Source organism: Ranitomeya imitator, chromosome 4, assembly GCF_032444005.1.
Source record: "Ranitomeya imitator isolate aRanImi1 chromosome 4, aRanImi1.pri, whole genome shotgun sequence".
NCBI lineage: Eukaryota > Metazoa > Chordata > Amphibia > Anura > Dendrobatidae > Ranitomeya > Ranitomeya imitator.
Genome location: NC_091285.1, coordinates 397444741 through 397516829, shown reverse-complemented (window position 1 = coordinate 397516829; position 72089 = coordinate 397444741). Strand labels below are relative to the sequence as shown.

Here is a 72089-nt window from a genome sequence, read left to right as displayed (position 1 = left end):
AATATTTCTCGATTTGAAGACCAGTGACTTTATTGTTGATTTCCTATAGCTATTTTCCTAATGACCTTAGTTGTCATCACTGCATCTTGAGTTACCATTGATCCGAGTAGGTTGAAGTCCTTTACAAGTTCCAGTTCGTCGTCATCCATCTCAAATGTGTTCCGGTCATACCTGGCAGTAGTCAATATCTTTGTCTTGCTTGTGTTGAGTAGCAGTCTCATGTTCGAGCTTTCCATCTTGACACTGCATAAGTCCTTCATTGCATCTACGCTTGTTGCTATCAATCTCATATCGTCTGTGTATTTAATACTGTTGATGATTCGCCCAGCAATTTTGATTCCTTCTTCTTAAATCCAGCCATCCTGAAAATAGCTTCTGCATATAAATGAAAAAGAATGGTGACAGGATGCAGCTTTTCTCATGCCTCGCCGTTCTACTTTGAACCATGCCGTATCGCTGTGTTCCGTTCGACCTGTTGCTTCTGTCAGGTTGTAAAAGTTCCTAATGAAGCTGATCAGATGGTTCGCAAACCCATATTCTTTATAGTATTTCAAAGTTTCTGGTGATCAGCACAGTTGAAGGCTTTGCTGTAGCCGATGACGCAAAAATAATTTCCTTGTTGTGTTCTCTGGCCTTTTTCATTATTCATCTAATGTTCGCAATCACATCTCTTGTTCCTCTCCTTTTTCTGAATCCTGCTTATTCCTTTGGCAGCTTTTTGTCAATGTAAGACTCTAGCAGTCTTTGTAGGATCTCATGTAGTATTTTACTGGCATGAGGTATGAGCGCAATAGTCCGATAGTTTCCACAGTCGATAGCATCTCCCTTCTTTGGAATAGCAAAAAAACACCGATCTTGTCCAGTCCTTGGTACACTTACCAGTTGTCCATATCTGTTGATACAGGAGTGTGATGACAATAACTGCTGCTTTAGAAGACTTTATTAGCTCTATTGGAATATTGTCTCTTCCAGACCCTTTGTTCTTTGACAAAAGCTGGTTGAACTCTCCATCAAGTAATGTGGAAAAAATACACAATAGAGACATCAAAAACACAAATCCCATTTTCAAGTATCAAGTAGGACTGTCCACCAATGACATCCTGTTCCAGGAGGGGCAATAGACTCAGCAGAAAAGCCTCCTGTAACACTGTGTTTAAGACACTTCTCATACCAAAAGACAGAGAAAGTGAAGGAAAAAAAAACACAGTCCATTGTGCTGTAAAAATGACCTAGTAACATGATGTTCCAGGTCAGTATGATACAAAACTTGCAGTTTTTTTTTTTTTTAAATAGCTTGAATTAAAGTGTTGAAACTTTTTTTTTTTCGTTTGTATGAAAAAAAATTGGCTTGGAATGATATTTTCATTGAAACCATTTTGGGGTAAATACATCTACTTTTTATAGGTTATTGCGGCAATTAAAAACACCAATTCTGACATTTCTATTTATCCTGTTTCAGCATTCACTGCTTGGTGTAAATATTTTTCTATTACATCAGTTTGGACTATTTACTAATGATGAGCGAATATACTCGTTACTCAAGATTTCCCGAGCACGCTCGGGTGACCTCCGAGTCTTTTTTAGTGCTCGGAGATTTAGTTTTCATCACCGCAGCTGAATGATTTACATCTGCTAGCCAGCATAAGTACATTTGGGGGTTGCCTGGTTGCTAGCTACTTATGCTGGCTAAGAGATGTAAATAATTCAGCTGAGGTGATGAAAACTAAATCTCAGAGCACTAAAAAATACTCGGAGGTCACCCGAGCGTGCTCGGGAAATCTCGAGTAACGATTGTATTCGCTCATCACTACTATTTACATAAGAAGCAATACCAAATATGTTAATTTTTTGTATTTTTACCATTTCCATTTTGGTAAAGGGGCTCATTTAAGCTTATACATATTTTTAAAAATAATTTGTAAAAAATGTTTAATTTTTCTTTTTAATTAATCTATTTAGGGGACCTGAACCTTGATCGACCTCTAGATCTCTTGATCACCTGTGCAACACACTGCAATACAATACTACAGGTCCTTCTCAAAAAATTAGCATATAGTGTTAAATTTCATTATTTACCATAATGTAATGATTACAATTAAACTTTCATATATTATAGATTCATTATCCACCAACTGAAATTTGTCAGGTCTTTTATTGTTTTAATACTGATGATTTTGGCATACAACTCCTGATAACCCAAAAACCTGTCTCAATAAATTAGCATATCAAGAAAAGGTTCTCTAAACGACCTATTACCCTAATCTTCTGAATCAACTAATTAACTCTAAACACATGCAAAAGATACCTGAGGCTTTTATAAACTCCCTGCCTGGTTCATTACTCAAAACCCCCATCATGGGTAAGACTAGCGACCTGACAGATGTCAAGAAGGCCATCATTGACACCCTCAAGCAAGAGGGTAAGACCCAGAAAGAAATTTCTCAACAAATAGGCTGTTCCCAGAGTGCTGTATCAAGGCACCTCAATGGTAAGTCTGTTGGAAGGAAACAATGTGGCAGAAAACGCTGTACAACGAGAAGAGGAGACCGGACCCTGAGGAAGATTGTGGAGAAGGACCGATTCCAGACCTTGGGGAACCTGAGGAAGCAGTGGACTGAGTCTGGTGTGGAAACCAGTATACTGAGAAAGTGGTGGTTTACATATGTAAAGAGAAAGAAAAAGGAATTCTGCCATTGTTTTTTAGGTTTAGCGTTGACAGAGTCCATTGTACTGTAAAAATGACCATCTAAGATCACTCTTCAAAGATCTTACATGACAGGCATGGGGACTTTCAGAAGGCCACTGCAACCAATATGCACCCCATGATCACTTTGCGCAGGTTGACTATGACCATCAAAAGTGACACCCACAATCTTTGAGATTTTGAAATGCCGGTCAGGCTTGACAGTGGCATTTGAGAGGTTAAACTGATGTGATCAGAGATAGCTCTATTTGCATCAGTTAAGTCGAGTGTCAGCTTTGTAACATAATAAACATCCGGCCTGCATGTAGCAGTCTCAACTGTGCTCCATTCAGTGATAAGGAGTACCAAAATGGAGGCCTTCAGTATCTTCCCTGCTGCCATGGCAACACATCAGCACCATAACAATCACTCAGTATCAAACCCCTTATATGCTGTTAAATAGTAAATCTGAACTCATTATCCTTCCTCCATTTCGCACATCTTCCCTACCTGATCTATCTATCAAAATAAATGAAATCACACTTTCCTCTGTCCCCAAAATCCTCTGCCTCGGAGTAACCTTTGACTCTGCCCTTCAAACCGCACATCCAAGCTCTCGCCACCTTCTGTCGCATCCAGCTCAAAAATATTTAGAAAATCCGTCCTTTCCTCAACCCTCACTCTACCAAAATGCTTGTGCATGCCCTAATCATCTCCCGCCTCGATTACTGCAACATCCTCCTCTGTGGCCTACCTTCTAACACTCTCGCACCCCTCCAGTCCATCCTTAACTCTGCTGCCCGACTAATTAATATCTCTCCTCGCTACACTCCTGCTTCCCCTCTTTGCAAATCCCTTCACTGGCTCCCAATTTCCCAGCGTATCCAGTTTAAACTACTAACATTGACCTACAAACCTACATAACCTTTCTCCTCCGTATATTTCCAAACTAATCTCTCAATATCTTCCCTCACATAATCTCCGGTCCTCCCAAGACCTCCTTCTCTCCTCCACACTTATTCGCTCCTCACCCAATCGCCTCCAAGACTTCTCCCAAATATCCCCCATCCTCTGGAATCCTGTGCCCCAACACGTCAGGTTATCCACATTTGGATCCTTCAAAAGAAACCTGAAAACCCACCTCTTCAAAGATGTTTACAACTTGTAATGACCATACGGCCACCTCAACACCATCGGAGCTACTGTAACCCTCGACCTACTGTCTCCTTCCCCATAATCCTGTAGAATGTAAGTCTGCAAGGGCAAGGTCCTCTCCCCTCTGTATCAATCTGTCATTGTTAGTTTGTTTACTGTAAGTGATATTTGTATTTTGATGTAACCCCTTCTCATGCACAGCACCATGGAATGAATGGTGCTATATAAATAAATAATAATAATAATACGTAGTTAAATCTCTGAGATAGAGGTTCCAGCTGTGCACCACAGCCACGGGGCTCATTCCATACAAGCACACCTGATATATTGAACATGTACATCACATTATACCTCAGTCCAGAGCCTCTCACCTAGCCAAATCAGTTCTCATGCTTCGCACTGACGAGGGCCAACAGCCCGAAACACCGTGTCTGCGAATTGAGATACTGATTTGGCTATTTATCCCACGTCATATTGCAAGACCCGTTATTGGGTTGATTGTGACTTTCCAACAGGTGGTGCTATAGAGTTCAAGTCCTCTTTTTCTCTGAAGAGGCAATTTGCATATTAAATTTCCCAGAGGAGCATTGTGCATGACGAATAAGCCTCCCTACCTTGACAAGTCATAGCTAGTATGTCACGCTCCACAAGGAGAAACCTTACTCCTTAGACCTCAGTTCAGAGCCTCTCACCTAGCCAAATCAGTTCTCATGCTTCGAACTGATGAGGGCCAACAGCCCGAAGCACCGTGTCTGCGAATTGAGATACTGATTTGGCTATTTATTCTAAGTCATATTGCAAGACTCATTAACCTCTTTCTGCCATCTGACGTACTATCCCGTTGAGGTGATCTGGGACTAAATTCCCAGGGATGGGATAGTATGTCATCACCGATCAACCGCGCTCACGGGGGGAGCGCAGCCAATCGCGGCCAGGTGTCAGCTGATTATTACAGCTGACATACGGCACTATGTCCCAGGAGCGGTCACAGACACATTTACCCCCAGAACACTGCGAAGAAACATGATCGCAGCGTTCCGGCTGCATAGGAAAGCATCACGCTGGGAGGGGGCTCTCTGCGTGCTTCCCTGAGACCCTCGGAACAACGCAATGTGATCGCGTTGTTCCGAGCGTTTCTTCTGTCCTCCTTCCTGCAGGCCCCGGATACAAGATGGCCGCGGGGGGCCTTCCGGGTCCTGCAGGGAGGTGGCTTGCAAGGGCCTTCTCACAGCAGGCGCCAGCAAGCCTCCTGCACTGCCTGTCAGATCGCAAAGGGTCAGATCAGCGATCTGACACTGTATAGTCATGTCCCCCCTGGGGCAATGTTATAAAGTTAAAAAAAAATATTACCATGTGTAAAAAAAAAAAAATCCTAAATAAAGAAAAAAATATGTATTGTTCCAATAAATACATTTCTTTATGTAAATAAAAAAAAAACAATAAAGGTACACATATTTAATATCGCCGCGTCCGTAATGACCCGATCCGTGAAAGCAAATTAAAAACCAGGCAAAAAAAACAATGCTTTATCATCATACCGCCAAACCAAACGTGGAATAACACGCGATCAAAAAGACGGATATAAATAAACATGGTACCACTGAAAACGTCATCTTGTCCCGCAAAAATCAAGCTGCCATACAGCGTCATCAGCAAAAAAATAAAAAAGTTACAGTCCTCAGAATAAAGCGATGCAAAAATAATTATTTTTTCTATAAAGTAGTTTTTATTGAATAAAAGCACCAAAACATAAATATAAGTGAGGTATCGCTGTAATCGTACTGACCTGAAGAATAAAACTGCTTTATCAATTTTACCAAACGCGGAACGGAACGGTATAAACGCCCCCCCCCCCACAAAAGAAATTCATGAAGGAAAATCGGAATAAAAAGCGATAAAAAAAAGTCATGTGCCCGAAAATGTTACCAATAAAAACGTCAACTCGTTCCCCCAAAAAAACAAGACCTCACATGACTCTGTTGACCAAAATATGGAAAAATTATAGCTCTCAAAATGTGGTAACGCATAAACTATTTTTTGCAATAAAAAGCGTCTTTTAGTGTGTGACAGCTGCCAAACATAAAAACCCGCTATAAATAGTGAATCAAAATCCCCCCTTTGTCACCTCCTTAGTTAGGGAAAAATAATGAAATAAAAAAAATGTATTTCTATTTTCCCATTAGGGTTAGTTAAAAAGTTAGGGTTGGGGCTACAATTAGGGTTGTGGCTAAAGTTAGGGTTAGGATTACATTTACGGTTGGTATTGGAGTTGGGATTAGGGTTAGGGGTGTGTTGGGGTTAGGGGTGTGCTTAGGGTTATGGTTAGGGTTGGGATTAGGGGTGTGTTGGGGTTAGGTTTGCAGTTTGCATTGGGGGGGTTTCCACTGTTCAAGCACATCATGGGCTCTCCAAATGCGACATGGCGTCCGATCTCAATTCCAGCCAATTCTGGGTTGAAAAAGTGAAACAGTGCTTCTTCCCTCCCGAGCTCTCCCATGTGCCCAATCAGGGGTTTACCCCAACATATGGGGTATCAGCGTACTCAGCAAATTGGACAACAACTTTTGGGGTCCAATATCTGCTGTTACCCTTGGGAAAATAAAAATTTGGGGGCTAAAAAATCATATTTGTGGGAAAAAAAAGATTTTTTATTTTCACGGCTCTGCGTTATAAACTGTAGTGAAGCACTTGGGGGTTCAAAGTTCTCCCAACACATCTATATAAGTTCCTTGGGGTGGTCTAGTTTTCAATATGGGGTCACTTGTGGGGGGTTTCTACTGTTTAGGTACATCAGGGGCTCTGCAAATGCAACGTGACGCCCGCAGACCATTCCATCAAAGTCTGCATTCCAAACGGCGCTCCTTCCCTTCTGAGCTCTGCCATATGCCCAAACGGTGGTTCCCCCTCACATATGGGGTATCAGCGTACTCAGGACAAATTGGACAACAATTTTTTGGGTCCAGTTTCTCCTGTTACCCATGGGAAAATACAAAACTGGGGGCTAAAAAAATAATTTTTGTGGAAAAAAAAATATTTTTTTATTTTCGCGGCTCTACGTTATAAACTGTAGTGAAACATTTGCGGGTTCAAAGTGCTCACCACACATCTAGATAAGTTCCTTATGGGGTTTACTTTCCAAAATGGGGTCACTTGTGGGGGGTTTCAATGTTTAGGCACATCAGTGGCTCTCCAAACGCAACATGGCGTCCCATCTCGATTCCACTGTTTAGGCTCATCGGGGCTCTGCAAACGCGACATGGCGTCCCATCTCAATTTCAGCCAATTTTGCATTGGAAAGTCAAACGGCGCTCCTTCCCTTCCGAGCTCTGCCATAGCACCCAAACAGTGGTTCCCCCCCCCCATATGGTATATCTACGTACTCAGGACAAATTGTACAACAACTTTTGGGGTCCAATTTCTCCTGTTACCCTTGGAAAAATAAAACAAATTGGATCTGAGGTAATTTTTTTGTGAAAAAATGTTAAATGTTCATTTTTTTAAACATTCCAAAAATTCCTGTGAAACACTTGAAGGGTTAATAAACTTCTTGAATGTGATTTTGAGTACCTTGAGGGGGGCAGTTTTTAGAATGGTGTCACACTTGGGTATTTTCTATCATATAGACCCCTCAAAATGACTTCAAATGTGATGTGGTCCCTAAAAAAAAATGGTGTTGTAAAAATGAGAAATTGCTGGTCAACTTTTAACCCTTATAACTCCCTAACAAAAAAAATTTGGTTCCAAAATTGTGCTGATGTAAAGTAGACATGTGGGAAATGTTATTTATTAAGTATTTTGTGTGATATATCCCTGTAATTTAAGGGCATGAAATTCAAAGTTTGAAAATTGCAAAATTTTCAAAATTTTCACCAAATTTCCGCTTTTTTCACAAATAAACGCAAGTAATGTCAAGGAAATTTTATCACTAGCATGAAGTACAATATGTCTCGAGAAAACAATGTCAGAATCACTGGGATCCATGCAAGCGTTCCAGAGTTATAACCTCATAAAGGGACAGTGGTCAGAATTGTAAAAATTGGCCAGGTCATTAACATGCAAACCACTCTTGGGGGTTAAGGGGTTAAAGGGTTGTGACTTGTAGGATCGCTACTTCCAACAGGTGGCGCTATGGAGTTCAAGTCCTTTTTTTCTCTGATGCACATCACATTTCAGAAAGGAGTTGAAGAAGGAAGAATGTCAGAAATCTACTATATAATTGTCTAACGGTCACTTCCGTCTGTCCTTCTGTCTGTCTGTCACGGATATTCATCGGTCGCGGCCTCTGTCTTTCATGTAAATCCAAGTCGCTCATTGGTCGCGGCAAAACAGTAACGACCAATCAGCGACGGGCACAGTCCGGAAGAAAATGGCCGCTCCTTACTCCCCGCAGTCACTGCCCAGCGCCCGCATACTCCCCTCCAGTCACAGCTCTCACAGGGTTAATGCCGGCGGTAACGGACCGCGTTATGCCGCGGATAACGCACTCCATAACCGCTGCTATTAACCCTGTGTGTCCCCAACTTTTTACTATAGATGCTGTCATCTGGGTAATTTCGCAATGCATCCTGTGAACGGAAGATGGTGGCAGCTGTGCGCGTATCGCCAGAGCTTCGCTGGATCCCAGGGGGTGAGTATATAACTATTTTTTATATTAATTATTTTTTTAACAGGGATATGGTGCCCACACTGCTAAATACTACGTGGGCTCTGTTAGATACCGCGTGGCTGCTATATACTACATAGGCAGTGTATATACTATGTGGGCAGTGTTATATACTACGTGGGCTGTGCTATATATTATGTGGGCTGTGCTATATATTACATGGCCACTGTTATATACTGCGTGGGCAGTGTTATATACTACGGGACTGCAGCTGCTGAGACCGGAGCCTAGAGCAGCGCGGGGCAAGAGGAAAGGTGAGTAGAGTGTTTTTTTTCTTATATATGCATCAATGAGTGATAACTGGATTGTGGGTCTATGGGGGGGGCTGCATTACATTCTATGGGAGCTGTGCTGCATTACTTTCTATGGGGGCTGGCTGCATTACATTCTATGGGAGCTGTGCTGTATTACATTCTATGGGGGCTGGCTGCATTACATTCTATGGGAGCTGTGCTGTATTACATTCTATGGGGGCTGGCTGCATTACATTCTATGGGAGCGGTGCTGTATTACATTCTATGGGGGCTGGCTGTATTACATTCAATGGGGCTGTGCTGCATTACATTCTATGGGGCTGTGCTGCATTACATTCTATGGGGGCTGGCTGCATTACATTCTATGAGGCTGGGCTGCATTACATTCTATGGGGGCTGTGTTGCATTACAATCTATGGGGGCTGTGCTGTATTACATTCTATGGGGCTGGGCTGCATTACATTCTATGGGGGCTGGGCTGCATTACATTCTATGGGGGCTGTGCTGCATTACATTCTATGGGGGCTGTGCTGCATTACATTCTATGGGGGCTGTGCTGTATTACATTCTATGGGGGCTGTGCTGCGTTACATTCTATGGGGCTGGGCTGCATTACATTCTATGGGGGCTGGGCTGCATTACATTCTATGGGGCTGGGCTGCATTACATTCTATGGGGGCTGTGCTGCATTACATTCTATGGGGGTTGTGCTGTATTACATTCTATGGGGCCGTGCTGCATTACATCCTATGGGGCCTGTGCTGTATTACATTCTATGGGGCTGGGCTGCATTACATTCTATGGGGGCTGTGCTGCATTACATTCTATGGGGGCTGGCTGCATTACATTCTATGGGGGCTGTGCTGCAATACATTCTATGGGGCTGTGCTGCATTACATTCTATGGAGGCTGTGCTGTATTACATTCTATGGGAGCTGTGCTGTATTACATTCTATGGGGGCTGTGCTGTATTACATTCTATGGGAGCTGTGCTGTATTACATTCTATGGGGGCTGGCTGCATTACATTCTATGGGGCTGTGCTGCATTACATTCTATGGGGACTGGCTGCATTACATTCTATGGGGTCTGTGCTGCATTACATTCTATGGGGGCTGGCTGCATTACATTCTATGGGGCTGTGCTGCATTACATTCTATGGGGGCTGGCTGTATTACATTCAATGGGGCTGTGCTGCATTACATTCTATGGGGCTGTGCTGCATTACATTCTATGGGGGCTGGCTGCATTACATTCTATGAGGCTGGGCTGCATTACATTCTATGGGGGCTGTGTTGCATTACATTCTATGGGGGCTGTGCTGTTTTACATTATATGGAGCTGGGCTGCATTACATTCTATGGGGGCTGGGCTGCATTACATTCTATGAGGGCTGTGCTGCGTTACATTCTATGGGGCTGGGCTGCATTACATTCTATGGGGGCTGGGCTGCATTACATTCTATGGGGGCTGGGCTGCATTACATTCTATGGGGGCTGTGCTGCATTACATTCTATGGGGGTTGTGCTGTATTACATTCTATGGGGCCGTGCTGCATTACATCCTATGGGGGCTGTGCTGCATTACATTCTATGGGGGTTGTGCTGTATTACATTCTATGGGGCCGTGCTGCATTACATTCTATGGGAGCTGTGCTGCAATACATTCTATGGGGCTGTGCTGCATTACATTCTATGGGGGCTGTGCTGTATTACATTCTATGGGGCTGTGCTGCATTACATTCTATGGGGGCTGTGCTGTATTACATTCTATGGGAGCGGTGCTGTATTACATTCTATGGAGGCTGTGCTGTATTACATTCTATGGGGGCTGTGCTGTATTACATTCTATGGGGGCTGTGCTGTATTACATTCTATGGGAGCTGTGCTGTATTACTTTCTATGGGGGCTGGCTGCATTACATTCTATGGGGCTGTGCTGCATTACATTCTATGGGGACTGGCTGCATTACATTCTATGGGGTCTGTGCTGCATTACATTCTATGGGGGCTGGCTGCATTACATTCTATGGGGCTGTGCTGTATTACATTTTATCGGGACTGAGCTGTATTACATTCTATGGGGGCTGTGCTGTATTACATTCTATGGGGCTGTGCTGCATTACATTCTATGGGGGGCTGTGCTGCATTACATTCTATGGGGGCTGTGCTGTATTACATTCTATGGGGCTGTGCTGCATTACATTCTATGGGGCTGGCTGCATTACATTCTATGGGGGCTGTGCTGTATTACATTCTATGGGGCTGTGCTGCATTACATTCTATGGGGGCTGTGCTGTATTACATTCTATGGGAGCTGTGCTGTATTACATTCTATGGGGGCTGGCTGCATTACATTCTATGGGAGCGGTGCTGTATTACATTCTATGGAGGCTGTGCTGTATTACATTCTATGGGGGCTGTGCTGTATTACATTCTATGGGGGCTGTGCTGTATTACATTCTATGGGAGCTGTGCTGTATTACATTCTATGGGGGCTGGCTGCATTACATTCTATGGGGCTGTGCTGCATTACATTCTATGGGGACTGGCTGCATTACATTCTATGGGGTCTGTGCTGCATTACATTCTATGGGGGCTGGCTGCATTACATTCTATGGGGCTGTGCTGCATTACATTCTATGGGGGCTGGCTGTATTACATTCAATGGGGCTGTGCTGCATTACATTCTATGGGGCTGTGCTGCATTACATTCTATGGGGGCTGGCTGCATTACATTCTATGAGGCTGGGCTGCATTACATTCTATGGGGGCTGTGTTGCATTACATTCTATGGGGGCTGTGCTGTTTTACATTCTATGGAGCTGGGCTGCATTACATTCTATGGGGGCTGGGCTGCATTACATTCTATGAGGGCTGTGCTGCGTTACATTCTATGGGGCTGGGCTGCATTACATTCTATGGGGGCTGGGCTGCATTACATTCTATGGGGGCTGGGCTGCATTACATTCTATGGGGGCTGTGCTGCATTACATTCTATGGGGGTTGTGCTGTATTACATTCTATGGGGCCGTGCTGCATTACATCCTATGGGGGCTGTGCTGCATTACATTCTATGGGGGTTGTGCTGTATTACATTCTATGGGGCCGTGCTGCATTACATTCTATGGGAGCTGTGCTGCAATACATTCTATGGGGCTGTGCTGCATTACATTCTATGGGGGCTGTGCTGTATTACATTCTATGGGGCTGTGCTGCATTACATTCTATGGGGGCTGTGCTGTATTACATTCTATGGGAGCGGTGCTGTATTACATTCTATGGAGGCTGTGCTGTATTACATTCTATGGGGGCTGTGCTGTATTACATTCTATGGGGGCTGTGCTGTATTACATTCTATGGGAGCTGTGCTGTATTACTTTCTATGGGGGCTGGCTGCATTACATTCTATGGGGCTGTGCTGCATTACATTCTATGGGGACTGGCTGCATTACATTCTATGGGGTCTGTGCTGCATTACATTCTATGGGGGCTGGCTGCATTACATTCTATGGGGCTGTGCTGTATTACATTTTATCGGGACTGAGCTGTATTACATTCTATGGGGGCTGTGCTGTATTACATTCTATGGGGCTGTGCTGCATTACATTCTATGGGGGGCTGTGCTGCATTACATTCTATGGGGGCTGTGCTGTATTACATTCTATGGGGCTGTGCTGCATTACATTCTATGGGGCTGGCTGCATTACATTCTATGGGGGCTGTGCTGTATTACATTCTATGGGGCTGTGCTGCATTACATTCTATGGGGGCTGTGCTGTATTACATTCTATGGGAGCTGTGCTGTATTACATTCTATGGGGGCTGGCTGCATTACATTCTATGGGAGCGGTGCTGTATTACATTCTATGGAGGCTGTGCTGTATTACATTCTATGGGGGCTGTGCTGTATTACATTCTATGGGGGCTGTGCTGTATTACATTCTATGGGAGCTGTGCTGTATTACATTCTATGGGGGCTGGCTGCATTACATTCTATGGGGATTGGCTGCATTACATTCTATGGGGTCTGTGCTGCATTACATTCTATGGGGGCTGGCTGTATTACATTCTATGGGGCTGTGCTGCATTACATTCTATGGGGGCTGTGCTGTATTACATTCTATGGGAGCGGTGCTGTATTACATTCTATGGAGGCTGTGCTGTATTACATTCTATGGGGGCTGTGCTGTATTACATTCTATGGGGGGCTGTGCTGTATTACATTCTATGGGAGCTGTGCTGTATTACATTCTATGGGGGCTGGCTGCATTACATTCTATGGGGCTGTGCTGCATTACATTCTATGGGGACTGGCTGCATTACATCCTATGGGGTCTGTGCTGCATTACATTCTATGGGGGCTGGCTGCATTACATTCTATGGGGCTGTGCTGTATTACATTTTATGGGGACTGAGCTGTATTACATTCTATGGGGGCTGTGCTGTATTACATTCTATGGGGCTGTGCTGCATTACATTCTATGGGGGGCTGTGCTGCATTACATTCTATGGGGGCTGTGCTGTATTACATTCTATGGGGCTGTGCTGCATTACATTCTATGGGGCTGGCTGCATTACATTCTATGGGGGCTGTGCTGTATTACATTCTATGGGGCTGTGCTGCATTACATTCTATGGGGGCTGTGCTGTATTACATTCTGTGGGGGCTGTGCTGTATTACATTCTGTGGGGGCTGTGCTGCATTACATTCTATGGGGGCTGGCTGCATTACATTCTATGGGGCTGTGCTGCATTACATTCTATGGGGCTGTGCTGTATTACATTTTATGGTGACTGAGCTGTATTACATTCTATGGGGGCTGTGCTGCATTACATTCTATGGGGCTGTGCTGCATTACATTCTATGGGGGGCTGTGCTGCATTACATTCTATGGGGGCTGTGCTGTATTACATTCTATGGGGCTGTGCTGCATTACATTCTATGGGGCTGGCTGCATTACATTCTATGGGGGCTGTGCTGTATTACATTCTATGGGGCTGTGCTGCATTACATTCTATGGGGGCTGTGCTGCATTACATTCTATGGGGGCTGTGCTGTATTACATTCTATGGGGCTGGCTGCATTACATTCTATGGGAGCTGTGCTGTATTACATTCTATGGGGGCTGTGCTGTATTACATTCTATGGGGGCTGGCTGCATTACATTCTATGGGGCTGTGCTGCATTACATTCTATGGGGATTGGCTGCATTACATTCTATGGGGTCTGTGCTGCATTACATTCTATGGGGGCTGGCTGCATTACATTCTATGGGGCTGTGCTGCATTACATTCTATGGGGCTGTGCTGTATTACATTTTATGGGGACTGAGCTGTATTACATTCTATGGGGCTGTGCTGCATTACATTCTATGGGGGGCTGTGCTGCATTACATTCTATGGGGCTTGGCTGCATTACATTCTATGGGGACTGAGCTGTAATGCTGGATACAGCTGTGATTATATGTTATATAGTCGTGTTACACTCCCCTTACTTCTTATAACCTACAAGTGTACAAAGATATTATACAGTCACCATGTGACAAGTGGGCCTGTGTAACTTCAAATGCCAGGGCTGAATATTAGTCCCAGTCCGGCCCTGATATGTATGTATATAGCAGCCACATAGGATATAGCACAGGCCACGTAGTGTTTGTCTGCTATATACTACATTGCTCCTATATACTACGTGGCCTGTGCTATATACTATGTGGCTGCTATATACATACATAAATACATATTCTATACATACCCGATGCGTTAGAATCGGGCCACCATCTAGTTTGTAATATTCTGAATATGCGCTACCACCTAGTGGTCATTCCACTAACTGCAGGATTATTTTAGATTTCTTACAGGTTTTGAACAATGACCTGAAATTGAGGTCTTATAAGGCAAATGAACAAATTTCAATCGTCATGTCTATCATTGATGTGGTTAAAAAATTATATTATTGGCAATATTGTCGTTTTTGAAAATTTTCATGTTTACACCATCGTAAAATATTTATAGTGATGTCTTGATATAAAAAGTAGCAGTCTCATAATACACTCTAAGGCTATGTTCACACGTTGCGTTTTTTGCCTGCTCTCTTGGCAGTAAAGAAACTACTCACAAAAAGCAGGTTTTGCTGAATTTTTGCTGCATTTTTTGTTGTCTTTTGTGAAGATTGATAGAGTTTAGTGCTCACCCCAAAAAAGTATGATTTAACGTCCTTAGGTTTTTGCGCCAAAAACGTAGCAGAAACTGATATCTGCATTTTTGGCTGCGCTTTTGCACTTACCCATTGTTTTCTATGGGTGCAAAAACGCTGCAAATATTCTGAAAAAAACACTGAAAGAAGTAACGTGTTGCAGTTTACAAAAATGCAGCCATTTTCCAAATTAGTCAGAAAAAAAACAGTGAGTGCATGAGAGTTCTGTAATCTCACACTTTACTGGTACTGCAAAATGCAGCTTAAAATTTGCATAACGAAATGCAGAAAAAACGCAACATGTGAACATAAGATCACAAAGTTTGTCAACGTTTCTTCATTGGCAAGTCCCATACAAGTACAGTCCCTTGAAAAAGTATTTATACACAATGAACTTTTCCAAATGTTTTCATGTTACAGCCACAAACTTAAATGTGTTTTATTGGGATCTTATGTGACATACCAACACAAAGTAGCAACTATTTGTAAAGAAGAAATACAAGCCAGCTCACCCGTGATGCATAAACCAAACTTCAGGAGCACGGACCCGCTGTGTCCAGGCGTATAAAGTCCAAAACAAGAAGAGAATGTCCAGCTTCACTGAATCCGTAAAAAAGAGTTTTCTTTATTCACAAACTTTAAGCATAGAGGATACAGACTTCAGCACGAACCATATGGGTAAGAATCTCAACGCGTTTCTGGAGACTAAGCTCCCTTAATCATGACATGATTAAAGGGAACCTGTCACCCCGAAAATTGCGGGTGAGGTAAGCCCACCGGCATCAGGGGCTTATCTACAGCATTCTGTAATGCTGTAGATAAGCCCCCGATGTTACCTGAAAGAGGAGAAAAAGACGTTAGATTATACTCACCCAGGGGTGGTCCTGCTGCTGGTCCGGTCGGATGGGCATCTCTGGTCCGCTGAGGCGCCTCCCATCTTATTTCCATGACGTCCTCTTCTGATCTTCAGCCACGGCTCCGGCGCAGGCGTACTTTGTCTGCCCTGTTGAGGGCATAACAAAGTACTGCAGTGCGCAGGCGCTGGAAAGGTCAGAGAGGCCCGGCGCCTGCGCACTGCAGTACTTTGTTGTGCCCTCAACAGGGCAGACAAAGTATGCCTGCGCCGAAGTCGTGGCTGAAGATCAGAAGAGGACGTCATGGAAAGAAGATGGGAGGCGTCGCAGCGGACCAGAGACACCCATCCGACCTGACCAGCAGCGGGACCGCCCCTGGGTGAGTATAATATAACGTCTTTTTCTCCTCTTTCATGTAACATCGGGGGCTTATCTACAGCATTACAGAATGCTGTAGATAAGCCCCTGATGCCGGTGGGCTTACCTCACCCACGATTTTCGGGGTGACAGGTTCCCTTTAAGTGAGCTAAGTCTCCAGAAACGCGTTGAGATTCTTACCCATATGGTTCGTGCTGAAGTCGGTATCCTCTATGCTTAAAGTTTGTGAATAAAGAAAACTCTTTTTTATGGATTCAGTGAAGCTGGACATTCTCTTCTTGTTTAGTAACTATTTGTGCAGTGTAAAGTAAATGATACAGGGTTTTCTAATTATTTTAAAAATATAAATCTGAAAATTGTGATGTGATGTGTGTGAAGAGATATTCAACCTCTTGTAGTCTGATAGCCCTAAATAAAATACTGTGTGCCCAATTGCCTCCAGAAGTCACATAATTAGTAAATTGAGTCTGTCTGTGTGTAATTTATTCTCAGTATAACTACAGTTGCCCTGTGAAAGCCTCAGAGGTTTGTTTGTGAGCATTGCAGATCAAATGGCATCATGAAAATCAAGGAACACACCAGACAGGTCAGGGATAAAGTAGTGAAAAAGAGTAAAACTTGGTTAAGTTATGAAACAAATAGCCCAGCTCTGAACACCTCACAGAGCACTGGTTAATCCATCATCCAATAATGCAAGGAGTATGGCACAACTGCAAATCTATGAACACGTGGCCACTCACATAAACTGACATTCCAAGCAAGGCGAGTACTAATTAGAGAAGCAGCCAAGCGGCCCATGGTAACACTAGAGGAGCTGCAGAGATCCACAGCTCAGATGGCAGAATCTGTCCACAGGACAACGATTAGCTGTATACTCCATAAATCCTGTCCTTATAGAAGATTGGCAAGAAGAAAGCCATTTTTGAAAGCAAGCCATAAGAAGTTCCTTTTGGAGATTGCAAAAAAACATGTAGGGGACATAGCTAGCATGTGGAAGAAGGTGCTCTGGTCAGATGAGTACAAACTAGAACATTTTGGGCTAAATACAAAATAGTTTGTGTGGCAGAAAACTAACACTGCACATCACCTTGAAAATACAATGCCCACTGTCAAACACGATGGTGACAGCATCATGCTGTGGGGATGCTTTTCTTCAGCAGGGACAGGGAAGCTGGTCAGAGTTGATGGGAGGATGGATGAAGCCAAATAAAATGCCATCCTGGAGGAAACCCAGTTAGAGGCTGCTAAAGACTTGAGACTAGGGCATAGGTTCACCTTCCAGCAGGACCACAACCCTAGACATACTGCCAGGGCTACAATGGAATGGTTTAGTTCAAAGCATATTCAAGAGGGGGGGCTGGAGGAACGGAGTTAAGGAAAGCCCCCCATGACTGCGTTGCCAAGGGAACGCAGGGGAGCAATTTTTAAATAGGAAGGCAGGGAAAAGCGATTGGTTAGGGGTTGGGGAGGAGTAGAGGGGTGGCCTAGTGGGGGTGGGGGCGGGTCATGGGAAAGTGCGGGAAAGGGGGCCATTACTGGCAGAGTATCTGACCTGAGAAGAAGTCACATCAGACCGGAGCAGAAGTTCAGGATGGCCTCAGTGGATGTGATCCTGGGGCAGCTGCGGGAGATGGCGAGATCGCGGCGGGGAGGCTGGCTGGAGGATCAGCTGGCGTCGTTGCTGGGTAGTCCGGGAGCCCAGGGGACAAGATCCAGGAGGACCCGTCCCCCAGAGCGACTGTCGCCGGAGATCGGAGGGCGCGGCAACCGCCGGCCACGGAGCCCCTCTCGGGACCCTGCGGAGCGCGCGGGCCGGCGATCACCTACTCCCCCCGGCCCGTCCTCCGGCAGGAATCCACCGGCCGGCGTTGCCGGCGCTGGACGTCGGACGGGAGCAGCAGCGGCGCAGGCCCAGGGAGGAGAGCAGGCCGCACCGGATGTGCCCGGCGGACTTCCGGTTCGCGGCACCAACATGGCGGCGCCCAGCAGGAGCGGTACCCGGCGAGCAGCGGCGGTGTCTGCGGCGCCGGCGACTTCTCCGGCGATGAGGAGCAGGACACAGGGAGCAGCGGGAAGAGCCAGCAGCAGCAGAGCGGCGGCGGGTACCTCGGGGTTTGTATCACCCCGGGTGTTATGTTTGCTAATGACAGGTGTTATGAAGACAATCCAGAAACACAGTGTGCTTAGCGATCAGAGCGCACACAGTGATCTGACAAATACCCAAAAATACAAGAACGAGCTCTGAGACGTGGAAACTCTGTAGACTGCACACCTGATCCTATCCTAAACACAACTAAAAGCGGCTGTGGATTGCGCCTAACAACTACCTAGGCAACTCGGCACAGCCTAAGAAACTAGCTAGCCTGAAGATAGAAAAATAGGCCTGACTTGCCCCAGAGAAATTCCCCAAAGGAAAAGGCAGCCCCCCACATATAATGACTGAGTAAGATGAAAAGACAAAACGTAGGGATGAAATAGATTCAGCAAAGTGGGGCCCGATATTCTAGGACAGAGCGAGGACAGTAAAGCGAACTTTGCAGTCTACAAAAAACCCTAAAGCAAAACCACGCAAAGGGAGCAAAAAAAAACCCACCGTGCCGAACTAACGGCACGGCGGTACACCCTTTGCGTCTCAGAGCTTCCAGCAAAACAAAAGACAAGCTGGACAGAAAAAAAGCAACAAAAAAGCAAAAGGCACTTAGCTATACAGAGCAGCAGGTCACAGGAACAATCAGGAGAAGCTCAGATCCAACACTGAAACATTGACAAGGAGCAAGGATAGCAGCATCAGGCGGAGTTAAGTAATGAAGCAGTCAACGAGCTCACCAGAACACCTGAGGGAGGAAGCTCAGAAGCTGCAGTACCACTTGTGACCACAGGAGTGAATTCAGCCACAGAATTCACAACACCCGGGTGCCTGGCAGAGGCGGAGCGGCAAGAGGCAGAGCAACGGGCAGGTATACCTCAACCCCGCAGCCTGGCCCAGCACGGCGGGGAAGAATGTCGGCAGCGGCCGGGGCTCGCGGGAGAGCCCGGCAAGAAGACAGGTCCGGAGTCGGGCTGGCGGCGGCCAGGTCTAGGTCACCCAGAAGATCCAGGGAAAGTTCCAGCTCACCTGCTCCGGTCCCCCCTGGTGACGTGGAGGCCAGGGGCGCGGGCCTGGAGCAACACAGCGGCGCGGAGGATTCCGGTTCCAGGAGCGACCCGCGGGAGTTCGGTGATCGCACGGCTGGCGGGGACACAGCACCCGCGCAGCTTGGTGAGTATGAAAATGAATCTGTTGCGGGGTGGGATAGTGTCGCTCGGGCGGGGGATAGTGGGTATGGTGGTGTTAATTCGGCGGGGAGTGGGGGGCCCAGCACCGCGGGGGTCCCGGGGGTCAGAGAGCCTTTGGCAGGTATGTCCCAGATTTTGAGGAGATTGGATGGGGAGGGCCGGGATAGTGTGCGGTCGTCTCCGTTAGGGGCTTGGTTGCCGGTTTCTGGTACGGGTTCGGGAGGGGGAGGCGGATCCGATAGGGCGAATGGGGTGGAACAGGCGACATCGGCGGGGGTGTCGGTGTCGGTACAGACGGATAAGGAAAAAGGGGATAGAATCAAGTTGGATGATAGAGCTAAGGGGGAGGTTTATGTGTGTTTTGAGGGGCCGTTGGGTGCTCATTTAAAGAAAGAGGTTAAGGAGAAAATATGGAAGGATGAATATGTAGAGATTTTTTCCTTGTTGCCTCTGGAGAAGTTTAATCTGGATAAGGGTAAGAAAGAGGATAGCAAAAAGGAAGAGGAGGAGAAGAGGCGTTGGCGATTGATACCACAGACGTTTGCGAACTGGCAACAGGCGTTTTTTATTTTGGCGGGAGTTATAGGCGAGAAGTTTCCGGAGAACTGTACTGGTTTGTTCTGCTATGTCGATGCGATAGGGGAAGCATACAGGGCGTATGGGGGCCAGGCGTGGTTACGTTACGACGAGCAGTTTCGGCAGAGGAAGGCTATTAGGCCTGAGATAAAGTGGGAACAAAAAGACATAGGTTTGTGGTTGAAGGTAATGGCCCCGATGAGATTTGGGCAGTCCTTTCATGGGGGTGGAGGGAGTAGCGGTCAGCAGTCAGGACAAGGAAGTGGGGGTCAGGGGTCACAAGGGGTTAAGGACAGAACAGGGACGTGTTGGCAGTTCAATGACGGCCAATGCAAATATGGCAGCACATGCAAGTTCAAGCATGTTTGTTCCCACTGCGGAGGGGCCTCACATGGAGCGGCCAAGTGTTTCAAGAAAGCGAGGGGTAAACCAGGAGTGGGAGGCGGTCATGGGGGTGACACCGGTGAAGGTTCTAAGGATGGCCCCTTATCTAAGTAGGTATCCGGATAGGGAAAAGGCTAGGTTGCTGTGTGAGGGGTTTTCTGAGGGGTTTAGAATTCCTCATCCGGCTCATGCTATCCCCTTTTCTAAGAAGAACTTGAGGTCGGCTAATTTGCAGCCGGATGTGGTTACGGCTAAATTGGCGAAGGAGGTTGAGCTGGGGCGCATGGCGGGGCCGTTTAGTGATTTACCTGTGGAGGGGGTGGTTGTGTCACCGCTTGGGGTGGTTCCTAAAAAAGAGCCCAACAAGTTTCGCCTTATTCAGCATCTGTCTTATCCGAAGGGCCAGTCAGTTAATGACGGGATAGCGGATGATCTCTGCTCTGTGGTGTATACCTCTTTTGATACTGCCGTGCAATGGGTGCGTAGGTATGGCACAGGTGCATTAATGGCTAAGACAGATGTTGAATCGGCTTTTCGGTTGCTTCCGGTTCACCCCGATAGTATCCCGCTGTTGGGATGTTTTTGGAATGGGGGGTTCTACTTGGATAGGTGTTTGCCGATGGGTTGTTCAATTTCCTGCTCGCTGTTTGAAGCCTTTAGTACTTTTCTGGAGTGGGTTGTTCGGGACGTTTCCCAGGTTCCGTCGGTGATTCATTACTTAGACGATTTTTTGTTTGTTGGCCCCCCGGATTCTTTGTTGTGTGGCAATTTGTTGGCTACGATGGAGTGGGTAGCAGGTCAGTTTGGGGTGCCTTTAGCGCGTGACAAAACGGAAGGACCTGTTACGGTGTTGAGTTTTTTAGGAATTCTCATAGATTCGGAGAAGATGGAGTGTCGCTTGCCTGAGGAGAAGCTGTTGGCCTTAAGGCAAGAGGTAGTGAGATGCGAGAAGCTGCGCAAGGTTACGTTGAAAGAGCTTCAGTCACTGTTGGGGCGGTTAAACTTTGCGTGCAGGATCATGCCGATGGGCAGGATATTTTGTAGGAGATTGTCGAGAGCTACGGCCGGAGTGCGGTCTGCGCATCATTTCGTACGCTTGAAAAGAGAGCACAGGGAGGATTTGGTGGTTTGGAGGCGTTTTTTGGACAATTATAATGGCAGGGCCCTGATTCAACAGGAGGATTTGAACGATTTCGATTGTGAAATTTTTACGGACGCGGCTGGTAGTGTTGGATACGGGGCTTATTGTGCTGGAAAGTGGAGTGTTGGGGGATGGCCGGATTGGTGGCGTGATGCGGGGTTTACAAAAAATTTGGCGTTGTTGGAGCTGTTTCCAATTGTGGTTTCGGTGTTCATTTGGGGCAGTACGTTTCAGGATAGGCGGATACGTTTCCATTGCGATAATTCGAGTGTAGTGTCGGTGATCAATAGTTTGTCATCTTCATCTCCTCCGGTAATCAAATTGGTTCGGGAGTTAGTTTTGCGGTGCTTGGAGTTGAATACATGGATTTCAGCTGTACATGTTCCCGGTGTGCAAAACTCTATAGCCGATGCTCTGTCTCGTTTGCAGTGGGAGCGTTTTCGGGAGTTGGCTCCAGAGGCGGAGGATGCAGGAACGACATGCCCTTCTCATTTGTGGCAGATAGTTGCGGACGAGGCGGACGTCTGATACAGTCATCGGTGTCCGGAAGGACGTGGTCAGGTTATGAGGCGTCGTGGCATTTGTGGGAAGGGTGGTTGGAACAGTTGGGTTCAGTCGAATCGGATGATGATAGGGTAATGGCTTTGTTGCTTTTCATCGGTTCGGCGGATGAATGGGGTTGGTCCGTATCAAAGTTGAATAAATTTATAGCTGGGGTTGCTTTTGGTTTCAAGCATCAGGGTTCTGTTGATGTTACTAAGGAATTTCTGATTCGGCAGGCATTAAAAGGTTTTAGAAGGGGTTTTTCAACATGTGATACTCGGCGGCCCATATCGTTCGGGATGTTGGAAAGTTTGGGGGTAGTTTTGGGGGAGGTTTGTAGTTCTGATTATGAGGCTGTGCTGTTTCGACTGGCTTTTTCGCTTGCCTTTTTCGGGGCTTTGAGAATAGGGGAGTTGGTTTCCCCTAGCAGGTTCACAGCTGGGGGTTTGTTGGCGGGGATACTGAATTTTGGTCAGGTGGGGTTGCTTTTTGGATCCGGCGGTCAAAGACTGATCAGTTGGGGAAAGGAAGGCGTGTGGTTTTAGGAAAAGTGATTGGGGGGGCGATGTGCCCTCATAGGTGTTTGGAAGAGTATTGGGGTTTGGATCTGGATAGGTCGGGCCCACTTTTGCGGCATCGTCAGGGGGAATTTTTATCGGGGTTTCAGTTTACGGCTGTTTTGAAACAAGCGTTGACAATTTTGGGCCTGGATCCGTCATTATTTGGGACGCCTTCCTTCCGAATTGGGGCAGCATCTGAGGCTGCTGGTTTGGGGCTGGGTCCGGAGGTTATTCGGCGTATTGGTAGGTGGTCGTCGAATCGTTATTTATCTTATGTGCGTAATTGATTTGTTATTTGTTTAGTGGGGGTATTAATCATTATTGTATTTTGCAGGGCGGACCCCACTTCTGGCGTGGATTTTCGGACATTCTTTCGTGCATTGGGGGGCGATTCGTGCTGATGTTAGACACGATGGTAGGCAATTGGGATTTCAGAGGGAGGCGGTGGTGGTCCGTTGTTTGGGTTTTCGGGGTATGTCCTGGCGCGGGTTTTTGACCGAATTTTCTCGATCGGTTAGTTTGGATCGTTCTCCGGATATTGTTGTTGTGCATTTGGGTGGTAATGATTTGGGGTCTAAGCCGGTGAGGGAATTAATTCGAGATATAAGGTACGATTTTTTGCGATTGTGGGTATCCTTTCCAGGGATGGTTACGGTGTGGTCTGACATTGTGCCCAGAAAAACGTGGAGGGCAGCACGCTCTATGAAGGGTATCAATAGGGCCCGGGTAAAGTTAAATAGGGCTGTGGCGAGTTTTGTTTCTCGGAACGGGGGGATGGCGGTTCGCCATTTTGAGTTGGAAGCTGGTGTGGGAAATTACTGGAGGAGTGATGGCGTTCATTTGAACGATATTGGTTTGGATTTGTGGATGTTGGCAATTCAAGAAGGGGTGGAGAGGGCCATGGCGGTGGTGGGGCACTCGCGAGCCTGAGGTGTTCAGTGCTGCTCGTGGTTGGCGGGGGGCGGGGTTCTTGGAGTTGGTTTCATGGGGCTGATCTGGCTTTGGTTTACTGGCTCTGGACGGGGATTTGACCTCGGGAGCTTTGGGGTTGGTTTGCCCGGTAAACGGGTTACATGGTGCCCTCGAGCTGGTGGTTACGGCTGAGGGTAAAGAAGGGGTTTTTTCCATGTTGGTTTTGGGCTTTGCCTATTGGGTGCCAGATTTATTAGCTCCAAGAACCCTCCCCTCAAGTTTTATATAAATGTATAAATGGTTATGTTTGTTAATTAGTAAAATGGCCGCTGTGGCCAAAATTATCCAAAAAGAATTAATTGTTGTGTTTTATTTAAGAGAGCCTTAATTAGGCCTGGCAGGTGGGGTATAAGGATCAACGCGGTAAGAGAGGTATGGTAGCTCGGAGGTCCCAGTTTGGAATACGCAGTCAAGAGGGGGGGGCTGGAGGAACGGAGTTAAGGAAAGCCCCCCATGACTGCGTTGCCAAGGGAACGCAGGGGAGCAATTTTTAAATAGGAAGGCAGGGAAAAGCGATTGGTTAGGGGTTGGGGAGGAGTAGAGGGGTGGCCTAGTGGGGGTGGGGGCGGGTCATGGGAAAGTGCGGGAAAGGGGGCCATTACTGGCAGAGTATCTGACCTGAGAAGCCCACCCTCCCTCCCTTGTTTTTGGTGTAATGAGGGAATAGTTGGGGATTTTAAGTGCTAAATTTGTTTTTGTAAAGGTCGTTTTTTGCATTATTGTCACAGTGGCTGGTTGGCGGGGGGCGGGGTTCTTGGAGTTGGTTTCATGGGGCTGATCTGGCTTTGGTTTACCGGCTCTGGACGGGGATTTGACCTCGGGAGCTTTGGGGTTGGTTTGCCCGGTAAACGGGTTACATGGTGCCCTCGAGCTGGTGGTTACGGCTGAGGCTAAAGAAGGGGTTTTTTCCATGTTGGTTTTGGGCTTTGCCTATTGGGTGCCAGATTTATTAGCTCCAAGAACCCTCCCCTCAAGTTTTATATAAATGTATAAATGGTTATGTTTGTTAATTAATAAAATGGCCGCTGTGGCCAAAATTATCCAAAAAGAATTAATTGTTGTGTTTTATTTAAGAGAGCCTTAATTAGGCCTGGCAGGTGGGGTATAAGGATCAACGCGGTAAGAGAGGTATGGTAGCTCGGAGGTCCCATTTTGGAATACGCAGTCGTGTGTGTGAATGACCCAGTCACAGTCCAGACCTAAATCCCATAGATAACCTGTGGCAAAACTTGGAAATTGCTGTTAACCGATGCCTCCATCCAATCTCACTGAGCTGAGGCTAGTTTGCAAATTAGAATGGACAAAAATCTCAGTGTCTAGGTGTGCAATGCTGGGGAAACAGACCCCAAAAGACTTTCAGCAGTAATTGCAGGGAAAGTTGGTCTTACAAAGTATCGAGTCAGGGGAGCTGAATACAAATGCACATCACAATTTTTTACACTAATTAGAAATCCATGTGTAATTTCACATACACTAGTGCCTGCCTATTATGGGACACATACACTAGTGCCTGCCTATTATGGGACACAAACACTAGTGCCTGCCTATTATGGGACACATACACTAGTGCCTGCCTGTTATGGGACACATACACTAGTGCCTGCCTGTTATGGGACACATACACTAGTGCCTGCCTGTTATGGGACATATACACTAGTGCCTGCCTATTATGGGACACAAACACTAGTGCCTGCCTATTATGGGACACAAACACTAGTGCCTGCTTATTATGGGACACATACACTAGTGCCTGCCTATTGTGGGACACATACACTAGTGCCTGCCTGTTATGGGACACATACACTAGTGCCTGCCTGTTATGGGACACATACACTAGTGCCTGCCTGTTATGGGACACATACACTAGTGCCTGCCTGTTATGGGACACATACACTAGTGCCTGCCTGTTATGGGACACATATACTAGTGCCTGCCTATTATGGGACACATACACTAGTGCCTGCCTATTATGGGACACATACACTAGTGCCTGCCTATTATGGGACACATACACTAGTGCCTGCCTATTATGGGACACATACACTAGTGCCTGCCTGTTATGCGACATATACACGAGTGCCTGCCTATTATGGGACAAAAACACTAGTGCCTGCCTATTATGGGACACAAACACTAGTGCCTGCTTATTATGGGACACATACACTAGTGCCTGCCTATTGTGGGACACATACACTAGTGCCTGCCTGTTATGGGACACATACACTAGTGACTGCCTATTATGGGACACATACACTAGTGCCTGCCTATTATGGGACACATACACTAGTGCCTGCCTGTTATGGGACACATATACTAGTGCCTGCCTGTTATGGGACACATACACTAGTGCCTGCCTATTATGGGACACATACACTAGTGCCTGCCTATTATGGGACACAAACACTAGTGCCTGCCTATTATTGGACACATACACTAGTGCCTGCCTGTTATGGGACATATACACTAGTGCCTGCCTATTATGGGACACAAACACTAGTGCCTGCCTATTATGGGACACAAACACTAGTGCCTGCTTATTATGGGACACATACACTAGTGCCTGCCTGTTGTGGGACACATACACTAGTGCCTGCCTGTTATGGGACACATACACTAGTGCCTGCCTGTTATGGGACACAAACACTAGTGCCTGCCTATTATGGGACACATACACTAGTGCCTGCCTATTATGGGACACATACACTAGTGCCTGCCTATTATGGGACACATACACTAGTGCCTGCCTATTATGGGACACAAACACTAGTGCCTGCCTGTTATGGGACACATACACTAGTGCCTGCCTGTTATGGGACACATACACTAGTGCCTGCCTATTATGGGACACATACACTAGTGCCTGCCTATTATGGGACACATACACTAGTGCCTGCCTATTATGGGACACATACATTAGTGCCTGCCTATTATGGGACACATACACTAGTGCCTGCTTATTATGGGACACATACACTAGTGCCTGCCTATTATGGGACATATACAGTAGTGCCTACCTATTATGGGACATATACAGTAGTGCCTGCCTGTTATGGGACACATACATTAGTGCCTGCCTATTATGGGACACATACACTAGTGCCTGCCTATTATGGGACACATACACTAGTGCCTGCCTATTATGGGACACATACATTAGTGCCTGCCTATTATGGGACACATACACTAGTGCCTGCCTATTATGGGACACATACACTAGTGCCTGCCTATTAAGTGACACATACATTAGTGCCTGCTTATTATCGGACACATACACTAGTGCCTGCCTATTATGGGACACAAACACTAGTGCCTGCCTATTATGGGACACATACACTAGTGCCTGCCTGTTATGGGACACATATACTAGTGCCTGCCTGTTATGGGACACATACACTAGTGCCTGCCTATTATGGGACACATACACTAGTGCCTGCCTATTATGGGACATATACACTAGTGCCTGCCTGTTATGGGACATATACACTAGTGCCTGCCTATTATGGGACACAAACACTAGTGCCTGCCTATTATGGGACACAAACACTAGTGCCTGCTTATTATGGGACACATACACTAGTGCCTGCCTGTTATGGGACATATACACTAGTGCCTGCCTATTATGGGACACATACACTAGTGCCTGCCTGTTATGGGACATATACACTAGTGCCTGCCTATTATGGGACACATACATTAGTGCCTGCCTATTATGGGACACATACACTAGTGCCTGCTTATTATGGGACACAAACACTAGTGCCTGCTTATTATGGGACACATACACTAGTGCCTGCCTGTTATGGGACATATACACTAGTGCCTGCCTGTTATGGGACATATACACTAGTGCCTGCCTATTATGGGACACATACACTAGTGCCTGCTTATTATGGGACACATACACTAGTGCCTGCCTATTATGGGACACATACACTAGTGCCTGCCTATTATGGGACATATACAGTAGGCGCAGTGGCGGCTCCGCGGGCCGGGGCTACATACACCCACTATACGCTCCGCCGGGCCGTTACTCTCGGCTCTGACCTTCAATCCTGCCTGTTACAGTTTTCTAATGACCCCTAATCCTTGTGAATAGAGTACATGGCCACACTATGCAGGACACAGCACACAACTACGGTGCCAGAGTTGTTAAGGCAGAGAGCAGAGTCGCAGTCGGCCTTCCTGCCCTCACTTAATTAAACGCATTACGTCATCACGTCGTATCAGGACGTAAGATGCGTCTGGTGCTGTGTTCCAGGCCTCGTTTGTGGACGACACTGCCGCAATTAGCTGGAGTGTCGCATGTATTCACGTCCACAAGTTCCGCCCCTTGTTCCCAGCACCGGCTGTTTATGGAGGTTTCCTAGTAGTCGGTGAGTATTTCTCGGGGAGCGTTTGTTTCCCCATCCGCCGGGGCTGCGGTCATTAGCAGTCTGTATTCGGAGGATGGACAGTGAGCGCACGGTCTGTGGCTGCTGATCTCACGGCTGTGACAGAACCGCAGCGCTACCCTGTCCTCAGTACACGCTCCTCGTCATGTGCGCACAGCTCGGGCAGTCTGCTAGGAAGCCTGCGACACTATGTATTGTGGGGAATATAGAAGGGTGCACCCATCCCCCACAGGGGGGCTCAGCAACACACCCTCCTATGGCAGGACATGGCTTATTCCCATTATTGTTTATGGGGAGGATGGTAAAACAAGCAACTTTCCAATGTACTATTTGTTATTGGTTCTGTTCACTTGATGAGTCCGGTTTTCTCCTCTTTTTTAAAGGGGTTGTCTGTTCTCAACTTACAAGTCTGCAGTCACATGACCACCGACCGCAGGGAACCCTCGCTATGTGCAGTCACATATAGACAGCAGTGACGGAGCGCACGGTGTCTGTAAGCTCTACACCATGTAACCACTACTTCCAGAGCTCAGTCACATGACCACTGACCGCAGGGAACCCCTCGCTATGTACAGTCACATATAGACAGCAGTGACGGAGCGCACGGTGTCTGTAAGCTCTACGCCATGTAACCACTACTTCCAGAGCTCAGTCACATGACCACTGACCGCAGGGAACCCTCGCTATGTGCAGTCACATATAGACAGCAGTGACGGAGCGCACGGTGTATGTAAGCTCTACGCCATGTAACCACTACTTCCAGAGCTCAGTCACATGACCACCGACCGCAGGGAACCCCTCGCCATGTACAGTCACATATAGACAGCAGTGACGGAGCGCACGGTGTCTGTAAGCTCTACGCCATGTAACCACTACTTCCAGAGCTCAGTCACATGACCACCGACCGCAGGGAACCCTCGCTATGTGCAGTCACATATAGACAGCAGTGACGGAGCGCACGGTGTCTGTAAGCTCTACACCATGTAACCACTACTTCCAGAGCTCAGTCACATGACCACTGACCGCAGGGAACCCCTCGCTATGTACAGTCACATATAGACAGCAGTGACGGAGCGCACGGTGTCTGTAAGCTCTACGCCATGTAACCACTACTTCCAGAGCTCAGTCACATGACCACTGACCGCAGGGAACCCTCGCTATGTGCAGTCACATATAGACAGCAGTGACGGAGCGCACGGTGTATGTAAGCTCTACGCCATGTAACCACTACTTCCAGAGCTCAGTCACATGACCACCGACCGCAGGGAACCCTCGCTATGTGCAGTCACATATAGACAGCAGTGACGGAGCGCACGGTGTCTGTAAGCTCTACGCCATGTAACCACTACTTCCAGAGCTCAGTCACATGACCACTGACCGCAGGGAACCCTCGCTATGTGCAGTCACATATAGACAGCAGTGACGGAGCGCACGGTGTCTGTAAGCTCTACGCCATGTAACCACTACTTCCAGAGCTCAGTCACATGACCACCGACCGCAGGGAACCCTCGCTATGTACAGTCACATATAGACAGCAGTGACGGAGCGCACGGTGTCTGTAAGCTCTACACCATGTAACCACTACTTCCAGAGCTCAGTCACATGACCACTGACCGCAGGGAACCCTCGCTATGTGCAGTCACATATAGACAGCAGTGACGGAGCGCACGGTGTCTGTAAGCTCTACACCATGTAACCACTACTTCCAGAGCTCAGTCACATGACCACCGACCGCAGGGAACCCTCGCTATGTACAGTCACATATAGACAGCAGTGACGGAGCGCACGGTGTCTGTAAGCTCTACACCATGTAACCACTACTTCCAGAGCTCAGTCACATGACCACCGACCGCAGGGAACCCCTCGCTATGTACAGTCACATATAGACAGCAGTGACGGAGCGCACGGTGTCTGTAAGCTCTACGCCATGTAACCACTACTTCCAGAGCTCAGTCACATGACCACCGACCGCAGGGAACCCCTCGCTATGTACAGTCACATATAGACAGCAGTGACGGAGCGCACGGTGTCTGTAAGCTCTACACCATGTAACCACTACTTCCAGAGCTCAGTCACATGACCACCGACCGCAGGGAACCCCTCGCCATGTACAGTCACATATAGACAGCAGTGACGGAGCGCACGGTGTCTGTAAGCTCTACGCCATGTAACCACTACTTCCAGAGCTCAGTCACATGACCACCGACCGCAGGGAACCCCTCGCTATGTACAGTCACATATAGACAGCAGTGACGGAGCGCACGGTGTCTGTAAGCTCTACGCCATGTAACCACTACTTCCAGAGCTCAGTCACATGACCACCGACCGCAGGGAACCCTCGCTATGTACAGTCACATATAGACAGCAGTGACGGAGCGCACGGTGTCTGTAAGCTCTACACCATGTAACCACTACTTCCAGAGCTCAGTCACATGACCACCGACCGCAGGGAACCCTCGCTATGTACAGTCACATATAGACAGCAGTGACGGAGCGCACGGTGTCTGTAAGCTCTACACCATGTAACCACTACTTCCAGAGCTCAGTCACATGACCACCGACCGCAGGGAACCCCTCGCTATGTACAGTCACATATAGACAGCAGTGACGGAGCGCACGGTGTCTGTAAGCTCTACGCCATGTAACCACTACTTCCAGAGCTCAGTCACATGACCACCGACCGCAGGGAACCCTCGCTATGTACAGTCACATATAGACAGCAGTGACGGAGCGCATGTAACCACTACTTCCAGAGCTCAGTCACATGACCACCGACCGCAGGGAACCCCTCGCCATGTACAGTCACATATAGACAGCAGTGACGGAGCGCACGGTGTCTGTAAGCTCTACACCATGTAACCACTACTTCCAGAGCTCAGTCACATGACCACCGACCGCAGGGAACCCTCGCTATGTACAGTCACATATAGACAGCAGTGACGGAGCGCACGGTGTCTGTAAGCTCTACGCCATGTAACCACTACTTCCAGAGCTCAGTCACATGACCACCGACCGCAGGGAACCCTCGCTATGTACAGTCACATATAGACAGCAGTGACGGAGCGCACGGTGTCTGTAAGCTCTACACCATGTAACCACTACTTCCAGAGCTCAGTCACATGACCACCGACCGCAGGGAACCCTCGCTATGTACAGTCACATATAGACAGCAGTGACGGAGCGCACGGTGTCTGTAAGCTCTACACCATGTAACCACTACTTCCAGAGCTCAGTCACATGACCACTGACCGCAGGGAACCCTCGCTATGTACAGTCACATATAGACAGCAGTGACGGAGCGCACGGTGTCTGTAAGCTCTACGCCATGTAACCACTACTTCCAGAGCTCAGTCACATGACCACTGACCGCAGGGAACCCTCGCTATGTACAGTCACATATAGACAGCAGTGACGGAGCGCACGGTGTCTGTAAGCTCTACACCATGTAACCACTACTTCCAGAGCTCAGTCACATGACCACCGACCGCAGGGAACCCTCGCTATGTACAGTCACATATAGACAGCAGTGACGGAGCGCACGGTGTCTGTAAGCTCTACACCATGTAACCACTACTTCCAGAGCTCAGTCACATGACCACTGACCGCAGGGAACCCTCGCTATGTACAGTCACATATAGACAGCAGTGACGGAGCGCACGGTGTCTGTAAGCTCTACGCCATGTAACCACTACTTCCAGAGCTCAGTCACATGACCACCGACCGCAGGGAACCCTCGCTATGTACAGTCACATATAGACAGCAGTGACGGAGCGCATGTAACCACTACTTCCAGAGCTCAGTCACATGACCACCGACCGCAGGGAACCCCTCGCCATGTACAGTCACATATAGACAGCAGTGACGGAGCGCACGGTGTCTGTAAGCTCTACACCATGTAACCACTACTTCCAGAGCTCAGTCACATGACCACCGACCGCAGGGAACCCTCGCTATGTACAGTCACATATAGACAGCAGTGACGGAGCGCACGGTGTCTGTAAGCTCTACGCCATGTAACCACTACTTCCAGAGCTCAGTCACATGACCACCGACCGCAGGGAACCCTCGCTATGTACAGTCACATATAGACAGCAGTGACGGAGCGCACGGTGTCTGTAAGCTCTACGCCATGTAACCACTACTTCCAGAGCTCAGTCACATGACCACCGACCGCAGGGAACCCTCGCTATGTACAGTCACATATAGACAGCAGTGACGGAGCGCACGGTGTCTGTAAGCTCTACACCATGTAACCACTACTTCCAGAGCTCAGTCACATGACCACCGACCGCAGGGAACCCTCGCTATGTACAGTCACGTATAGACAGCAGTGACGGAGCGCACGGTGTCTGTAAGCTCTACACCATGTAACCACTACTTCCAGAGCTCAGTCACATGACCACTGACCGCAGGGAACCCTCGCTATGTACAGTCACATATAGACAGCAGTGACGGAGCGCACGGTGTCTGTAAGCTCTACACCATGTAACCACTACTTCCAGAGCTCAGTCACATGACCACCGACCGCAGGGAACCCTCGCTATGTACAGTCACATATAGACAGCAGTGACGGAGCGCACGGTGTCTGTAAGCTCTACACCATGTAACCACTACTTCCAGAGCTCAGTCACATGACCACCGACCGCAGGGAACCCTCGCTATGTACAGTCACATATAGACAGCAGTGACGGAGCGCACGGTGTCTGTAAGCTCTACACCATGTAACCACTACTTCCAGAGCTCAGTCACATGACCACCGACCGCAGGGAACCCTCGCTATGTACAGTCACATATAGACAGCAGTGACGGAGCGCACGGTGTCTGTAAGCTCTACACCATGTAACCACTACTTCCAGAGCTCAGTCACATGACCACCGACCGCAGGGAACCCTCGCTATGTACAGTCACATATAGACAGCAGTGACGGAGCGCACGGTGTCTGTAAGCTCTACGCCATGTAACCACTACTTCCAGAGCTCAGTCACATGACCACCGACCGCAGGGAACCCTCGCTATGTACAGTCACATATAGACAGCAGTGACGGAGCGCACGGTGTCTGTAAGCTCTACACCATGTAACCACTACTTCCAGAGCTCAGTCACATGACCACTGACCGCAGGGAACCCTCGCTATGTACAGTCACATATAGACAGCAGTGACGGAGCGCACGGTGTCTGTAAGCTCTACACCATGTAACCACTACTTCCAGAGCTCAGTCACATGACCACTGACCGCAGGGAACCCTCGCTATGTACAGTCACATATAGACAGCAGTGACGGAGCGCACGGTTTCTGTAAGCTCTACACCATGTAACCACTACTTCCAGAGCTCAGTCACATGACCACCGACCGCAGGGAACCCTCGCTATGTACAGTCACATATAGACAGCAGTGACGGAGCGCACGGTGTCTGTAAGCTCTACGCCATGTAACCACTACTTCCAGAGCTCAGTCACATGACCACCGACCGCAGGGAACCCTCGCTATGTACAGTCACATATAGACAGCAGTGACGGAGCGCACGGTGTCTGTAAGCTCTACACCATGTAACCACTACTTCCAGAGCTCAGTCACATGACCACCGACCGCAGGGAACCCTCGCTATGTACAGTCACATATAGACAGCAGTGACGGAGCGCACGGTGTCTGTAAGCTCTACACCATGTAACCACTACTTCCAGAGCTCAGTCACATGACCACTGACCGCAGGGAACCCTCGCTATGTGCAGTCACATATAGACAGCATGTAAAAAAGAGGGACAGCACCACAGCAGTTGTGAAAAAAGAACCACTTGTTTATTCCACCTCTTGCAACGTTTCGGTCCTTAAGACCTTTGTCAAGCATAATACACAAACAATCCAACCACCATTATATACCATTTATCCCTCCCCCCTTAATTAACTAGTAACCAATGGGAGAGTTCAGTATAATCAGAAAACATATACATATGTAATTTTAACTAAAAACCACATCATATGAACGGCCCACCATGTATCCTAACTTTTAGTGGGATAATATCCACCCTGATCGCTCCTTCTAATTGAATCCACCCCAAAACACAACCTAATATGCAACCCACATGTTCTATTAGTAAACAAAGATCGCACCAATCCACATGGAGCATCAGCCGTGTTCATAGCAACGGGGCGTCGGGGCGTATCCAAAAGCCCCAACCATCCAATCACCTCCCCCAGATTTCCCTGACATCATAACTAGGTGTGTCAATAACGACGCTAGTCCAATTACAGCCTCAGAGTCCTCATGTGACTTAAACGTCATGTGTCCAGCCAGCCTTGCACCGCTCATATCCATGGAGTCTCCAGAGCATTCATTACACAATGCGCATGTCCATAGCGTCGTCCTCCTCAACTCTCTTAATGCGCAAGTCACAATCCGGTGCTCCAGCACCCTTGGTACGCTGGAACAAATCTGATACACTGACGCATTCTGTCGCAGACTATCATCGGGCAATAGAACATATCCCGACAAAATAATGGAGCAAGGTGATATCCACTTAAGGTAACGATCTTAAAACCCCACAGTGCTTCAACATCTCAGGTCCACATGCAAGGATGTCACAACCCTGTCGGATCTCAACCATTCCATATGGACCTGAAATGAGAAAACACAGAAAAAGGGGAGAAAACAATCAAAAGAACACATATAGCAGATGTTTCCTCAACAATACGAGGGATATGGACTCTAAACGATTTTAAACAAATAACATTCTCCTCTCATATTAATCCCCATAGTGGCTTATACATATATAATGACTGCCTAACAAGAATTCCCAGCCAGTCTCCCATGCTAGCACTTGCCTAGCCTCAAGCTGCTTAGCATTTACGATCTGACGGGGACAGGCACATTTAGCTCAATGTGGCCATTAACAAATAGCAATCATACATTACTCCCTCTATATATATTTCCAAACACGGGTACTATTTACATACATATCCATCCATAGGGAATGATATCGTAAACAGGGGGCCGATCAAAATAATGCAATAAAATGTCATACAACTCGGATTAAAAACAAAATTATATTATCCCACTAAAAGTTAGGATACATGGTGGGCCGTTCATATGATGTGGTTTTTAGTTAAAATTACATATGTATATGTTTTCTGATTATACTGAACTCTCCCATTGGTTACTAGTTAATTAAGGGGGGAGGGATAAATGGTATATAATGGTGGTTGGATTGTTTGTGTATTATGCTTGACAAAGGTCTTAAGGACCGAAACGTTGCAAGAGGTGGAATAAACAAGTGGTTCTTTTTTCACAACTGCTGTGGTGCTGTCCCTCTTTTTTACATTTGGACTTGGATTTGGACACCGGGATGGATCCCCTGGTAAGGACGTGCACCATATTATCCATAAAGATAGCACATGTTTAGGGTGCGGCTGGACTACTATTCTGTGGAGTGTTACATATAGACAGCAGTGACGGAGCGCACGGTGTCTGTAAGCTCTACACCATGTAACCACTACTTCCAGAGCTCAGTCACATGACCACCGACCGCAGGGAACCCTCGCTATGTACAGTCACATATAGACAGCAGTGACGGAGCGCACGGTGTCTGTAAGCTCTACACCATGTAACCACTACTTCCAGAGCTCAGTCACATGACCACCGACCGCAGGGAACCCTCGCTATGTACAGTCACATATAGACAGCAGTGACGGAGCGCACGGTGTCTGTAAGCTCTACGCCATGTAACCACTACTTCCAGAGCTCAGTCACATGACCACTGACCGCAGAAAACCCTCGCTATGTACAGTCACATATAGACAGCAGTGACGGAGCGCACGGTGTCTGTAAGCTCTACACCATGTAACCACTACTTCCAGAGCTCAGTCACATGACCACTGACCGCAGGGAACCCTCGCTATGTACAGTCACATATAGACAGCAGTGACGGAGCGCACGGTGTCTGTAAGCTCTACACCATGTAACCACTACTTCCAGAGCTCAGTCACATGACCACCGACCGCAGGGAACCCTCGCTATGTACAGTCACATATAGACAGCAGTGACGGAGCGCACGGTGTCTGTAAGCTCTACACCATGTAACCACTACTTCCAGAGCTCAGTCACATGACCACTGACCGCAGAAAACCCTCGCTATGTACAGTCACATATAGACAGCAGTGACGGAGCGCACGGTGTCTGTAAGCTCTACACCATGTAACCACTACTTCCAGAGCTCAGTCACATGACCACTGACCGCAGGGAACCCTCGCTATGTACAGTCACATATAGACAGCAGTGACGGAGCGCACGGTGTCTGTAAGCTCTACACCATGTAACCACTACTTCCAGAGCTCAGTCACATGACCACCGACCGCAGGGAACCCTCGCTATGTACAGTCACATATAGACAGCAGTGACGGAGCGCACGGTGTCTGTAAGCTCTACGCCATGTAACCACTACTTCCAGAGCTCAGTCACATGACCACCGACCGCAGGGAACCCTCGCTATGTACAGTCACATATAGACAGCAGTGACGGAGCGCACGGTGTCTGTAAGCTCTACGCCATGTAACCACTACTTCCAGAGCTCAGTCACATGACCACCGACCGCAGGGAACCCCTCGCTATGTACAGTCACATATAGACAGCAGTGACGGAGCGCACGGTGTCTGTAAGCTCTACACCATGTAACCACTACTTCCAGAGCTCAGTCACATGACCACTGACCGCAGGGAACCCCTCGCTATGTACAGTCACATATAGACAGCAGTGACGGAGCGCACGGTGTCTGTAAGCTCTACACCATGTAACCACTACTTCCAGAGCTCAGTCACATGACCACCGACCGCAGGGAACCCTCGCTATGTACAGTCACATATAGACAGCAGTGACGGAGCGCACGGTGTCTGTAAGCTCTACGCCATGTAACCACTACTTCCAGAGCTCAGTCACATGACCACTGACCGCAGAAAACCCTCGCTATGTACAGTCACATATAGACAGCAGTGACGGAGCGCACGGTGTCTGTAAGCTCTACACCATGTAACCACTACTTCCAGAGCTCAGTCACATGACCACTGACCGCAGGGAACCCTCGCTATGTACAGTCACATATAGACAGCAGTGACGGAGCGCACGGTGTCTGTAAGCTCTACACCATGTAACCACTACTTCCAGAGCTCAGTCACATGACCACCGACCGCAGGGAACCCTCGCTATGTACAGTCACATATAGACAGCAGTGACGGAGCGCACGGTGTCTGTAAGCTCTACACCATGTAACCACTACTTCCAGAGCTCAGTCACATGACCACCGACCGCAGGGAACCCTCGCTATGTACAGTCACATATAGACAGCAGTGACGGAGCGCACGGTGTCTGTAAGCTCTACGCCATGTAACCACTACTTCCAGAGCTCAGTCACATGACCACCGACCGCAGGGAACCCTCGCTATGTACAGTCACATATAGACAGCAGTGACGGAGCGCACGGTGTCTGTAAGCTCTACGCCATGTAACCACTACTTCCAGAGCTCAGTCACATGACCACCGACCGCAGGGAACCCCTCGCTATGTACAGTCACATATAGACAGCAGTGACGGAGCGCACGATGTCTGTAAGCTCTACACCATGTAACCACTACTTCCAGAGCTCAGTCACATGACCACCGACCGCAGGGAACCCCTCGCCATGTACAGTCACATATAGACAGCAGTGACGGAGCGCACGGTGTCTGTAAGCTCTACACCATGTAACCACTACTTCCAGAGCTCAGTCACATGACCACCGACCGCAGGGAACCCTCGCTATGTGCAGTCACATATAGACAGCAGTGACGGAGCGCACGGTGTCTGTAAGCTCTACACCATGTAACCACTACTTCCAGAGCTCAGTCACATGACCACTGACCGCAGGGAACCCTCGCTATGTACAGTCACATATAGACAGCAGTGACGGAGCGCACGGTGTCTGTAAGCTCTACACCATGTAACCACTACTTCCAGAGCTCAGTCACATGACCACTGACCGCAGGGAACCCTCGCTATGTACAGTCACATATAGACAGCAGTGACGGAGCGCACGGTGTCTGTAAGCTCTACACCATGTAACCACTACTTCCAGAGCTCAGTCACATGACCACTGACCGCAGGGAACCCCTCGCTATGTACAGTCACATATAGACAGCAGTGACGGAGCGCACGGTGTCTGTAAGCTCTACACCATGTAACCACTACTTCCAGAGCTCAGTCACATGACCACTGACCGCAGAAAACCCTCGCTATGTACAGTCACATATAGACAGCAGTGACGGAGCGCACGGTGTCTGTAAGCTCTACGCCATGTAACCACTACTTCCAGAGCTCAGTCACATGACCACTGACCGCAGGGAACCCTCGCTATGTGCAGTCACATATAGACAGCAGTGACGGAGCGCACGGTGTCTGTAAGCTCTACACCATGTAACCACTACTTCCAGAGCTCAGTCACATGACCACTGACCGCAGGGAACCCTCGCTATGTACAGTCACATATAGACAGCAGTGACGGAGCGCATGGTGTCTGTAAGCTCTATGCCATGTAACCACTACTTCCAGAGCTCAGTCACATGACCACTGACCGCAGGGAACCCCTCGCTATGTACAGTCACATATAGACAGCAGTGACGGAGCGCACGGTGTCTGTAAGCTCTACACCATGTAACCACTACTTCCAGAGCTCAGTCACATGACCACTGACCGCAGGGAACCCTCGCTATGTACAGTCACATATAGACAGCAGTGACGGAGCGCACGGTGTCTGTAAGCTCTACACCCTGTAACCACTACTTCCAGAGCTCAGTCAGTGCCGCCGTGCCCGTCCAATGCTGCCATGTGTGCACAGATCAGCGTGCTGCAGCCTGAGGAGAGGGGTGCCCCTAATCCCAACCCTTAAAAGCTGGCCAGGGAGCAGAGGACCACCACAGTGTAAGAAGTCTCTGGTCGGTTAGTCCTGGGACAGTGGTCACTGGCCGTACATTCTGAAGATATGTGACATTGCCTCCGGTCACTTGTAATCAGAGTAACACATGGGGGTCCTTATGTAGCGGTAATAGGACAACCCCTGTTCTGCCAGGCACAGGTCCATCAATGCTTCCAGGGCCACGTGGCTGGATTGCAGCAGATTTTTGGTGTGAATTCTGCACAATTAATATCTGCAGGAAATTACAATTCATTATATAAGAAATGGGTGTAAGAACATTGGAAGATGCATACTGGAATCAATCTCTAGCTCTACAGCGACTGTAACCATAACAGACCGTGCACTGCCGCTGCTGAGGGACTTTCCTTCCTTCTCCCCCTCAGTGTGAGAGCGGATTGTTTTCCTTACCTCTGGTAAATCTGCAAATGGTTTGTACGTTCTCCCCATATTTGCGTGGGTTTCCTCCTACTCTGAACACACACTGGTAGGGAATGCAGATTGTGAGCCTCAGGTGTGACAGTGATAATATCTGTAAAGCGCTGTTGAATAAATGGCGCTATATGAGCAAGTGAAAAAAAAAATAAAGATCTTAAAGGGGTTGTCTGGTCCAAATCGATAAGTCTGCAGTCATTCTGTGTGACTGCAGGCTAATGAATCCCCCCTCTGCACGCACTGCGCTGCGGGGATTCGCCGGTATGAGGTACACGCACTCCAGCCAGAGCCTGTCCAGTGGGCACAGCTTTGCTCCATACAATTGTATGTATCACTCCGACTAGTGATGTAGCCACAACCATTGAACAGACTCTGGCCGGGAGTATGTATAACCCATATATACCCTCCAGTCCTGGCTCAGAAACCAGCAGATCCCTGCAGCACATAGTGGGTGAATTTATAAGTCTTCAGTCACACAGAGTGACAGCAGACCTATCAATTTGGATGGGACATCCCCTTTAAAGGGGTTATTTTTATATGACAAAGTTAAAAAGAAGAAAATGTTACACTTGCCTCTCACATTGCCGCTGTTCTCGTGATGTCAGCTCTGTTGTTCTTGGCGTCCACTTTGATAGATTATTGATGAGCAGCAGCGGTCATATGGTAGTGGACAACCCCTTTAACAAACTTCTTTTTCTCAGTCTTACTAGGTATATATTTTATAACCCCTTAGACTGATGCCCCTGTAAGTTTCAGAATGGTGACCAATGACTGGACAAAATAATTTTAAGCATTTCTAGTTCTAATTGTTTTTCCTATGATTTTTATCCCCTCTTGAAACTTGGCAGGTGGGAGAAATGTCTTTGTACGATGATCTAGGTGTGGAGACAAGCGATTCCAAAACAGAAGGATGGTCGAAGAACTTCAAGCTTTTGCAGTCGCAGCTGCAGGTTAAGAAGGCTGCTCTGACACAAGCAAAGGTAAGGAGTGGGGGTGCGTTGGTGGGCTCACATCAGTAATACAAAGGGGGGAAGTTTTCATGGCGTGCACAGAATGACATCACTAGAGGGCTACGGTAAGTCTATAAAGAGTTATTCCTAAGATATTCATCTCTTATCCACGAGTTGGAGATCCGACCTCTGGGACCCTCCACATTCCCGAGAATGGGATTCTGGAATCTGGGAACAGAAGAAGAGCCCCACTGTGAATGGAGTGCAGGTGCCCATGCTGAACCTCCACTCTATTCATTGTGTATGGCATTGCCAGAGGAAGCAGGGCACAGCGGTCAGTATGTTATTCTCTATATCCTACTGATAGGGAAGAGTTTACTATCTTAGAAATAACCCTTACATGGCATCCACCGTACATGCACAGCACAAGTGGAAGTAAGTGTATGGGGCAGGCTCACATAGCGAGCCTGCCCTATACTCTACAAGCGATGGCTGTGTATTACAGCCAGAACCTGCCGCCAACAATCCCTGGTGGAGCTTGTTTCCACCCACAATTGATAAATATCAATATCTGACAGCAGCATTTAGCACACACCGGCATGCGTGCACATCATTCTCTCTACCCAATGATGCTCCTGTGATGTGATTGCAGGTTGCCGATGGGTTGTCATGACAGCCGGGGTCACCTGATGTTCCCCATGCCTGTCATTATGGTGCTTTTTTGAAACCCTGCCCGTAGCTGGGCTTTGAAGGAGACTGATATTTGCTATATGCAGCGATGCTGCGGCATCACTGCATATAGTACAAGTAGTGATGAGCGAGTGTACTCGTTGCTCGGGTGGTCTGCGAGTATTTGTGCTCGGAGATTTAGTTTTCGTTGCCTCAGCTGCATAATTTACAGCTACTAGACAGCTTGAATACATGTGGGGATTCTCTGGCAGCCAGGCAACCCCCACATGTACTCAGGCTGGCTAGCAGCCATAAATCGTGCAGCTGAGGCAACGAAAACTACATCTCCGAACACTAACAAATACTCGAAGACCACGCGAGCGTGCTCGGGAAAACCCGAGCAACGAGTATACTCGCTCATCACTAAGTACAAGCAATCGGATAATCGCATCATATTCATGAACATTGCGCTCAGCTGAGTGTTCTTGTGTTATCAATGGAGAGAGGAGAAAGTCCATTTAGCTTGATTGACATTCCAAAAGACTTGCAACGCCGTCCCAATCCAGATAGCTTGGGATTATAGTATTGTAGTCTTTCTTCCCCAAACTCTCTCCCTCCTTTACTGAAAACAGGTAACTAGAATATATCATGCGGGCGAGTAACAAAATCTAGCCCCTGCTTTTACTAATGAGGGCACCCTTACAAAACACAGGGCACAGTCAGATGGTGGTGGTTTGGAGATCAAAAAGTTGCTAATGGGTTTTCTGTAAGTAACTTTTTTCCCTCAAACACATGCACACTCTCAGTAGACTATGGGCATGTTCTCACATTTAGTGTATGAGTTTTTTACCTCAGTATTTAAGCCAAAACCAGGAGTTGGATAGAGGAAAAGTAGAATACAAACACATCACCACTTCTGTGTTTATCACCCACTCATAGCTTTGGCTTACAAATACTGAGGTAAAAACTCACCAAATACTCAGTGTGTGAACTTGGCCTAATGGAAAAACGCTTCAATGTGCTTTTTTTTTTATACACGTTGCACATATTGGATATTTACACAGTTATTATTTGTGTTCCGGTGATTTTGTTTTGCTCTATCAATTGTGTTTTCCTGTTTTGTTACAGACTCAGAGGACAAAGCAGAGCACAGTTCTCGCCCCTGTAATTGATCTCAAACGAGGGGGCACAGATGATCGGCAGGTCATTGATACCCCACCTCACGTGGCAGCTGGGATGAAGGTATTATTGCTTTCCAGCTATTGACTACTTATTGATGGTACTTCCCTACTTTAGGGCAGCATATTACAGGTGAAGGTCCTTTCTGCTATTAGCCAGAATGGCACAAAAAATATTGGAGAGAACAAAACCTAGTTTTGCGACAAATCAGTAGGCAACCCTGGTATAACAACATCACCAAAAAACTCCGACAAGCATCCAGGGTCGAGGAGCAACGTTGGAAAAAAACACGCCTTATTTTCAAGCCATCTGACAAAGGTGGCAATATTGTGGTTATGGGGATCGACGGGTATAGGAATATGTGTTTGTCGTTACTTAATGACCGGTCCACTTATGCCCATGTAACAACGAATCCAACTACTAAATGTGTGTCAGAACTTAGGGCCATTTTACTTAAAGCCAAGGCTGAGAAACTGATTGATGAGGATGAGTTCTCCTTCCTGTTGCCCCTCCACCCGGTTATGCCCACATTCTATGCCCTCCCAAAGGTCCACAAGGGCCTGGATCCGCTAAAGGGTAGACCCATTGTCTCTGGGATAGGAGGTGTTGGACAAAATGTGGGTATTTACATCGATAATGTCCTAAGACCATTTGTTACCGCACTTCCATCCTATGTTAGGGACACCATGGATCTGCTTCGCAGACTAGAGGGTATTTCCCTAGAACCTGGCACCCTCCTGGCCAGCATTGACGTTGAGTCTCTGTACTCCTCAATCCCACATCAGTGTGGAGTTCAGGGGGTGCAATACTTTTTGAACACAAGGGGGTGTCAGTTCAGGGCCCACAATGAACTTATCATATCTCTTCTTGAATTTGTACTGCATAACAATTTTTTTTGCTTTGATGGCAGGATCCTCCACCAGCTCAGGGGCACTGCCATGGGCTGCCCATGTGCGCCCACCTACGCAAACTTGTGCCTGGGCTGGTGGGAGGACAGTATTGCCTTCTCAGAGACTTATGAGAATTATCTGGCCCTTGTGGACCTTTGGGTCAGATATATAGATGATATTTTCATATTGTGGAGGGGCACCAGGGAGGGTTTTGCTGAGTTTGTGGCATCCCTTAACGATAATGAGATTGGCCTCAGCTTTACTTTTGAAATACAGGAAGAGAGACTACCATTTCTGGATGTCCTCATCTCTAAATCTAGGGATGGGGAGTGTCTTGAAACTACTGTGTACAGGAAGCCGACCGCAACCAATTCCCTTTTAAGGTGGGACAGCCATCATCCCTTCTCTCTAAAAAAGGGTATCCCTAAAGGCCAATACCTTAGGTTGCGTCGCAACTGTTCCAATCAAAGGGATTTTAAAATAAAGGCGGATGATCTTCGGCAGAGGTTCCGGACCAGGGGCTACCCGGATTGGATTCTTAGGGAAGCATTTCGCCATGCGAATGCATGTGAGAGGGGGACCTTGCTTATACCCCGAAATAGAGAAGAAGAGACCCCTAAGGAGACTAGGGTGATTTGCACCTTTGACAATGGGGCAGGACCCGTGAGGGACATCTTGAAAAAACATTGGGGAATTTTGGGGATGGACGAGGACGTGAAAGATATCATTGGCAAGGAACCAAGGATCACCTATCGGAGAGGTAGGAGTTTAGGTGATAGACTCATGCATAGCCATTTCACTACGCCTAGAAAGGAGACATGGCTTCCTCAAAGACCAGCAGGATGTTTTAAATGTGGAGCCTGTGTGGCGTGTGATTTTGTCCTTACTGGGAAGGTATTCCATAATGAGCATACACAGCAGTCCTATACCATCAGGGACTTTATCAATTGTAGAACAACAGGGATTGTATACAGGGTGAGTTGTATCTGTGGAATCACCTACATTGGAAAAACGATCAGAGAATTCAGACGACGAGTGGGGGAACACTTGGGGGATATACGAAACAGAAGGGATACCCCGATAGCAAAACATGTGCATGATATACATGGGGGTGACCCCAAGGTCTTGCGTTTTATGGGGATTGATAAGGTGCATCCTCCGTCCAGGGGGGGTGACCTGGATAAAATGCTTCTTCAGAGAGAAGCGAGATGGATCTTTCTTCTGGATACATGCCAACCCCATGGTTTGAACGAACAACTTAATTATAGCTGTTTCCTGTAGGCTTTATTTACCTTATTAGTGGTGTTCTCCTTGCCTAGTCTTTCTCTCCATTACTCTCTGTCCGTTCCCTCCCTCTCTCCCCTTCCCCTTTCCCATCTTATTATTTTATTTAATTTGTTATTTGTCTGTTTGACGGGTCTTCTCCAGTTACCATGCCAAAGAAAGCAAGATATATTATGATCCATCGGGATCTGTTTGGAAACTAGCCACTGCTACTTTCTATATAGCCATCTAGGTTATAATGGGTGTCACTATGACTTCAATTACTGACACCTCTATGTCTAGTATGAGCTTCTGTTTTTTGCTTCTGTGCATCCATTTTTATCCACGTTTCACGCTAATTGTTTTATGGAATTTTGTTTAATTGATCTTCGCCCATTTATGTTAGCCTCTAACCCCCTCCCCCTTGTTTGGGTTTATAATCCATTTCTGCCAGTTTGCTTGTGATTATGCATGGATGTGGGTACCGCATAGAATCTTATTTGTTGATATCATGAGTTGATTCGGTTATTGTGACGCTTCCCCCCCCTCCCTTCTGTGCAACTTACAAGGGCCGGTGCTTCACTGTGGTCGTGGACGGAGACGGCTTGCGTTTCACCCTTGAAACGCATTCACCATGGCAACATGTGGGCGCCGTACAGGATGTGACGCGTACAAGATGGCGCCGCAACTTCCGGTTCCTGCACTTACCACGCCGAGTGAGTCGGCTTGCGTTCCACTGTTGGAGCGCACCCAGCGTTACATGCTGTTGGGCGCTTGATAGGATGTGATGCGCACAGGATGGCGCCACAACTTCCGGTGCATGCGCTCACTATGTGATATTATGTATAATCCAGTAACCATGTGGACATGGTGAGTGCTTGTGCCATATGGCCGCTTATGATAGTGGAGGTTTACTGACATCAATTATGCCCCCGACTATGTACGCCTGGCTAAACACATCAGCGCACATGAGATGGCGCCGTAACTCCGGTGCCCCCTTTTTTTTTTATTTTTATTTTTTTTTTTTTTTCGTATATCATTACTTATAAACTGGTAACCATGCAGCCGCATATGGCTTTTTTTTTTTTTTTTTTTTTCCATATATCATTATTTATAAACTGGTAACCATGCAGCCGCATATGGCTTTTTTTTTTTTTTTTTTCCGTATATCATTATTTATAAACTGGTAACCATGCAGCCGCATATGGCTTTTTTTTTTTTTTTTTTTTTTTTCGTATATCATTATTTATAAACTGGTAACCATGCAGCCGCATATGGCTTTTTTTTTTTTTTTTTTTTTTTTTTTTTTTCCGTATATCATTATTTATAAACTGGTAACCATGCAGCCGCATATGACTAGTGCTGGTTTTGTGCGGCTATGATAATTTCTCATTCATGAGTATGGGGGCTCACGGGCATTATCTATGCCCCCTTGGAATGCCCCAACTAGATCTATAGCTTTTTGGGGCATACAGTGCACATGGTTTATTAGGCAGTTTGATCCGTTCCGGGTTTTCCCATATCCCAGTATATCAGGTACTAGGGGGAGGGGCTTTGGGTATATAGAGAGGCTTCACAGAGGTGGGTTGTACTCTACCAGAGACTGTGGACACAGACGGTCATCTCCAGCGTGGGTTACCTAGCCACTGCAGGCCCCACAATTTAGACGGACTTACATCTCTGTGCCCGTTGGCACTTTTTTCCATATGACTCCCCTGATGATTCTCCATGACCGGAGTTGAAACGCGTAGGGAGGAAGATTCTACGTTTCAAGAGGTTTTGGGACTCTGCCTTTACACATATTGGGTGGGCTGGTCCCTTAGAGCAAGGTCCATTTGGGGCCTGTCCTTGTCAGGACAGGAGTTACAGAGGGGTTACAGGGTAGACATACTACTTCAGCCCTGCCCCTCCTCATCTAATTGGATCTCTACTGTGTCGTACGGAAGTATACAGTGTCCGGCAGCTTGGGTGAGATCCAACCATTCTTTTTTATTGAGCACTGGTTCACCTGAGCACTTTGTATGTTTTTTTCGTTTGTGTCCTGTTGGATGTGCAGTTTTTAGCATTTAATATTAAAAGTTATGTTTTATTAGTGGATATCCTCCACAGCTGATTCTGTCTTGAGCCAGGGGGTATATATATGGTGTGTTTTTTGCACACTATTGCTTTTTCTGAAAAAAACACGCCTGCCAGACGACTTCACTTCTTTTAAACAGGCTACGCTTGCCTTCAAACTAGCCCTCACTTATGCTAAACAGACCTATTTCACTAACCTTGTATCTTCACTATCCTACAACCCAAAACAACTGTTCAGCACATTTAACTCTCTCCTCCGCCCACCACTGCCACCTCCAACTCCCCTCATCTCTTCTGAGGACTTTGCCACCTACTTTAAAAACAGTATCGACCAAACAAGGCAAACCTTTACTGTTCCACCTTCCCAACCACTCCATATACCAGACCTCTGCCCTTCCCTAATAACCTACCTCTCCAACATCACTGAAGGAGAACTTACTCACCTCCTTTCCAAATCACACCTCACCACCTGTGCACCTGACCCCATCCCTTCCCACCTGCTCCCCAACCTCACTAACATGCTCATTCCAGCCCTAACCCATCTCTTCAACCTATTGCTATCTTCTGGTACCTTCCCCTCTTCTTTCAAACATGCCACCATCACACCCATCCTCAAAAAAAGCTAACCTTGACCCAACTGCTATGCCCAGCTACCGCCCCATATCACTGCTCCCGTTTGCTTCCAAACTCCTTGAGCAGCATGTCCATGCTCAACTTTCCTCCCACCTCTCATCTAACTCTCTCCTTGATAACCTCCAATCTGGCTTCCGCCCCCACCACTCCACCGAAACTGCTCTGACCAAAATTACTAACAACTTACTCACAGCCAAAGCTAACACAGTTCTCCATCCTCCTCCTTCTTGACCGGTCCTCTGCTTTCGACACAGTCGACCACTGCCTACTGCTACAGATTCTTTCTTCCCTAGGCATCAAAGGCCTTGCCCTGTCCTGTCCTGGATTGCCTCATACCTTTCTGACCGCACATTTGTTTCCCACTCCCACACTACCTCCTCACCCCGCCCCTTCTCTTTTGGAGTCCCTCAAGGCTCTGTCCTAGTTCCTCTATTTTCCATCTATACCCTTAGCCTAGGACAACTCATAAAGTCCCATGGCTTCCAGTACCACCTATATGCGGACGACACTCAGATCTACCTCACTGGCTCAGATGTTTCCTCTCTTCTGTCCAGAATCCCGGAGTGTCTGTCAGCCATATCCTCCTTCACCTCTCGATTCCTAAAACTCAATGTAGACAAAACCAAACTCATCATCTTTTCCCCATCTCGCGTATCCCCCCTACCTGATCTATCTATTATGGTAAACGGCATCACGCTCTCTCCTGCACCTGAAATCCGCTGCCTCGGGGTAACTCTCGACTCTGCCCTGTCCTTCAAACCACACGTCCAAACTCTTGCCACCTCCTGTCACCTCCAACTCAAAAATATTGTCAGAATCCGTCCCTTCCTCAGCCCACAATCTACTAAAACTCTTGTGCATGCCCTCATCATCTCCCGCCTCGATTACTACTGCAACACCCTCCTCTGTGGCCTCCCCGCTATCTCTCTTGCACCACTCCAGTCTGTCCTCAACTCTGCTGCTCGGCTAATCCACCTCTCTCCTCGCTACTCCCCTGCTTCACCCCTCTGCAACTCCCTCCACTGGCTCCCAATACCCCAACGAATCCAGTTCAAACTACTAACACTGATCTACAAAGCCATCCACAACCTGTCCCCTCCCTATATCTCTGAACTAATCTCCCAATATCTTCCCTCACGTAATCTTCGATCCCCCCAAGACCTCCTACTTTCCTCCACACTTATTCGTTACTCACACAACCGCCTCCAAGATTTCTCCCGGATATCCCCCATCCTCTGGAATTCCATGCCTCAAGACGTCCGATCCACCACCCTTGGATCCTTCAGACAGAACCTGAAAACCCATCCCTTCAGGAAAGCCTACAGCCTCACCAACCACCCGAGCTGCCGCCTCACCAACCACTCGAGCTGCCGCTTCACCAACCACCTGAGCTGCTGCACCACCAGTGCTGCAGCACCCTGACCTCCTGTCTCTTCCCCATTATCCCGAAGAATGTTAAGTCCGCAAGGACAGGGTCCTCTCCCCTCCGTACCGTCTGTCATTGTAAATTTGTTTACGGTTAACAATATCTACTACTCTGTACGTAACCCCTTTTCTCATGTACAGCACCATGGAATTAAGGGTGCTATATAAATAAATAATAATAATAATACTCCCAGTTGCTCACAATGATTGATGGGCTGCCATGTGTACACTGACACACAGCATCTAGTCAGTCGTTGCTGAGGGGCAGATGAAGTGCTAACCCTAGTGCATGCAAAAGACTCAGGAGTATGAACTCGCTGTATTCTTTAACCTCTTCTATTGGCCAAAAAGCACAATTATTTTTTTGTGATTTGTGATTTTAAAATAAACCTCCTGTCCCTGTAATATGCTGTTGTTGCATAGATGACAGATCCATTTTACGTATGGCTGCAGAACTCTTGGAAGTACCCGTGGACTATTGTCATATTTCCATTGGGAGTTGTAGTTTTTCATCCTATAAATATATTTTCGTATATATTTCTATAGAGCTTTTGGGTGGTAGTCATTTCTTGATATTGGTTAATTATTTCATGCACATTTAGGAATACTTCTGACTTGAGATTGTTTTATTCTATACCTGCATGGTACCTTACGGCCACAGGACCCTGTACCTGGCGCCTTTTCTACAGGAGATGCCTTGGTTCCATTAGCTGATGAGTATGATCCCATGTACCCTAATGAATTTGATAAAGTGGTTAAACGTCAGAGAGAGGAACGGCAACGTCAGCGCGAGATGGAAAGGCAGAAAGAAATAGAAGAGCGAGAAAAGTAAGTGAATTTAGAACCATTGTCCACCCTAGGACTGAGAAGTGACTGTACACGTCTCATATATAATCACCCTACCTGGTGCCCTCCTTTATCTTCAGCTGCCTACTCTTCTCAGATCAGCATCCTTTTCACTTATAGTTTTATTTATTTTACTCACTTATAGCGCCATTAATTCCACTGCGCTTTACAGATATATACAGATATCATCATCACTGTCCCCGATGGGGATCATAATCTAAATTCCCTATCAGTTTGTCTTTGGAATGTGGGAGGAAACCATCGCAGACACGGGGAGAAGATACAAACTTCTTGCAGATGTTGTCCTTGGTGGGATCTGAACCCAAGACCCCAGTGCTGCAAGGCTGCTGTGCTATCCACTGAGCCACCGTGCTGCCTCATGATAAATGGGATGGGGTATTTTCCTTTTGGTTTCATAGAGCCAACACATTCCATAGTCGTATAAAAGTATTGTCATTATTCGCCTTAGTCCCTGTCCTCAGTGAGGCTCACAACCCAATCTTTCCTATCTCAAATCCATGCACATAGACTAATTTTTTGTAAGAATCCAATTAACCCAGCATAATAATTTTAGATTGTGGGAGGAAACTGCACAAACTCACTGAAATATATACCGTATTTTTTTTTTTTAACTTTTTCTCAAAAAAAATTTGGGAGAAAAATGAGGCGTGAGTCTTATCGTGCGAACGTGGGTTTACCGGGGGGTTGCGGCAGTGGTGTAGCCGAGGAGTGGTGATGTTGCGTTGGTGGGTGGGGCGGAGTGCACCTGAGCAGGGTCCCTTCTTCAGAATACCGGCGGCAGAAATATGGCGACGCTGCGGCCCGGTGTCCACGGCGAGCAGAGTGCATCACCGGTTTCCTTGCAGCCATCTTCCTGAAGCCGCGAACCGCTGGAGACTTCAGGAAAATGGCCACCGGAGGCCGCGCAGATTAAAATCTCTGTGGCACTTGGCTTCAGGAAAATGGCCACCAAGGTATCAATCTGTGCATGCGCGCTTCCTTCTGGGATGGCAGCCATGCAGATTAATATCATGCAGTGTGAATACTGATGGGAGGACCCCCCATCACCACCCCTGTAACCTCTGCAGCAATGCTGGCAGCACTCATACATCTATTTGCAAAGACCTCCTTTGGATATGACGCTGAACACGTGCACTATAATAAAATATTTACAAAAAATGCAGAGTGTACTCACTTTTGCGAAATACTGTACCCTTTCTGAATTTAGCAAAAAAAATAATTAAGAAATATTTTGTTGTAGACGAAGAAAAGACAGACATGAAGCCAGTGGGTTTTCCCGTAGACCTGATCCGGAATCTGACGAAGAGGAAGACTTTGACAGAGAACGGCGTAAAAGAGGTCAGTTGTTATCAGAGCAAACTATGGTAAAAGACGCCATTATAATAAAATGGGAATCATTGTATTGTATCAGTGTCAGCTATATGGTTGTATTTGACCACAAAAGAAATTTAACTAATGTTCCCATTTTTCTGAATGGAGCTGACCAAACAAATGACATGAGTGAACTCTGAAGGCCACTACTGAGATAAGGATTAGCAGATTAACTGTTTACTTGTGGCATTTAATGTAGACACAGGTTTATGTAATCTGTATTATTTGGATACATGACAGAAGCTGCTGCCCAATTCTAGGCCTAGGATTATATTTCTGAGAAAGGCTAGACAACTCTTTTGGGATTTTCTTTTGTTCAAAGTTGTGGATAACAAAGTGAAGGTGATGGGCTACGTTCACATTAGCGTTGCGCGCCGGTGCGTCGGTGACGCAACGCACGACGCACCAAAAACGCGCGCAAAAACGCTGCGTTTTGCGACGCGTGCGTCGTTTTTTGACGAAAATCGGACGCACGAAAAATGCAATTTGTTGCATTTTCTTGCGTCCGACGCTAGCGTCGAAAACGACGCACATGTCGGAAAACGCTACCAAAAAAACGCACGCGTCCCCCATGTTAAACATAGGGGCGCGTCGCCGCTGCGTCGCCGACGCAACAGCGACGCACATTAGCGAAACGCTAATGTGATCGTAGCCATAGTGTGGCATCACAAAGCACTGAGCTTCAAGGGGTCATCCAGCATTCTGCTAAAAGTCTGCAGTCAAGTGAATTGAGTAAGGATGTTCATGTCTAGTTGGAATGTACAAATCCCATATATACATACATATATACATACACACTCACACACTCACTCACTCACTCACTCCCATCCCATCCCATCCTGGCAGTTGCGTGACCACCCGCTCTTGGCAGCTATACCGGAGAATCCTGACAGTGTGCGGTGTGCGCCCTGTAATTCATAAGTCACCAGTCTTAGGCTACGTTCACATTTGCGTTGTGCGGTGCTGCGTCGGCAACGCAAACAAAAACGCATGCAAAACACATTGTTTTGTGACGCATGCGTCCTTTTTTGGTATGATTTTGGCCGCAAAAAAAATGCAACTTGCTGCATCTTCTGCGCCCTGACGCTTGCGCCAAAAAAGACGCATGCGTCACAAAACGCATGACAACGCATGTCCATGCGCCCCCATGTTAAATATAGGGGCGCATGACGCATGCGTCGCCGCGGCTGCGCCCGACGCAGCCCCGCAAAACGCTAATGTGAACGTAGCCTTATAGAGTGCAGAGTGACTGGGCAGAACTGAAAGTGTGTGAGCAAGGAGGCGTACTAACCTGATTCACTTACACTAGGCTGTGCTAGCAAATACTAACCACGTGCATGTAAACTTCTGATACACCAGGAATGTGATGAAAGAAATAAAGGCTGAGACATATCCTGTAATGGTCTGTCATTTCACGTTCTTGAACAACTGGAGTGATCTGAACTAAGAGAAAAAATGTGTGCTATGATTACATGTCAGGAATTGTTAAAAACTTTTACTGGATGTGGCTAAAGTGTGTGTAAACCTATGACTTCAACCGTAAATGGTGCCGAACAGGCTTCTTGTGGTATTAATTTCAGTGCCTAATCACATCTTAGCTATTCATATTTGTGCCGTTCTGTAATGCATTTTATGTATTTTGTTAAGTGTCAAAATGTATTTCTCTTTATCTTCGCAGTCATGGTAGGAGCAGCTATTGCACCACCTACGTCACTTGTAGAAAAGGACCGAGAATGTAAGTGCTGCTATGATAACACTTCACCACTAGATGGTGCCATTGGTACAACTTTGGAACTGTATTTAGACTTGTGCTTCTATTACTATTGCTATACGTGGTGGCACATCATCGTATGTGCAGTCTTGGGATCCTCGTATAAGGGCACACGATGGATTTTGTTGTGTATAGTTGTTGAACTGACCGCACCATGGAATTGTTTGCAGAGCTGCATAAAAGGTAGTTTTTATCTATTTTTTTTTCTCTTCACTATTGCAGAGATATTACCTTCTTAAGTTTTAGATTTTAATTTTCTCTGGGAGGTGTTAATTTTTCTGTTGCATGACTTTGCCCTATCTGCAGGGGGAAACCTGAATCCTCCCCAGGAGAAGGTCAGACCTGGCTTTATCTGTGTTAGACATAATAACACCCAGTCATGCTGTCCTCACTGATCTTACTGCCAACATCCACTGTGATTAAAAGGGGGGTTTGGGAGTAGGGCAAAGTTGTGTGTCATTACTAAATTGTCTTGCAGCTATCCTCTCATGCGGTCAATGTGGGGGAAGGGGAGTAAGAAGAGCTATGTGTTAATACAAACTGTTCCTCCCACCCTGTGTGGCAGATTTACATAGACAGAGAGGAACTAGAAGACCGCAGCGTTTGAGTTCTCCTACACCTGCACTGGTTAGAAGCACTTCACCTTTTTATTAAACGGTGTAAATTTCTTTGGGCAGTGCATGGGTTAATCTGCTCTGTTGAGAGCTCTTGGAGCTAAGGCTCTCAGCTGTGCACTGTTAGCCACCCCTATCCCCAATATAATCTGGGTCCTGACTAACACACATATTCAGAGCTAATGTCCCGACTGTTATCGGGTGTCCAGGATCAAGGCTCCTGCCCTGTCCCTAATGCTAGGGGGCGCCCTAGCGTATGCTGCATGGCTAGGAGGATAGGTGTTGGGAGTTATTTGAGTAGACAGTTGGTGGATTTATCTATGATGGTTGCTAGGTTTTGTGAGTGTGATAATTCAATTTCTTCTCCTACTTTGGTTTAACCCCCATCCTTCACTCCCCGTCACAGACCTCTGTTATATATGTGAGTGTATATTTGTATGTTTGGTATTTTCTGTTACTCCTGTTCGTATTACCTTGTGAGTTTGGTTGGTATACTACGGTGCACTACTACTCCCCTCTCCCCTGAATTGGGCAAGAGTACAGACTGAGGGCGGATTCAGGAGCTAAGGCAAGGTATGTGGCCCCGGCATCTTCACCTTCAGAAGTATCACAGGGAACAGGGCGAGCTAGGCTGCCCCCTAGCGTTAGGGACAGGGAAAGAGCCCCTGTTCCCGGGACACCTGATAAGAGTCATGACACTCGGACTACTTCTCACTCACGCCTCCTCACTCACCCCTCCTCCGCACTGACCATTCCTGACTCGCCCCTTCTCCTGCACTGACCACTCCTGGCTCGCCCCTCCTCCCTCCCTGACTACTTCAGTCTCCCCTCCTCCTGCACTGACCACTCGTGACTCGCCCCTCCTCCTGCACTGACCACTCGTGATTCGCCCCCTCCTCCTGCACTGACCACTCGTGACTCGCCCCTCCTCCTGCACTGACCACTCGTGACTTGCCCCTCCTCCTGCACTGACCACTCGCGACTCGCCCCTCCTCCTGCACTGACCACTCGTGATTCGCCCCCTCCTCCTGCACTGACCACTCGCGACTCGCCCCTCCTCCTGCACGGACCACTCGCGACTCGCCCCTCCTCCTGCACGGACCACTCGTGACTCGCCCCTCCTCCTGCACGGACCACTCGTGACTCGCCCCTCCTCCTGCACGGACCACTCGGGACTCGCCCCTCCTCCTGCACGGACCACTCGCGACTCGCCCCTCCTCCTGCACGGACCACTCGCGACTCGCCCCTCCTTCCGCACGGACCACTCCCACACTGACGTCTGTGAAAGGAGAGCTGCATATGTGTTTGTAACGACTGACACACAGCTCTGCTCTATTCCTTTCCTTGTGTTTGTGTCATTATGTCTCACACATATAAAGTCAGGTTTTAATTTTTGGGGGAGAACTTTATTTTTCTTAACGCCTACTGCTTATTATTTTTCTGTGTCTTAAATGGGAAATGTAAACGCTCTCAGAGAAGAATCAGCTAATATTTCTGTAATGGAGATGAGAGATTGAAAAATACTCTTTCTTCAGCTCTACAGTGACTTCTCCATGATGTGGCCAGCTTAGCATGGTAAACTGGTGAAAGGTCCCTTTTAAAAGCCAAATTATTTACAACATGAGGCCGCACATCGATCTACACAAAACAAACTGCCTAAGGCTACGTTCACATTTGTGTTGCTGGGCGCAGCGTTGTCGACGCATGCGTCATGCGCCCCTATCTTTAACATGGTTGGCGCATGGACATGCGCCGGTATGCGTTGTACTGCATTTTACGACGCGTGCGTCATATAGACGTACAAGACAGGGCGCAGAGGATGCTACTTGTAGCGTTTTCCCTGCGCCAAAATTCTTGATCTGTAGGGTCTTATGACAACGCATGCATCGCAAAACGCTGCGTTGTGTATTTGTGTTGTTGGTTGCGTCGCCGACGCTGCGCCCAACAACGCAAATGTGAACGTAGCTTAACAAATCCACATTTGTATGCAATTAATAGTCTCCATATCTCTCAATTTGTGGAAGCGGTATCAAAAGTTACAAAGCCATCTACTAAATAGAACAATGGCATAAAAGCCCCATAAGCTCATGGCTAGTGATTGGCACTACACATATTATCCACCCTCATCGAGCAGTGAATACAGTATTTATACCAGGAGCACAGAAATACCAGTGACTATAATAATCATTGGCAACATTTAGAAGTGAAGTCTTTATATATAAATTCTTTTGAGGGTTCGTGTCATTTTCCTGATCTCTTTTCAGCCATTGTGCCATCCTATGATGAAGAGCCAAGGCCCCGTCCACCTATACCTAAAGCAGCCATTCCACCTCCTATATATGATGAGCCAGAAAGACCGCGGTCACCACCTGGGCCCAGCAATTCATTCATTGCAAACATGGGGTAAGCTTTTTTTTTTTTTTTTTTTTTTTTTTTTTTTCATAAGCACCTTTTTTACCCATTTGTCCAGATTTTTTTTTGATTTTTTTATGTCTTATAGAATTCTCATAATTACTTGCTATATGGTTATAGTACCTAAAGTCTGATTTGTCTAGTGAGTCATTACAGATTTGTGTGACCATAGGGCTATTGTCATTATTGAAATCTGATCTGAAGAATTAGAGGGAATCTGTCAGCAGGTCTTTACTATGTAATCTGAAGACATTATGAGATAGGGCCTGAAACACAGATTTCAGGGATGTCACTTGTCAAAGTGTGTACTGTTGTTTACTAGCTGTGAATGATTCATCACTAAGAGATTAACATTGCCGGACTAGTCCAGCAACTCCTCCTCCTGTGATAGGCAGCTCACTGTCTATGGACACTGTATATACAGAGCCTGATTGGGGGTTAGCTTTTCTAGCTCTGCTTTATGCTAAATCTAAAATCTGTGATTGTGTCAGAACAGCTGCACCCAGTCATCTAAGTGATACATCATAGGATTCAGGGTCTCTTTGCCTACATCAGGCTGCTCTCAGATAAGGTCGCAAAAGCCTGCTGACAGATTCCCTTCTAGTCTGCAGTGTGTTTTAAATTTTTGAAGGTGTAACCAGTCAGTCTATGTGAACCAGGGGTGCACAACCTTTTTGGGTCTGAGGGCCTCATTGTCAGACATAACATTACCAATTACTTTATGATAGATCTACAGAAAATTAAAATCATGTGCCATAAATATATAATGGGTGCTGGTTCCATTTATAGGGCTCCCACCTATCGAGCCCTTTTCATGGGTTTGCTGTCCAAAAAGTAATAAACCATGCATCCACCTCTATATTGTGGCATAATCCAGATACTGCAATATTCACGCGTTCCTATTCTCCCATAATCTACAATGAATATAGCAGCCCTCGGGCATGATCCCTTCTTCATCTCATCTGCTCCTTTATGTGCTGCCGGAGTAAGGATCCTGACAAGATATAGCTGCCCCAGAAGTGACGACAGAACACAAAACTCATATTTATCTGTCCCTACATTGTTGCACACCATGGATCTCCATGACGTGGAAAATACGTGTGTCCAGACACTATGCAGACGGTTGAGGGCTGCATAGAAAGGTATCACAGGCCACAGTGGCTCCGGGCCGTAGGTTGTGCACCCCTGACTTCAACAGACCTCATTTTTCTGAATGATATTAATTACAGGTTATTTTCCCGCTTTAGCCACATAGGGTGGAACCAGACTGCGGGTGGTGCCTGTGATCATGGGCACAAGAGGCTTAATCGTACTTTCCAAAGTAAATAACGAAAACTGTGATTAGAATATACAGCAGGGGTATTAGAACAGAATAGTTACACTACCTGATACCAGCCGCATGTGTTTTACTCAATCTCCTCCTCTTGACATTTTGCTTTCTAGTGGAACTGTGGCTCATAAAATCATGCAGAAATATGGCTTCCGGGAAGGACAGGGTCTGGGAAAGCATGAGCAGGGGCTAAGTACAGCCTTATCTGTAGAGAAAACCAGCAAAAGAGGAGGCAAAATCATCATTGGTGATGTGGCTGATAAAGGTATGCTGTTCATATTTCTGATACCCCATAAAGAGATTCAGAACTATTCCGCTATTGATATTAGGTGAGGAAAGATGGCTGATTTCCATTAGAGCTATCTTGCAGCTGACAACCCATTTGTTGAGTATTGTGCTGTCTAGCAAGCCTAGCATTGGCCTTATTAGAGAGCAGTTCACCCAGCGTTTGGCTTGTCAGATGCCAGGCTGAGGAATGTATAGAAGCCAAGTTCAGATCACACCCCCAAATCCACATACAGTTTTATAACTTAATGGGAACTCTGCTGCCCGGGGCTTCAGGAAAATGGCTGCGGGATGCCGCGCGTGCGCAGATGGAGATCGCGGTGGCCATTTTCCTGAAGTTGAGATGCGAACTCGGCCTTTATAATTCAGGACTATGAGGATAAATAAGCCATAGTTATAGAAGGACAGATTAACATATAAGGTGCAATATGTTTAGTAGGGATTAGTTGCAATGTTCACACAAGAGACTTAAGTGCTAGGATATTTGCACACCCCAGAGCATGTGGCACTCACCTTGGATGTAGATGAATTGTAGGTTTAGTTGTTGATGAATTGGGGAACTCTTCTCTAGGAATATCTCCTCTAAACAAGCTGCTATATCAACCATCTTGGTTCAGTCCTTCAGATAAATCTCATGATTCTATAGAAGCTAATTGTAGTAATTTACAGGCACAGTACATATTCCCTATTCCAGAGTGGATGTCCCATGTCTAATATGGATTGAAATCCACTATATTGAATTGTTCTTGGAGTTTGAACTCTCCGTCATCCATAATTTTATGTCTCCTGACGAGTTGCTCCAATCAGAGTAACGAAACACGTGGAGACAATTTGGTTCTATGATCTCAATAGATCACATTGGGGAGGTTTTGTTTTTTATTTATTTTGTGTCCTCAATTTTCTGACACTCCAGGGATTGAAATACATGAGTACGCCATGTTGTATGTCAATTACTTTTATTTTAAGAATGAAATTATCCCTTTCAGTGAGTCCTAAGAATCCAGGGATAAATATACCAGTCAGCCACATAGGGAGGAGCGCTTCCAGACTGAGGGTTGTGCCTGTGAATATGGGCACCATAGGCTTAATCAGAATGAGCGGCAGTAACAATTGCTCCTGGCACAGTAGTGTCACATAGCGGTGTACATAAAATGGTTGTACCCACAGAACAAATACTAGAGTGCTCATAAAAATGTGCTGTGGGCATATGCTACTTTCACACCAGGGCAAGTATGCCAACTGCTTATGATGCCTTTTAATGGCTAACAAAAATAAAATAAATGATGTTACACAGCAAGCTTGCTTTGCAACATTTATTTTATTTTTGTTAGCCATTAAAAGGTATCATAACTACAAGATTATCTGTTTTTTCTCACTGAGCACAATCTTTATTTTAACTGGCTAACACGGTACCAAACCCTTATGTTCCGGCTTCTCTTGTGCTGGGCTCATCTAACCTTTTCAATCATTATCTTGCAGTTGATGCATCTAAAAAGTCCGATCCAAACCCTCTGACAGAAATGCTCAAGTGTCCTACCAAAGTGGTTTTATTACGGGTAAGACTAGAAGTATTTCTTATGCCAACAGTATTCTATGCATGTAAGAAAAGCTGCCGAAATTCTCTGTGGATGTATGTGCCCCTATTGACTGTATCCCAATGCCCTCACAATCTGAACCCTTCTACCAACTCTCTTACAGAATATGGTGGGTTCAGGGGAAGTGGATGAAGATCTGGAGGGCGAAACAAAAGAAGAATGTGAGAAATATGGCAAAGTTGGAAAATGTGTCATTTTTGAGGTAAGGACAGTGATTTATCTGTTAACAGACCATTATTCTTTACATGGTTCTGTTCATATTAATAATTGCAACTGGTCGTATTGTAGGAAACCACTGCTAAAGAGGTAAAGCGGCTATGCAGGATTAGCAAAACATGGCTGCTTTCTTCCAGAAACTGCTGTACTCCTGACATGTCTGTACTCCTGATTTGTCTGTTTTAGGAAATATTAATAATCCCCATGAAGAAAGTTTCTGAGCATCTTTATTTGGGACTGTATTCTCTTATCCCTCCTTGAAATGTAAAAATAAATGGCCAACTACTTGTTACAATTCATCTTGCCAAGGGCTGTGCGTGTGTCCCTACAATCTGTCACTGTCATCACTGATGGATATTGCCAAAGTGTGCAAGGACACCACCCTCCCTCACTGGAAATGCCCACTTGTCAATTTATTTATACATTTCTAGGAGGAATAACAGTGGAACAGCAGAAGGCAGAGTTATGCATAACCAGAATTGTTATATTATGTGAAATACAATTTTTACTAGAACAGCCATGTTTTTCTAATACTGGAAACCTTTTTTCATGTAACCCTTTCGCTGACTGGTTAATTATCACTCTTTTGACAAATCTCGAACAATAAAATAAAAAAAAAAACCTCAATACCTCCTTACCCGTGTTCTGAAAGTAGACACCTGGCACGTTGTGAAAATGTCTGCCAGCAATTTGCATGCATTCCTACCTTTTATCTAATTTTCTTTTTTCCAAGATGTAATAATAATGTTAGCAAATACCTTAAATTAGAAATATAGTATAGTTCTTCTAATTTGCTATGTTGCTTACCCCATGTGCAGGGCATTGCAGTAGCCTAGGTATCCATGGTTACAACCACTAACCCCTAGCTGTCACTATATGAGTGGTCGTAATCATGGATGGATACCTGAGCTACTGCAATGCCCTGCAGAATTCTTATGGAGTTCGAGTATCAAGTAATGCGTGTATTTTTTTTTTTTTGTTGTGATTTTTACAGAGGATAACTGGGACTTTAGATAAAATAGGTATGTAGTTGCTAACAGAGGCAACCAGCTGTCTGTTGTACCCGGTTCCGGTCATTGACCGCTCCTGTCAGAGATTCAGCTCCTCTCTGTCAACAGAGCAGCAGTTTCTCTTCCTGTTGACAGGCGGGACTACTTGTGTCATGCTGCTTGACAGCAGACTCCCGCTGCCTAATTGGGTAAGCTGGCTATCAGTCACCATGACACCAGTAGTCCTGCCCTGAGAAACTGCTGCTCTGTTGACAGGGAGTAGCTGAATCTCTGGCAGGAGTGGTCAATGACCGGCACTTGGTACGAGAGGCAGGTAGTTGCCTCTGTTAGCAACTAAATGCCTTTTATTTTTTTTCTTTAAATCCTGGATATCCCCTTTACAAATCACAATGCAGCTGATGGAATTGGTTTTGCTACCTTTCTTACTGGTATCAGTGGCACTATTCTTATTGCTGGACAGAAAATGGCCACACTCACAGACACAATATTTGTGTAACAGAAGTGACTTCATAAGCTAATGGTCATAATGTTTGTCTTTTTATTAGATCCCCGGTGCTCCAGACGATGAGGCAGTGAGGATATTTTTGGAATTTGAGCGAGTGGAATCGGCTATAAAAGGTACACTGCAAAGAGGCTCAAACAATTAGTAATGGAGGCTACTTTCTTTATCGCCTCTCATTGGGGGACACCGGAACCATGGGTGTATGCTGCTGCCACTAGGAGGCTGACACTATGCAAATAAAAAAAGATAGCTCCTCCTCTGCAGTGTACACCCCACCGACTGGCATTATACTCTTCAGTTTAGCTTAGTGTCAGTAGGAGGTGGACACGGGTCTTTCATTAGACCCTTATCTACCTCAATGTGCGTCGTTTCTTTTCAGGTTGTCCGGAGGGATACAGGGTGAGCAGTCACACCTGTAGTCCCACAAAGCGGACTATGAGTACGGCGAGTACTGCCACCCCGTATCCTCATAGATCCCTCTCCAGGACCAAGAGCCTAGCACACAAGCGTGCTCAGAAGTCCGGTCCTGGCTCCGTCCCCCACCCACTCGCCTTCCAGAGCCTGTCGGTCGGAGGAGACGACGTCCACCAGCTCCAAGGACGTCTAATATCTTCCATGTTTTTAAGGTTAGTACGACGGCGTGGGATGTTAGATAAGTATTTGGTGCTCCTTATCAGTTCTTCTTAGGGGGCCTCTTGGATTCCCTACCTTACCTGCTACTTTGTGCAGCACGGCGCCTTACAGGCAGCCCCACTGCTATTTCTGCGGCCGCACTACTACTTCTGTGGCCGCATCTTTTCTGCTCTGGTATTAGGACACCATCTTTTGCGCGGCGGCTCTGTTGTCTGGCCGCGCTGTTTCCCCACGGCGGCGATCTTCAGGCAGACGCGCTGATCTTTTCTCGGTGGTCGTACCCTTTTAGGTGGCCTAAAGTAAAAGCCGGCGGCCGCAGGAGACGACCGCTGCCGCTGGGAGGAGCCGCGGTCGTCTCCTGCGGCCGCCGGCTTTTACTTTAGGCCCCGGCTCCTCCCGGGGCCTACTTCCTCTTTACATGCGGCGTCTGCCGCGCCTGTCAGACGGGACGCCCGCATCCTTTCCTTTGCGCCCGCACTCATTTCAGCGGTCACCGGCTTCTAATTTAGGCGTCGGCTTCTCCCGGGGCCTACTTCCGGTGCCGCGCTCCGCCCACTTCCTGTTTCATCGGGCGGGCTTTTCTCCCGCCCGACATACTGTGCCCTGCTCATCGGCGCCCCTCTGTCTGGCTCTGCCCCCTTCCTCCAGGGACAGCGTCTGTGTGTGCTCACCACTTCTCAGCTGAGGAGCTCACGCAGCGCGCGCCACACCTTCGCCACTGCATCTTCCGTGGGCATAGCATCTGCGCAGAATCCAGCACCTCAGGGCAGGAGTTCTCCACCGACAAGTGGGACATCTTCCAGGACCGTGAGTAGCTGCACTGCAGACTGACACCCCCCTCTGCCCCACTGTCCCCTAACCCACTGGCATCTTCAGGGACCTTTCAAAATGTCTACCTCTAAAGGAGGCCGCTCTCGCCCCCCTACTTCTTCTTTTTCTGCCTTAGTCACGTACTTTGCTTGCTCGTCCTGTAACAGCAAACTTCCCTCAGGTCAATCCTCCCCGCTGTGTCAGTCCTGCAGCAACCCGATTATTCCCACCGCCCAGGATCCCCCGGCTGTTCCGCCCAAGAGTGATTTCCCCCCCCTCCCCCATCCCAGGCTGGGCCGCCTCTCTGTCACAATCGGTGGCCGATTTAACACGGTTGTCTCAAACCCTGGCGTCCGCGCTTGATCGGTTACCCCTGCAGACCCTGGCCGTAGTCAGCGGGTCGCAGGAACCACCGCCCGAGCCCTCCTTGATAAGCCACAAAAGGTCCAGACAGGAACGTCGGTCTGAGTCCTCTTCGCGCTCCATCTCGCCACACGGCCCTCCCCTGCTGTCGGCGTCTCCTCGACCTTCCTCCCCCGAGTCAGGCGAGGCATTCTCTGATGCGCCCTCGGAGGATATTTCGGAGCTGGATTCTAACCAAATCGCCACCATGAGGGAGATGGTGCAGAATCTCATTGGGGCAGTAAACCAATCTTGTGGCATAAAAGATCCCTCTACGGAACCCGCAGATCAGGCGGTTTCATTTAGACGGGCAAAACCACCTTCTAAGTTTTTTGCTCCTCATCCTGAATTCGAGGAAGTCATGTCCAGAGAGAGAGAGAACCCCACTAGGCGTTTTCAGAGGGGAAAACGCCTGGGTGTGCTATATCCCTTTTCTCCAGAAGTTACCACCAATTGGACGGTCTCTCCCTCGGTGGATCCACCTTTGTCCAGGCTGTCCACCAACACAGTGCTTCCTCTGTCCGGCGGAGCATCTCTGAAGGACTCTAACGATAGGGCTATAGAATCCTTTGCGAAGTCAGCCTTTGAAGCGGCTGCAGCGGCCATATGCCCAGCTTTTGCTTCCACTTGGGTTTCTAAATCCATCTCCAAATGGGCCAAAGAGCTCCGTCGTGTTATCCTGGACGGGGCGCCTCCCGTGCAACTAGCGGAGCTGGCCAACCAGATTTCCCACGCCGGTGAATACCTGGTCTCTGCCTCCCTGGATGTCGCGTCTTGTGCGGCTCAGGCTTCCAGCAATGCCGTTGCCATCCGCCGCACTGTTTGGCTCAAGGCCTGGCAGGCGGACTTATCTTCTAAAAAGTCCCTCACTAGTCTGCCCTTCCAGGGCTCTCGTCTCTTTGGTTCCCAGCTGGATCAAATCATTAAGGACGCCACCGGGGGTACAAGTTCTCTTCTCCCCCAGGCTAAGCCTCGTTGCCCTCCTTCTAGGCGGCAGTTTCGCTCTTTTCGGCCCTTTCGTCGCTTCGCTGCGTCAAACTCCTTTTCCCAGCAGCAACAAAGGCTACAGGCACGTCAGGAGAAGAAGGCGGTGTCCTTTAGGCCCACTCCATCCTGGCGTCCTCGCTATTCCCAGGGTAGATCCTCCGGGCCCAGGACTGGAAGATCCACCTCGGCATGACTCTCGGCAAGACTCCAGCCCAACTCCCAGATTGGGCGGCCGTCTTCTCCTTTTCAGGGACGTCTGGATTTCCGCAGTAGAGGACGCATGGGTCAGGGAAGTTGTATCCTCGGGATACAAGATAGAGTTTGCCTCCCGACCCAGGGATCGTTTCTTCCAATCCCGTCCTCCAAGAGATCCCGCTCTAGTTCCGGGCTTCTTCGCAGCCATCGCTTCTCTGCTCAAATCCGGGGTAATCGTTCCCGTCCCAGAGAAAGAACGGTTCACGGGTTTCTAATCAAACCTTTTTGTGGTACCGAAAAAAGACGGCAAGGTTCGCCCCATTCTGGACCTCAAATTGCTGAACAGGAGAGTTCGCCTGAGACACTTCAGGATGGAATCCCTTCGTTCAGTAATTGCTTCCATGGAGGCCAAGGAATTTCTATGCTCAATAGATATCCAGGATGCCTACCTCCATGTCCCGATATTTCCCGGACATCACCGTTTCCTGCGCTTCGCAGTGCAACGGGAACACTTTCAATTCGTCGCCCTGCCGTTCGGTCTCGCAACCGCTCCAAGGGTGTTCACGAAGATCATGGCAGCGATGATGGCCATATTGAGAGTCAGAGGCCTGGTCCTTTTTCCATACCTCGACGACATCCTCATCAAGGCACCGTCCTTTTCTCAGGCTCACGAAAGCCTGTCCATTGTTCTCGACACCTTAGCCCGTTTCGGGTGGCTGGTCCACCGGAAGAAGTCCTGCCTTATTCCTTCTCAGCGCATCATTTTTCTGGGCATGCTATTCGACACTCGTCAGACCAGAGTCTTCCTTCCCAAGGACAAGAGATCCACTCTTTGTCGGGACATACGCTTGCTCCAGGGTCCTCGGCCTCCCTCCCTCCGATCGGCCATGAATGTTCTGGGGAGGATGGTAGCTACCTTGGAAGCGATTCCCTTCGCCCAATTCCATTCCCGACCCCTTCAGCAAGCCATTCTGTCTCAGTGGGACAGGTCTGTCTTCTCCCTGGATCGGCTGATCAGACGCTCTTCTCGGGTCAAGCGGTCTCTCAACTGGTGGCTGACGTCACCTCTCATCTCCCAGGGCAGGTCCTTCCTTCCAGTTCACTGGCAGGTGGTGACAACGGACGCTAGCCTGCTCGGCTGGGGTGTGGTTTTCCGTCACCTGACGGTTCAGGGCCGTTGGTCGTCGCAGGAGTCAACTCTGCCAATCAATGTCCTCGAAATTTGGGCCATCTTTCTGTCCCTCCGCCACTGTGAAAGGATTCTCAGGGGTCTGCCAGTCCGGATCCAGACGGACAATGCCACGGCTGTGGCATATGTCAACCATCAGGGGGGGACCCGGAGCTCCTTGGCCCTTGCCGAGGTATCCAAGATTCTCCTTTGGGCAGAGGCAACGGTTCTGGTGATATCCGCGGTGCACATCCCCGGCGTGGACAACTGGGCCGCCGACTTCCTCAGCCGCGAAGGCCTCGCGGCAGGGGAATGGTCCTTGCATCCGGAGGTCTTCCATCAGATTTGTCTTCGATGGGAGACTCCGGACGTGGATCTCACAGCGTCCCGAATGAACAGGAAAGTTCCGCAGTTCGTCTCCAGGTCTCGCGATCCTCTCGCAGTGGGCGTCGACACTCTGGCCATTCCTTGGTCACAGTTCGGGCTACCCTACCTGTTCCCACCCCTTCCTTTACTCCCCAAACTGTTGAAGAAGATCAAAGCGGAAGGGTGCCAGTCATGTTGATCGCCCCGGATTGGCCCAGGAGAGCTTGGTTCGCGGAGCTCGTCAACCTTCTCGCGGACGCTCCCTGGCGCCTTCCAGACAGGCCCGATCTGTTGTCTCAGGGTCCGATCTGTTGTCTCAGGGTCCGATCTGTTGTCTCAGGGTCCGATCTGCCACCCGAATTCTCGGTCGCTCAGTTTAACGGCGTGGCTGTTGAGACCGCGGTTCTAAGAGCGTCCAGCCTTTCGGACCGGGTAATTCACACCATGATTCAGGCTCGGAAGCCTTCATCTTCCAGGATCTACTACCGTACCTGGAAGGCTTACGTCCGTTGGTGCGAGTCCAACCGCGTTCCATCCATGTCCTTTTCTCTGCCTTCTTTTGGCCTTCCTTCAGGCAGGACTGGATTCGGGCCTGGCTCTTAGCTCCCTGAAGGGCCAGGTCTCTGCGCTTTCCATCCTCTTTTAGAAGACCTTAGCTTCTCGGCCACAGGTTAAGACCTTCAAGGAGTAGCCCACGCTGTCCCGCCGTACAGGGCCCCTGTGGACGCATGGGACTTAAACCTGGTACTGGACGTTCTGAGGGCTTCTCCCTTTGAGCCTCTTAGGGAGATTCCTCTATCTGTTCTTTCTTGGAAGGTGACCTTTCTGGTGGCCATCACGTCTATTCGCCGCGTTTCCGAGTTGGCGGCCCTGTCTTGCCGTCCTCCGTTTTTGGTCATTCACCAGGACAAGGTGGTCTTCCGGCCCCCACCTTCCTTTCTTCCGAAGGTGGTTTCCACCTTCCACCTCAACGAGGACATCGTTCTACCTTCCTTTTGTCCAGCTCCGACTCATCCTCTGGAGCGATCGTTGAACAAGCTAGACCTCGTCAGGGCAGTGAGGATCTATCTGGATAGAACGTCCTCTTTCCGGAAGATGGATTCTTTTTTCGTCATTCCTGATGGCACGCGCAGAGGCCAACCGGCTTCTAAGGCGACTATTGCTCGCTGGATCAGTATGGCAATTTTGGAGGCTTACCGGGTCAAGAACAGAGTGCCCCCTCCTGGGATCAAGGCTCACTCTACCCGGGCAGTCGGCGCCTCCTGGGCGGTGCACCACAGGACTTCCGCCCTACAGCTTTGCAAAGCGGCAACTTGGTCTTCCATCCACACATTCGCCAAATTTTACAAGGTCCATACCTACGCTTCGGCGGACGCCAGCCTAGGCAGAAGGATCTTGCAGGCGGCAGGGGTGAGTCCTCTGACCTGATGGAAGTCTGGTTTTCCCGCCCGTGGGACTGCTTTGGGACGTCCCATGGTTCCTGTGTCCCCCAATGAGAGGCGATAAAGAAAACAGGATTTTTGGCTGCTTACCGTAAAATCTGTTTCTTGGAGCCTCCATTGGGGGACACAGCTCCCTCCCAACGTTTTTGTTATATGTTCTCTGACTGTTCTCACGTTTACAGTTCTCAAGTTTGTGGTTATGGTTTTTCAACCTTGTTTCATTATCTCCTACTGCTTTCTCACTAACTGAAGAGTATAATGCCAGTCGGTGGGGTGTACACTGCAGAGGAGGAGCTATCTTTTTTTTCATTTGCATAGTGTCAGCCTCCTAGTGGCAGCAGCATACACCCATGGTTCCTGTGTCCCCCAATGGAGGCTCCAAGAAACAGATTTTATGGTAAGCAACCAAAAAATCCTGTTTTTTACCTCTTGGGCCTCTTTCACACTTCCATTTTTTACAATCAGTCACAATCCGTCAAAATGTTGAAAAGACGGATCCTGTGCATATTGTAAAATAACGGGTGCACTGGGTCTGTTTTTTTGACGGATCCGTCAAGGCAATGTGCACACGTTGTGTATGTGTCTTTGCCGCGTTTTTCCGCTGCAAAAACGCATACACAACCTAGGTTAAAAATAATTTAAAAAAAAATCGTGATATTCTTAGCTTCCGGCGTCACCCGCAGCCTTACTGATGCTCGCGATGCTGCCGGCAGCTCCTATTCCCAGTAATGCCTTGTGAAATGACCCGATAACGTAGTGATCTCGTGAGAACGGGAGCTCCCGGCGCATCGTGAGCATCAGGAAGGCCGAGGGAAGGCTGCGGGTGACGCCGGAAGGTAAGAATATCACGATTTTTAAAAAAATATTTTTAACATTATATATTTTTACTATTGTTGCTGTATAGGCAGCATCAATAGTAAAAAGAGAGAGCATTTCCCTAACGGGAAATTCTTCCGCGCATGCTCAGTTTCAAAAGACGGAACCCGTCGCTGGATTCCTGCTTTTGACAGTCAGCGACGGATCCTGCGTCCATAGGCTTCCATTATAGCCAACGACGGACAGCGCAAGATCCGTCGCTGAGTGATTTTTCAACGTACAGAAAAAAACGTTCCTCTGTGCGTTGTCTCTGCCTGACGGACAGCAATTTTACGACCGATCCAGTGCACGACGGATGAAACGGAAGGCCATCCGTCACAATCCGTCGCTAATACAAGTCTATGAGAAAAAAACGGATCCAGCAGAAACATTTGCTGGAATCCGTTTTTTTCACAAAACGACGCATTGTGACGGAAAAAGAAAGATGGAAGTGTGAAAAAGGCCTTAGGCCTGTTTCCAATAGCCACTTAAGGGTGCAGCCACACACTGCAACTGACCACATAACAAAAATACTACACATCTGTAATGCACCAATGTACGCACAATTATGAAACAAAATCTGGCAGAAATTTGCCAATGTGCTGGGTGGAGGTTTGGCCCACATGCCCAGCTGCCATGTTCTATCCTGAGAGTACCAGTATTGCTGCATGCAGATTATGCTTATTGATGTAACACCGCAGCAGGTAGAGGCAAAGTACAAAAATGAGTGGTAACTGCAGTCCTGCCACATTATGCTCGGCATCTAAAGATACCTGTAAACTCGCGGCAGGAAAATAACCTCTTCGTCTACTAAAGCTTACATCACTGCCCTTCTACACTAATAGATTCATATACATAATCATAAAAATATGGTCATAGGAAACCATGATTTTAGCTGTGTACTGCAATATTGTTGTATTGAACATTGGTTATATGTACAACTGCTCTTTATCACTACTTTTTATTGTACTTTTCTATTAGCATTTTCTTGCCTAATGTTGTCATTGTGTCAGAACTTGCCCGCCATGGTTTTATTATAGGTCAGAGTAGCGCTGTATTGTGAGGAGGATAAATTAGATTAAATGTGTTATGTTACTACTTCTTATTTATTGCGTGGCTTGGTTTCATGCATTTTACAAGTTGCGGAAGAAATGGTCCTGGAGTTGTATTGATGGCTTTATGCTATGCAGCGTTATATGATCACTATGTTAATTTGCATGTGATTTCCCACATTCTTGGAGCGTTATTGGAGACGAGAACAATCCGAATTACATTGCATGGGAACAGGAGATGTAAGAAAACAGTCACGAGGAATGTTGATCACTTTTCATGCTTAGAATAGAATAGTTTCTGGTTTTGGCTTGAAAATTACAAGAACTATAGGTTATTAATGGAGAGCAGTTCTCATGAGCGACGTATCTCACAGGTAGACGTGCTGCTAATGGGGCTCTCTAAAAAGGTCACCATTGCTAGTTTTTGTGAAGGACACAATAGTGTGTACATTTCCACTGATGTCATTCCCGCACAAGCTAATTTCTGTCCACCCAGTGTATGCGATCAGTCATGTAAATGTTTGCGTGCCCTTGGAAAGCATTTTGGTGGAACTGTTGACATGGTGTCCATAGTGATGTGCTACTTTATGGTCATGATAAATTGCCACTGTCATGTGACAAAAAGGCTTTACCTGCCATTTTAGGAGATTTAGCCAAATGCTGGCATAATAAAGATAACCGTAACTCGCTTTTGAAATCCCACGCTTGTACTCATCGGTCGTGTAGTGTCGACACGAAAATAGCTGTAGGGGTGGTGGCTCATAGGTGAGGCAGCGATGGAATATTGGGGTATTTGAAAAGTGAGTTCTGGTCATAAAATCTTGGTCAACCCCTATAATTATACAATGCACATTGTCTGATGATTGATAGAGTGTTGTAGCCTAGATTCACAGAGGATCCCAAGATAAATGGAGTGTTGTGATGAAACGGCTACAGCTGGGGAATACCAGGCTGTTGCACAACTCTTGGGGTAAACGATAGAAATAGCTAGAAGAGCATAACTCAATAAAATAAAGCGTAACTTTTACTAATGATACATCTAATACTTTTTGGAGGGTGTCCGTAGTGGGACTGATTTGGGCCTGTCCTTGCGAGGACAGGAGTCATTACTGGGGCACGACAGGGGTTTAGGAAACAGGTCCCCCGCCCCCATATCTCTACCCCACAACTACTGGACCCTCCCGGGGACCCTGCATCATTGGCATGGGGACCCTTTGTCCATAATTGGTGAGATCAAACCACTTTTTTTATCTGAGCACAGTTTTCGGCGTGAGCACTTATTTTATATGGTGTATTGTTTTGTCCACTTTTTAATATTAGTAAAAGTTACGTTTTATTCTATTGAGTTATGCTCTTCTAGCTGTTTCTACAAGATAAATGGAGGCAGAAAATGACCAGGTAGAAATAACTGACCAGAACTTTTTATTACTTGAACATTTGTTAAACTTTTTATTGAAGGCTTACATATATTTAATACTTTTTTTTAAGATCAGCCGTGACTATTCGGCTTCGCTGATCTTTCATGTATTTTCACTGGACAGGTCGAAGAAAGCTGCTGCCAGACAGCAAAGCAAAAGTGTCATGTTTAAATTCACCCTGTGCTCAACCATTATATCTCCAGACCTCATTTGTTGGGGAAGAGTTGAGAGGCTCTCATACACATTAGATTGTCAGACCAACCCTCTGGTATCGGGGGCTTCTGCTGACTGTAATCTAATGCGTCTTGAGGTCTTCATTGTACATGAGATGCACAGTCTGTTCTGATCATTGAAGATTTTTCTTTCTTTTTCTCCAGCTGTGGTGGACCTCAACGGGAGATATTTTGGAGGTCGAATAGTGAAGGCTTCCTTCTACAACCTGGACAAATTCAGAACTCTGGACCTTGGAGAATAATTCTGACTGTAGTCCTAAACTTTGAGGAGAGCAGTCTCCTCAGAGTGCTGTGGACCATGTGTGTCATCTACTTTGATGTAAATTTATCACGTTTATTGTGATAAGGTTGTGTTTCTTGTTTTTATAGTATAAAGAACCTTTTAAAACCGCACCCATCTTGTGTGTTTGTACTGTTCTCGCTCTTCATTTAATCCAGTTATGTGTTTTTTGTCGAGATATTGCAAGATTTCCCTCTAAATTCAGTTTGGGTTTTCTGCAGTTTTAATCCGTTCCTTTTGTCCAACTGAACTTGAATTTTTTTTTCATCCAAAAAAGAGGATTTAAGGATGAGAACACTGTAGAAGATAATTTTTCAATGTCACCCTTCCATCTTATGTCTACTCTGTGACCATTAACTATTATAGGAAACAAGCTGTTAGCCAGCTTTATACATGTGGGGATTCCCTAGCAACCAGGCAACCCCCACATGTACTTATGCTGGCTAACAGATGTAAATCATTCAGCTGCGGCAATAAAAACTAAATTTCCGAGCACTAAAAAATACTCGGAGGACACCCGAGCGTGCTCGGTAAATCTCGAGTAACGAGTATATTCGCTCATCACTAGTAATTATGCAACACAAATGAAAATTCTAGTAAAAGGACATCATGACACGTGGACCTCGATAATAACGTGTTCTGGTTGCTAAACGTACTTATTCATATGAACATCTAATTCTAACTAAAAAAATGTAACTACATTTTCTAAAAGTTAAATCAAATGATATAATCATAAAATAATCAATATACACTAAATGAAGAAAAAGTATTGGGGCCCATCTATTAATCGTTTCAGGTGCACATAAGCCAGTCCCTCGTCATTTATTCTGCCTTTACAAGGTCTGTGAAATAATGGTTTATTCTAAACCAGTCACTGAATTTCAGTATGATCCTGTAATAGGACGCAACTAATCAGTTTGTGAAATGTCTTCCCTCCTGAGTATTCCACCTTCAACTGTGAAGGCTATTATTGGTAGGTGGAAGTATTTTTGGAACTATGGTTTCTCAGCCATGACGTGGCAGACCACTTGAGCACAAAAACTGTCAGGGGTTCAATGGCTGACCAACTGCATATACAAGCCTTTATATCACCAAGCACAATGTCAAGCATCAGATGGACTGGTGTAAAGAATCCCACCACTAAACTCTAAAGCGATGGAAACCATCTGTGGAATGAGGAATCCCGCTGCTGGTTTATTTCTACACATTAGTTCACCATAGTGCTGGGTAAGGGGACAGCTGGAGCGCGTGCAGCGCTTATATCCTACTCCTCCACACTCCAGGATGCAACAAAGAATATGAAAAAGACCCTGGATGGGTCAAAATGTCAAGCTTCTTGGACTACTTGTCTCTTTTCTGTCCCCTTACCCAGCACTATGGTGAACTATTGTGTTTAGATAAACCAGCATAAGACTGAAATCCTGTTGTGTGAGTGTGGTAGATTTTATACAAGTCTACTACTTTGGTGTCCGAGTTCAACCTGCACATACTTCTCAACGCTGAGTGCACTCCACATTTCTCTACGAGTCTGGGTTTGTCAAATGCCAGGAGACGTTATCTTACGGACTGTTCTGTGCCAGCTGTAAAGTTTCTTGAAAGAGAGAAATGTAGGCTTCAACACTCGAAACACAGGATTATGCATGCTATCGTAATCTTCTGTAAAATGGCAATACAATTTCTAGCTTGTCTTGTATAGTTTATTTAGTAGCAGCTTTTGATGTTCTGCCTGTTTCTTCATCATCATCAATGACCAAGGTGCACAGCAAACAACTTGTTACTTGTGTAAGCTTCAACAGTCGC

The 72089-nt window shown here is 47.2% G+C and overlaps 1 protein-coding gene across 2 annotated transcripts; it reads left to right on the top strand.

Annotated features, from left to right (window-relative positions):
* The first annotated feature begins 27868 nt into the window (after nucleotides 1-27868).
* RBM17 (RNA binding motif protein 17) lies at nucleotides 27869-70402 on the top strand. Of its 2 annotated transcripts, none has more exons than XM_069765317.1 (12): nucleotides 27869-28005; nucleotides 40233-40370; nucleotides 42138-42251; nucleotides 49137-49303; nucleotides 50583-50680; nucleotides 52392-52448; nucleotides 55363-55501; nucleotides 56954-57105; nucleotides 58605-58681; nucleotides 58824-58922; nucleotides 60492-60564; nucleotides 70154-70402. In XM_069765317.1, the coding sequence occupies exons 2-12, from the start codon at nucleotides 40248-40250 to the stop codon at nucleotides 70249-70251; spliced, it is 1197 nt and encodes a 398-aa protein (XP_069621418.1). In that variant the 5' UTR covers nucleotides 27869-28005; nucleotides 40233-40247; the 3' UTR covers nucleotides 70252-70402. The 2 variants fall into 2 exon arrangements, with proteins under 2 accessions (XP_069621418.1, XP_069621419.1); XM_069765318.1 differs by having other exon boundaries at nucleotides 27877-28005; nucleotides 40239-40370.
* The last annotated feature ends 1687 nt before the right edge of the window (nucleotides 70403-72089 follow it).

Coding starts and splice junctions, on each gene's coding strand:
- RBM17 (XM_069765317.1), top strand. CDS start 40,248: ATGTCTTTGTACGATGATCTAGGTGTGGAGACAAGCGATTCCAAAACA. Junction 40,371..42,137: donor CTGCTCTGACACAAGCAAAG/GTAAGGAGTGGG, acceptor GTTTTGTTACAG/ACTCAGAGGACAAAGCAGAG. Junction 60,565..70,153: donor AGTGGAATCGGCTATAAAAG/GTACACTGCAAA, acceptor CTTTTTCTCCAG/CTGTGGTGGACCTCAACGGG.